Source organism: Palaemon carinicauda, chromosome 28 (genome assembly GCF_036898095.1).
Source record: "Palaemon carinicauda isolate YSFRI2023 chromosome 28, ASM3689809v2, whole genome shotgun sequence".
In the NCBI taxonomy this organism is placed as follows: Eukaryota; Metazoa; Arthropoda; class Malacostraca; order Decapoda; family Palaemonidae; genus Palaemon; species Palaemon carinicauda.
Window position 1 is genome coordinate 61,927 of NC_090752.1, and position 58,646 is coordinate 120,572.

The 58,646-nt window shown below is 39.9% G+C and overlaps 1 protein-coding gene across 9 annotated transcripts; it reads left to right on the plus strand.

Moving 5' to 3' along the window:
• Nucleotides 1–14,010: 14,010 nt before the first annotated feature.
• On the plus strand, nucleotides 14,011–40,462 carry LOC137621409 (uncharacterized). Of its 9 annotated transcripts, none has more exons than XR_011040204.1 (8): nucleotides 14,011–14,070; nucleotides 17,552–17,722; nucleotides 20,506–20,527; nucleotides 23,349–23,550; nucleotides 27,780–28,100; nucleotides 29,555–29,636; nucleotides 31,413–31,485; nucleotides 40,029–40,462. XR_011040204.1 is itself a non-coding variant. In XM_068351707.1 (6 exons), exons 1-5 carry the CDS (start codon nucleotides 14,033–14,035, stop codon nucleotides 31,436–31,438), a joined length of 351 nt encoding a protein of 116 aa, XP_068207808.1. In that variant the 5' UTR covers nucleotides 14,019–14,032; the 3' UTR covers nucleotides 31,439–31,485; nucleotides 40,029–40,462. The 9 variants fall into 9 exon arrangements, 4 of the variants coding, with proteins under 4 accessions (XP_068207808.1, XP_068207809.1, XP_068207811.1 ...); XR_011040205.1 differs by lacking the exon at nucleotides 14,011–14,070 and adding an exon at nucleotides 16,127–17,306; XR_011040206.1 differs by lacking the exon at nucleotides 17,552–17,722 and having other exon boundaries at nucleotides 14,011–14,074.
• The last annotated feature ends 18,184 nt before the right edge of the window (nucleotides 40,463–58,646 follow it).

Below are 58,646 nucleotides of genomic sequence, written 5' to 3' on the forward strand. Positions count from 1 at the left end.
CTCGGCGACACTGGCGGTTCCTACACCTCCAATAAAACCTGTATTGGCCATTGTGCACATTGCGGCCATCACGCACAAGGGCAACATCACCAATTTTACACTTCTCACATGGACCCCTAAAATCACCTAAGAGGGCTTCTCGAAATAATGAAAAAATTGGGGTAACTCGAGTAAAGTCACGTAGGTGTAAATACCTTATTGTCTTCAACGAATCAATTTGATCAATATGAGTGATAAACTCAACAACATCGCTCAAAGAGTAACTATATGCAACACGTCTATCCATTTCGGCGGTTACAGTTGGAAAGGGTCGACTCCAGTTCAATCTCGGGTCATGTGGAGGGGGATTAAAAATTTGAAATCACGCGGCCAACCAGAGGGTTAGTTCGGTTGGTTTGTTTGACACTGGCTTTATCTACCGAAATATCTTAACTACTGTAGATGTTGGCTAACCTAACCTTTGGTTGTATATATAACAAATTAGTATTCGGCATAATTTCAGGACGTGTCCCAACGAACTAACAATCTTGACATGAGGTTAAAAATGAAGATTGTTGGAATTAGCAAAAACATAAGTCCGAACATCGATAACTGTTCAAGCTTGCGCCACCAGCTGATAGGCGAACAGAGCGCCACCAAACGGGTGGTATTATAGTCAGGCAGGAAACAATGCTTGGGGGAAATTTTACGATCGAGTAACTTGGCCGTGGCTTCAGCGAACGACGCATTGTAAGGACCTTTCCCTAACCTAACAAGAATGCCGTTTTCTCGTGGTTTCCCGACATTAAGAATTTCTTTGTGAACTTAAGTGTTTTTTGGGTGGGTGGAATATATAGTCCCATAACGAAAAAGGACAGTTTGCCGTCATTTACAGTGGGGGGGGTGCACGTTAATATTTCCCTTCACGAGAGTTACTCGTGATGTTTTTTATTTTTGTGAATTAGTGCCTTTTCGGGGTGTTTGGAATTCGAGGTAATATAAGCTGAAAACCGGTCTTTTTGCGACACACTAGAGACTCAGAAACATTCAAAACACACATCGGTGTCATTGTAGTGTATTACAGGGCAATGTAACCTAGGAAAACAACTACTTTTTCTTATAGAAAAAATTACGCTCTTCGAAAATGACACTCGTTCCTGTCGCAAATGAATAGTTTCAGAAATATATATACATCTATATCCTCCGATAATGGGGGACCCCCAGTGGGAACTAGGGGTTTTGGGTGGGGAAAACATGCTGGGGAATGGATATATAAACGTAAAACAAGCCTTTTCTTCTCTATACATTACCTTCCTGAAATTATAATAACCGGAGGAAAATACAAAACAGTATATCTGGATAAACTTTGGAGGCGCCGTTGCAAAGATTGTGTCATGAAAAAATACAGTAACCAGTGCTGCCAACGTCCGATGTAGATCAAATGTTATTTTGTGACCTGTCATACTACTAGGCTAGGTGGGTTTGTTAGGTTCTGTGCCCTTTTTGTACTTTTTATATAGAGTAAAACTTGTATGGAGAAATTATTTAAAATACGTATGGAAATATCTATCATTACTGTCGTTAGTAATGTCAGCGTGCCGTTGGTAACACTGTGTATTATTGGTAACGTTGCTAATATTATTGTTCGCAGTACATTCGTAAGAGAAGTGACACCGTGCAACTCAAAGTTAGCCGAATTGGTTGATTGTTTATTTCCGATTGAAATGAACATCAAATTCGTTTAATTCACGTTATTTACTATAGGAAAACATATATTTTCTGTTCGAAATCTCACCCTGTAATGTAATACAAAATTACCCAAACATCGTTACATCATGTTCCGATTTTTTATTGGCCCAAAACGCTATCGTTTTAACGTAAAAATTTTCCACTTTTATCATAATTCATTCTCAAAACTTACCGGACTACATAAAATAAAAAGAATGAATGTTACTCGTATAAGATGGAGGATAGCATTCCCATAAGGTAACTAGTAAAATGGGGCGAGGCAAATCAACAAGTGTCTCTTCCACATACCTTACAATGCTGAGGTCAATCGCACAATTTTCACACGATATATCTACATGTATCCTTCAGGAAACCCTGAAAGGACAAAACGTACACAAAGTATCATGCAAATAAAAAATTATATAAATTTGGCATATATTGCAATGTCAAAATAGAAAGAACTCCCACCCATAACAGTGCTCAAAAGGAAAATCAAAGCAATAGATATAATAAAATGGATGATTAACTGCAGGTTACTTTAAATATATACTTTATTCTCATATTAGTCTTACATAAGAACTGTCATGGGTCAGCAAATAAAGGACGGATTATAACGTACCGTGGATCTCTTTAGGCCCATTGATAGTAGCACGGCTATAGCCTAAATCAGATTAATGTAAACAAACAATTTCGACTGGATTATCGTACACGAGCCTTAAAATTGTCGTTTTTTAAACCAAAATTATCGTACACAGTTTCAATATAATTATTAAGGAGTTACACGATTGACTTATTTCAATATAATTTAGTATAATTGTTTAATTAAACACACACATATATATGTATGTACCTAAGGTATGTATCGTACATCATACTGGACCTAAAATAATCGTACATGTACGATAATTATCGTACGAATGCCACCCCTGGACTAATGTAAACAAACAATTTCGACTGGATTATCGTACACGAGCCTTATAAATTGTCGTTTTTCAACCTAAATGATCGTACACAGTTTCAATATAATTATTAGGGAGTTACAAGATTGACTTATTTCAAAATATTATAGAATGATTGTTTAATTCAACACATACATATACATTGTATATACTTAAAGTATATATCCTACATCGTACCAGACATAAAATAAGCGTGTATGTATGATAATTATCGTACGACTGGCAACCCTTGACCATTAAGGCAATGTTCGTGTTTAAAACAATTATGAAATAAATACTTGGACGTAAACTAGTTAACAGTGGGGACATTTCTAGATGAAAAATGATAATGAATAACAAAATAATGATACAATAGCTGGATTAATATCTTCAATAACTAGTTATTCTCTATAAATTTAAAGTTAAAGTCGACTCAGAACTCCGAACACAACTTCCAAACAAAACAAACTTGTTTTCGAGGAAAAATGGATAATTCTAGTTAAATAAACATCTTTATATTGTTAAAATAATGATAAACTCCAAAAATCAAATAAATCTATATCTAAAATATTTAATATATTCGACAATATTCAAATGAATAGTGACTCGGGGCCTATATCTAGTAAAGTTCGAGATCTACGTGTATTTCTTGATGTCCAAATAAATAATGCATTGAAAACTGCTGGTTATCATCTAAGAAATATTGCGTTTATATGTATAAAAAAGTACCTGGACGAAAATTCTGTAAAGAAACTTTTGATAAACTTATTACCAGGATTGACTACTGCAACTCTATCCATTACAATTTACCAAAAGTGCAACTTAAGAAATTATAAAGCATTATAAACAGCAGCAAGACTGATAAAAGGTGTCCCACCTAGAGAAACGATCACCCCTATACTAATCGATTTACACTGGCTGACCATTAAATTATGTACAATAACTCACTTATCAGAACCGGGTGTCCAAAATACTTAGAGAATTGCTACATATTGCGCAGCCTACAAATCGTGTCGACACGAGAATAGTTACAGATGGCTTCAAACTGTTGGAACCTAGATTTATGTCTACTTTACGCTCTTAAGCCTTACAATATGCGGCCCTAGACTATATAATAAGCTCCCACGAAACATAAGAATGATTGAAGACATTAAGGCTTTCAAGAACACACTGGAGACTTATTTCATGTGTTTTTTTACAGTGATGATTTAACAGTATATAAATACGAGACATGAAACATTAAATACTCTGAACGAATAAAGTAAAACGACAGTGGAGGTCCTGTAGAGAGTGGGGTTCCCCTGCTGTATGGGACCGGAAAAGCAGCCATCAAAGTAAAGTAACAGAACTTCAAATACTTTCCCAGCCTTAAATTGCTGAAGTATAACGCTACTAATGTATTTCGGAAATAAAGACATAGGCCTAAAGATTCGTATTAACCATCTAAATGATTTGTTTGCACGTTGTCCCTGAAAATGCTTCGTAAGGCACAATACTAAGCATACATTTAAGTAAAATAAGTGAATTTCCTATATATACTACGTAATTCATCGCCATAATCATTCAAGCATAATATATCAAATGATACATTCCACTTGATTCCACGAACCAGCACTAAATTCCCTCAAAATATCTTAATTGTTGAATTAGTCTGTTGGTCGCAACCTTCTATTACAAGGTTATTACTCCACGCTTTCGGTCTCTATCGAATTGTATAGTAAATACTTCAACATTAACTATGTTCTAAACGAGGTTAGAATACCTATATTGTTTACACAGGTACCCTACACGAGATAATTTAGGAAAAATGATGAGCCACGCCACAAGTGTGTTCATCTACATATCTACGAACTGAAAACAGCACAATTCTTATATAAAAAAAGAAAATAACGAGTAATTTTCAAAGGTTAAAAAATCCGGGTTCTAAAAAAACTATTACAACAGCAGAAAAGTAAGTAAACACCAATAAAGTTCATTAATTCTCTTTAAAAGTTAACAAAAGACAATCGCAGTCTACAGCATTGCACGGCAGTTGAAGATAAAAGCTTCGACATTAAATGTAGGTATAATCCGGACCCCTTAAATCTTTGGAATATATTCAATAATTGCGAAGACGAAATTATTACCAAATGGCGAAAAAATTGGTGTTCTATAGCATTGGAACTCGGCAAAGGTAATTAAGAAAACCAAAGTCACAGGATGCGGTAGATAAAATAGGATATAAATAGGGGTTTATCGTCCTACGAAACGGCGCCATGATGCATTTCAGTGTTCGTATTCCTTAAATTTTCTTTATCATCTACGCTTGCTGACGTAAAAAGTCTCATTAAAGTTAATATAATGACGTAGTGTATTAGTTTTAGTCTTATTGAATATAGTTATAAAGCAACAACGTTATCAGCACCAGGCCTACAAGAAAATTAATTCACAATACTATTAACTGAAGCTAAAATCGAACTTGCCTAGTAATAAAACCTCGTGAAATCAGAAGCTTAACAAATAAGCTGTAATTACAACACAGTACATACCTTTTAAAAGGTGGTAATCAACCATTAACACTAAATAAAAATATACTCTTACTTACAAAGGTTTCTTAGTAACGATCGTGGTGGATAGTGAAGGCAAAATGGTTGTCCTGAAGCGAGAAAGAATAGAACGACACCTAGGACAAGTTAGTTGACAAAAGCAAGGACGCAGGGTAAGGGGAAGTTTAATAAGGAGTAGAACTCGTGATTCAGCGTCCTTGCGTGCAAGAGACAGAGCCATCTAGTGTTCGTTATCTGTTACCGAAGATTTAAGGATATGAAAGAAAACCATTTTTTTTTCTTTTTGTTTTTACCCTTGGCCTTTAATGATAAACTTTGCTATTGACCACAAATTCTACATTAAATACAATAGATATAATTACATATTAACATTAATCTATTATTCAATCGATATATTTACATTATTTTATATACAATGTAGTCCATGAAATTACAGGATTTACAATAGTTCCTTAGCATATATCGAAATTAAAAGCATTAAGCATATTTCCTATAAATCACTTTAACATGAAATTAAAAATCAATATTAAATCAAAGGAAATACACGTTTAATTCATCGTATGTATATATATATATATATATATATATATATATATATATATATATATATATATATATATATATATATATATATATATACTTACAGTGACTTCACTCTAAAGGATGCTTTCATAGTCTTATCATGCGGTAAATCTTAGGCTTACTCACCACAGGACCTACAAGATTGTTTATTTCCTTATTTCTTTTCCTCACTGGGCTATTTTCCCTTTTGGAGCCCTGGGACTTATAGCATCTTGCTTTTCTAACTAGGGTTGTAGCTTAGCTAATAATAATAATAATAATAATCAGTTGTTCGTATAATGTCCATTCTAACATAGTTTGTGTATCACACAGTATAAATGGTGTTTATTGTCAAATTCACATTATTGAAATACAGAGAATAAGAAAGTCTTTATCATATATTATATTATGTTATGGTCAACACTGTAACACTAGAAGAGTTGGAAGACACAGACCTACATGGCTGATGACTAGGAAGTGTGAAGTAGGAGATGATGAATGGAGAAGTATTGATTTAGAAGCTGAAGATAGAGACGACTGGTGGAATCTAACTGGGGCCCTTTGCGTCAAGAGGCGTAGGAGAAGATGGTTATGATATTACAATATATTATAAGAGAAGGCGTTAATTTTATTCCTTTTCTCATTGAATTGATTATAAACTTGTGTGTGTGTGTGTGTGTGTGTGTGTGTGTGTGTGTGTAGATTGCCTTACCGTTGTGTAAGACACAGGCTCTTGCCTTAGGCAGTCCGTAAGTGTTTTCGTTTTCTCTTTAAATAGTAATGTGAATATGAATATGGTGTCTGTGGGTAAACTTAATATGAAAGGGATTCAATGAAGAGTGTACATAATTACTTTATAGCTTAATAGTTAGGTTACGTTAAGTTTAGATAGCCGAAGCTATTTACTGTTGCAACCACCACGCAAAGCAACAGGGGAACAAGGTGGGGACACGGAAAAAAAGGACTGGTAAAGAGACTCCTTTTTTAGGTCCACGAAAGGAAAATTGTTGATAGAGTCTATCGAGTAGGAAGTAGGAAATCGTGGGAAGGAATGCAAAGCGATTTAGTCGGAGGTAGAAGAAGGGCGTAAAATATCCCAAGCAAAAGCTTAAGCAGTAGGGAGAGGAGATAGGTTGAGTGCTAGCTAAGAGTAAAGAGAGCTAGCAAACATATAGGAAAGTTTCAATAGTAATAGAATTTACAATAAAGTTAGAGTTAACGCTTAAAAAAAAGGTCTGTATTACGCACCCATGATATCAGGGTTTGTTTAGGGAGGGATAAGGTGTCACCCATGATGGGGTTTAAAAGGATACGAAGGATTGTATGTGCAGGGAGTAGGGGAGGAAGAAGGGAGATAGGAAAAACAAGAGCTGTTTCCTTATGAGGAACACGGCCAAGAAATAACTATTCTCCAATCAACCTCTCCTACTTTGCACGCTGTACAGTGTGTAGGATTTAGGAAGGATAGGAAGGTTATGTGTGCTGCAAGCAAGGGAAGGAAGAAGGGAGATAGGAAAATCAAGAGCTGTTTCCTTATGAGGAACACGGCCAAGAAATAACTATTCTCCAATCAACTTCTCCTACTTTGTACAGTGTGTTTGTTTATCGTTTGAGTAGGGAAGGGATGCGTAGGAAGCTATCCCTAGTGGATAGGGGTAAGGATCCAGTTTGCTATGAGTATTGGGTTTGCAATTCCGACAGTGATACGAGTTACCTAGCTATTAAACATGAGTTTGCGTATGTAATAAATGTTTGAGTTACATAAAAGACTATTTTATTGGTTAAAACTGTTCTGTCCAGAGGGGGAGAGGTAAGGAATAGGATAAGATTATGAGGTGTTAACCTGAGTAAGTGAAAATTGTGTTTGAGATCCCATAGACTGAACCTAGGCCTAGGTTGTATTCCGGTATGCTGTATTGAGATTTTAAGAGGCCTATGTAGGGAAATTTCTTTCTATGGGATTGATTACGCATAGAAACAGTATGTATAGAGTAACCTAATTTAATCTAAACGTTTACTTTATATTATTAAGTTATCTGGGAAGGGGATAAGATCATAAAAAACCCGAAAGTGTGTGTGTGTGTGTGTGTGTTTGTTTGTGTGTGTTTTCTAGTATGTGTTTAGTTACTTGTACAGTTGTGTAAGGAGGTGGGAGATTTATGGATTGACGGAGGGGGAAGGTTTCTATTTTCAATTCTAACAATCTGCCAGCTGTAGAGATAGGCAAGACGTAGTCTGAAAAGACTGGTGGTTAGTTTTTTCACTGAGAGATTAAGACATATTATGGGGAGGATATTAGTTACCTCAGTGTACCCCTTAGTAGGACGGGAGCCCTCATGCAAAACTTGTCGAATTAATCTTTTCTTTTGGACATGACAATAGTCAGTCATTAACTTTTTGATATGTGAGAGAGAGAGGGTCTGCATGTTCTGCTTATGGTGGGACACCTCAGAGCACTATTGGCGAGGCGGTCAGCTTCATCATAGCCTTTATGCTGCTAATCAAGAAGATATGCTCTTTAAATTTACGTTTTAAAATACTCTGTATAGCACCTCTTGAGTCGGTGTGAATGGTAGTGTGACTGTATTTTGAAAAGGAATTCTCCCATGCCTTTGCAATGGCATAGAGTTCTGCCTGTAGGATGGAGGCATGGTCAGAAAGCCTCCAGCCACTGGAAAAGGTGCTGGAGAAAATAGCAGAAATAGCAGCAGGTAAATTCATTTCTACAGAGCCATCTGTGTAATAAACATTAGTAGCACTGGTACTGGCAATGGAAGCCAAAGCTGCACTCTGTTGAGGAGACCATTGAGATTTGAATGCTGGAAGAACAGCGTAATTAACATCAATTGGATCAGGGCTCCAGGGTGCTGGAGGGACACAATTTTCATTAAATTTATCATGCTTTACGTTAAGTATGACTTGCTGGATGTTAACATCTCTAATTACTTGAATGAGTTTACCAATATAACAGGTTGGTTTCTTGCCTGAGAAGGTGAAGCCTCGTCCACGTAAGGGGCACCAGTAATTAATCTCATAGCATCATTTTGGATATCTCCAAGAGAAGACAGCAAATTTGAAGGGAGGAAAATGAGAGCAGGGGAAGGTAATTATTCTTTTCATTGCAGAATAACGAGAGTTAACTTCATGTCTAAGCAATTTAACCTGAGTGTGATGGAAAAGCTTATGGTTAATATTGACACCAAGGTATATGAAATTTTGAACCCACTCTATGGGGTGTTGCTAATAAAAAGAAAGGGAAGAGGCTCAACATACCTAATAAGCATTGCCTTAGTAAGGGCTCTTTGCATTTTTTGAGACTGAAAACGAACAGTGTGGACATACAATACAGATATCATCTGAATATATGAACACCTCTACTCCTTTGGGGAGTTCTATTAACAATAAGTTTTCACCGAGAACATTAAATAGGAATGGGCTTAATATCCCCCCTGTGGAGTGCCATTCTCCAGGGGGAGGAAAGGTGAAGTGGCACCTTGGAAAGTGACTCTAGCTTCCCGGACTTGAGTGTACTCTTGGACACAGGACAGCAGGTGACCTCTTGCGTACAAGAGAGAAGAGTATTGCAGCCGCACTGGCAAGTTCAAAAAGCCTTCTCAAGGTCCAGGAAGACCACAAGAGCCTGCGACTCGTTAATGGTGGACATGAGGTCTGTAATGCATTCGTGAGTGCCTACACCATTAGTGAATGCATACAGCCTATGGTGTCATTGGCGCTAGGAATATTGCCACTGGGAAAATTGCCACTGGGTCAATTGCCACCGGGAATATCGCCACTGGGAATATTGCCCACCTAGGAATATTGCCACCCGGAAAATCGCCACCATATTTTTTTTTTTTAAATTAAATGAAGTGAAATTATTTCTCAGTGTAAAACTGTAACTCTAAACCCATAGGAATGGTTTAAAACATACAAACAGACCTACAACTTTATTGCGTTATATCCCCGACTTTTACTATCAGTTTTCCATTCAAGATTTTCCTTGTTATCTGTTATTGTTTCGACAACTGTTTACCTCTTAAGATTTTTAGATAGGTTTCCAAACCACCATTATTCAAAATTTTTAAGTTGTTTATAAACAAAAATATCACAATAACGAATTTTAGTATTTAGAGTTTAGTATTTCTGGAAACTTCAACCCACAATGGTGTCCATCATTAAGAGTGAACGTGAGAACGATATGCTTGGTGATGAGCAACAGTTCATGTACCATAAACATGGAACAAATAAGGACGGTACAATTATATACTGGGTGTGTAGTTAACGAAAGAAGAGAAACTGCAAGGCTAGACTACATACAAAAAAAAAAAAAAAAAAAAAAAAAAAAAACATCGGACAACGACTTTGAAGTTTTGCAACATGTAGACGAACATACACACTCGTCAACGAAAGATCGTGTAGATGCCAAAGTTGCGCATGAATCGTTAAAAGAAAAAGTGAAAACGTCTCATCAGGAAAAAGTGAAAACGTCTCATCAGTCAAGTCGCGAAAACGTCTCATCAGTCAAGTCGCGTCCTGGTAGCTCAAGCTACTGCGTCTCTCGATGAATCTGTCCTATCTCAAATGCCCAATACAAGTCACATAAGCAGGAATATTAGGAAGTGGAGACAAAAACTTTCAAATTTTCCTTCCGTTCCATGTGGAAGGGCAGGATATTCGATACCACTAGAATTTACAGTCATAGACAGCGGGAAAACTTTCCTTCAATATGATTCAGGTATCGACGATGTGGATCGCATATTGATGTTTGCATCTGATGCTGGGCTACAAGATTTAAAACGTTTTAAGAATTGGGCAATTGACGGAACATTTAAAGTTGCTCCGGAATTTTATTATCAACTTTTAACCGTTCATGTACAGCAAGATAAACTGAGTATACCACGTGTCTTTGCTCTTTTACCTAACAAGACCGAGGTAACATATAGAAGAGTTTTTTGAAAAATTGGGTGAATTTTTAGGTGGTGAAGAAACCGAAAATATTACAATTGATTTTGAAAAGGCTTGTTTTAATGGAATAAAGGCGGCTTTCCCAGACGTTTTTCTTAATGGGTGTTTCTTCCATTTCTCTCAATCACTTTATAGAAAGATAGTTGAATTGGGTTTCAAACAAGAATACCACAACAACAATGAATTCTCTTTAAATATGAGACATTTTTCTGCCCTTTCCTTTGTGCCATCTCAGGATGTACATAGGAATTGAGGGAGGGACAAGGAATAACAGACGAAGAGTTACAGGTACATTTCCACTAAGTTTCTGGAATGTTTATAGCCGTGTAGTCAGCTCTTTACCACGAACAAATAACAACGTAGAGGCGTTTCATAATTCGCTTAATAAATCAGTAGGTAATGCCCACCCCGATATCTGGTGGCTGATTAATGCACCTAAAGATGAAGAACGCTTAGCAACAATTAAGAGAATCCATTTTGAACGAGGGGACTCACTTCCCGACAAAAAAAAAAAAAAAAAGGACCAATATTTAAACGCCAAAATAAAGAACATTCTATTGAAATACAGCACTTATAATGATAAAATTAGATATTTACGTCCAATTGCATATAATATGCATGTTTTTTAAATAAAAAAAAAGTTCTGTTTTTATTTATGTACTCTATTTTTTTATGTAATTTTTTAGAAGTGTTGGAAAATAAACAAGTTCTGTTCTGTATTCTTTCTCCTATATATTTCCTTAATGTAATTTTAAGTGATATAATATTCCTAAAACTATAATAAAAAGTAAATAATTTGCTGTCCTGTATTCTTTATTCCATATCGTAATTCTAAGTGATTTAAAGTTCATAAAACTATATTAAATGAAAAAAAATTAATTTATCATAGAGGCAATTTTCCGGGTGGCAATATTCCTAGGTGGGCAATATCCCCAGTGGCAATATTCCCGGTGGCAATTTTCCCAGTGGCAATATTCCCGGTGGCAATTGACCCAGTGGCAATTTTCCCAGTGGCAATATTCCCGGTGGCAATTGACCCAGTGGCAATTTTCCCAGTGGCAATATTCCCAGTGGCAATATTCCCGTTGGCAATTGACCCAGTGGCAATTTTCCCAGTGGGAATATTCCCGGTGGCAATTGACCCAGTGGCAATTTTCCCAGTGGGAATATTCCCAGTGGCAATATTCCCGGTGGCAATTGACCCAGTGGCAATTTTCCCAGTGGGAATATCCCCAGTGGCAATATTCCCGGTGGCAATTGACCCAGTGGCAATTTTCCCAGTTGGAATATTCCCGGTGGCAATATTCCCGGTGGCAATTGACCCAGTGGCAATTTTCCCAGTGGGAATATTCCCAGTGGGAATATTCCCAGTGGCAATATTCCCAGTGGCAATTGACCCAGTGGCAATTTTCCCAGTGGGAATATTCCCAGTGGCAATTGACCCAGTGGCAATTTTCCCAGTGGGAATATTCCCAGTGGCAATATTCCCGGTGGCAATTGACCCAGTGGCAATTTTCCCAGTGGGAATATTCCCAGTGGCAATATTCCCGGTGGCAATTGACCCAGTGGCAATTTTCCCAGTGGGAATATTCCCAGTGGCAATATTCCCGGTGGCAATTGACCCAGTGGCAATTTTCCCAGTGGGAATATTCCCAGTGGCAATATTCCCGGTGGCAATTGACCCAGTGGCAATTTTCCCAGTGGGAATATTCCCAGTGGCAATTGACCCAGTGGCAATTTTCCCAGTGGGAATATTCCCAGTGGCAATATTCCCGGTGGCAATTGACCCAGTGGCAATTTTCCCAGTGGGAATATTCCCAGTGGCAATTGACCCAGTGGCAATTTTCCCAGTGGGAATATTCCCAGTGGCAATTGACCCAGTGGCAATTTTCCCAGTGGGAATATTCCCAGTGGCAATATTCCCGGTGGCAATTGACCCAGTGGCAATTTTCCCAGTGGGAATATTCCCAGTGGCAATTGACCCAGTGGCAATTTTCCCAGTGGGAATATTCCCAGTGGCAATATTCCCGGTGGCAATTGACCCAGTGGCAATTTTCCCAGTGGGAATATTCCCAGTGGCAATTGACCCAGTGGCAATTTTCCCAGTGGGAATATTCCCAGTGGCAATATTCCCGGTGGCAATTGACCCAGTGGCAATTTTCCCAGTGGGAATATTCCCAGTGGCAATTGACCCAGTGGCAATTTTCCCAGTGGGAATATTCCCAGTGGCAATTGACCCAGTGGCAATTTTCCCAGTGGGAATATTCCCAGTGGCAATATTCCCGGTGGCAATTGACCCAGTGGGAATATTCCCAGTGGCAATTGACCCAGTGGCAATTTTCCCAGTGGGAATATTCCCAGTGGCAATATTCCCGGTGGCAATTGACCCAGTGGCAATTTTCCCAGTGGGAATATTCCCAGTGGCAATTGACCCAGTGGCAATTTTCCCAGTGGGAATATTCCCAGTGGCAATTGACCCAGTGGCAATTTTCCCAGTGGGAATATTCCCAGTGGCAATATTCCCGGTGGCAATTGACCCAGTGGCAATTTTCCCAGTGGGAATATCCCCAGTGGCAATATTCCCGGTGGCAATTGACCCAGTGGCAATTTTCCCAGTGGGAATATTCCCGGTGGCAATATTCCCGGTGGCAATTGACCCAGTGGCAATTTTCCCAGTGGGAATATTCCCAGTGGCAATATTCCCGGTGGCAATTGACCCAGTGGCAATTTTCCCAGTGGGAATATTCCCAGTGGCAATATTCCCGGTGGCAATTGACCCAGTGGCAATTTTCCCAGTGGGAATATTCCCAGTGGCAATTTAGGACCATACGTTCTGCAACCTTTTCCAGGTGATCAGAGCTATAGGCCTATAAGCGTTTTCCTCTTTTGGTTTGGGAACAGGTTGAGTATCCTGCTAAAGTAACTAATGATTTTTTTTTTTTTAGATTCTTGTGAATGTAATTAAGAGAAAATATTATAGTCCGTTAGACTGAACATGATTTATATCTTTAAATCAGTGTTCTGGGTAATCTTCGATACAAATATATAATTTAAGAGGGTTAAATTCTATCAAAGTACTCTACTTTATTCAAATATACCAGAAGAAGAAAAAATATTGCATTAAACTTAACACTACGAAAAACTTAAATGCGTTGTCTTACAATGGTACGAACACCAAAATATAGATGGCATTGGCTCTCACAAGGACGCTCAATAACACTTACTATATCCTACGTCCTTGCCTTAGCCAACTTAGCTTGCCCGAATTGTGATTTCCTTCATCCTCGCCTGATGGCAGCCATTTCGCCTGTACCAATGTTTAACTTAACAGTGCTTTCCGAAAAGAGGTGTCTGTAAGTAAGAAATTTATATTTTAATTTCGTGTTCTGGTTAATTTTCGCCGTTCGTGTGTTGGTTTTACGATTATGTGATGGGAATGTTGAAGAAATTACGTTTGTGAAGTGTTTCGATTGTATGTGTACCTTTAATTAGATGTTAAATAAGTTAATAAGAAAACAAAGATGGCGCTTCATGATGCGAACACCTAAATGTGTCATGGCGATGTTTCTCAGGACACTAAATCCTTTTTATATCCTTTTACATCTCTCACATCCTGCGTCCCCGGTTTCGTTAACTGCCTTGCAATAGTTCCATTTCTATTGAACTGTTGTTTTTCGTCGCTTAGGTAATAATTTTACATTTACAATTATTGAATTTCCGAAGATATAAATGTAAGTGCAAGTTTTATACTTGCATTTAATATCGAAGCTTTCGACTTTCTTGTAGTGGTGGATTAAATCATTTAATATTTTTGTGTGTTCGCTTACATTTGTGCTTTTGTAAACGGTTTATGTTGTTTTTAGAACGTGATTATTTTGGTAATGTTGATACTTTGGCTTATATATTTATTTTAATGTTACTGTTCTTAAAATTTTTATCAACTTTTTTCTTTTCCTCACTGGGCTATTTCCCTGCTGGAGCCCCGGGTCTTAGAGCATCCTGCTTTTCCAATTAGGGATGTAGGTAAGCAATTAATATATGGAACGAGACCAAAGCGAATATATTACGCTATCATTAAAAGAAATTATCTTAAAACCTTAATGACTACGAAAACTGAAATGTATGGTGCATTGTCAACACCGATTTTTATCCTTTTATATCTACCGCATCCTGCGTCGTTGGTTTTGTTAATCAATTTCCCAGAGTTCTATTTCTATTGAACTGTTCTTTCGTCGGTTGGGTACTCATTTTTACCTTCCGTAATTGAATATATTCCGAAGAGAAAACTTTCCAGGTTAGTTTTATACTTGGGCTACATATAATTTCGAAACTTATTACCGAATTTGATTGGTGTTCTATTACATTTGTGGTTTTGTCAGTTCCCAGTTTTACTTTGCAAGTGCTGTTTTTAACTATATGAAAGTAGGTTTTAATTTAATTTACACTAATTTAATTATTCTTTTATCAACTTAATTATGAAGCGTTCAGATTGTATAAGAATTATGTAGCGTGGCAATTTTTACCCAATGAATAAGAAACAAAAGCGTGTAAAGGCAATATTCTTCAAGAGTGTGGAACGATCAAAAGTTTACTTATTTCAACAATTAGGCATTTATTACTTAGTGTTAGCTCGTGGAATCGTAAAGTTGGTTTGATCATCTGTATAGTTATTTATGCTTTAACAATAATGGCCATGAAGTACGTATTTAAAGGAACTTAGTTATTTTGCACATAATCTTTTGCATATTTTTGTGCTTTAGGAAGTGTGTTGGCCTGTAGGGCAGTTTTCAAATAGAAATTTGGATAGTTTATACAAACCTGTGAATCAGTGTTCCCAAAATGCGTATAATCCAACTTATTTTTTATCAATTAGATATAATATTTATCGGATTTCGGGCCAGCTCTGTAGGAGTCGAAGTTTTACCCTTTATTATAATTAATAGACAATGTACAGAAGTGTTATATGGTACGAAATTAATCACAAAATATAACGCTGCGCAATGTTCAGTACTTAGTGGCTTAAGATTAAATAACTTAGTGTTTCTTAGATTTTATTTGACGTAACTTTTAAATTGTTCTAAATGTTGTCAATTGCTATATTTGATTTGGGGCACAAAGAAGATAGTGCCATTCGAACAGAAAATGTTTTACTGTGATTTGAACGAATTTGGGTAAAGTTGTGTAAATAAAATGAGGTGATTTTATAAGGTATCGGATAATAAAAATACTGGGGTCAAACAGTAATTCAGTGAGGTAAAAACTATGTTTACAAAAAGGTAAACCAATAGCTTAATGATAAAGGTCTTGAAGAGCTAAAAACTATAAAGTATCGTACATCGGCTACATGAAACAATGGTAAACTTCTATGTCATTAAACTCTACTGTAGATAAAAATGAATTATTCCAAATAAAACTAATTACCTTAAAATTATTATTAGAAAATTAGTTCTAATGTTAATTGCATTAGGAAATAAAACGATCAATATTCAGTTATTTACCTTAAATAGCTGATTTGGGTTTAGACATATTGAGTTGGTCAACTTACAAACTTAATTAAAAAGTTTAAATATTTGGTGTGTTTATTCTTTAATTTGACACTGGTTTGTGACTATCAAGTAGGACAATGCCCCAGAGACTGACCATATATACTTATGATCAGCGCCCAAGGCCTCTCTCCACCCAAGCTACGACCAAGGAGGGCCAGGCAATGGCAATTATAGGCTCAAATAAACCCCCATCCTTAGCTCACAAAAGGCTAGTGACTGAAGGAACTAGCAAGTTAGAGTGGGACTTTAACCCCAGATTGGTGTTCTAGTTAGGGATGTTACTATATCATTACCGGCCACCACATCCACTAAACAGAATCGGTTCTGGTGTTATCAGTCGTCTGATGACGTCACATTAAAGGTCTTATTTCCTGATTCTTTGATTTCCAAAATATCTAATGTTCAAAATAGATTTTTCATTGGAATTTGTCGTTATTGTAACAATATAGATGTTTATTTCATTAAAATTATCCATTTTTCCTTGAAAAAAAAAGGTTGTTTTGTTTAGAAGTTGTGTTCGGACTTCTGATTCGACTTCAACTTTAATTTTATAGAGAATAACTGGTTATTGAAGATAATCATAATTTTATTGTATCATTATATTGTTAATCATCTTTTTACGTCTAGAAATATCCCCACGGCTAACTACCTTACGTCCAAGTATTTATTTCAAAATTGTTTTAAACACGAACATTGCCTTAATGGTTAAGGGTTGGGAGGAAAAGGGTTGCCACTCGTACGATAATTATCATACATACACGCTTATTTTATGTCTGGTACGATGTAGGATATATACTTTAAGTATATACAATGTATATGTATGTGTTGAATTAAACAATTATTCTATAATATTTTGAAATAAGTCAATCTTGTAACTCCCTAATAATTATATTGAAACTGTGTACGATCATTTAGGTTGAAAAACGACAATTTATAAGGCTCATGTACGATAATCCAGTCGAAATTGTTTGTTTACATTAGTCTGACTCTGATTCCTGAACCTGATAGCCGTGCTACTATTAATGGTCCTAAGGAGATCCACGGTAGGTTATAATCCATCCTTTATTTGCTGACCCATGACAGTTCTTATGTAAGACTAATATGAGAATAAAGTATATATATTTAAAGTAACCTGCAGTTAATCATCCACTTTATTATGTGTTGCTTTGATTTTCCTTTTGAGCACTGTAATGGGTCGGATTTCTTTCTATTTTGACAATTTGCAATATATGCCAAATTTATATAAGTTTTATTTGCATGATGCTTTGTGTACGTTTTGTCCTTTCAGGAACGATTACTTGTTAGTTTTCCTGAAGGATACATGTAGATAGATGGCATTGGATAGGAGTCTCTGGAGAGAATGGCGATATCAGATGCAGGACCCAACCCGGAGAATTCCAGACGGGATTTAGTGAATGAGTGAGATGTGAAAATTATTGATTGACCTCAGCATTGTAAGGTATGTGGAAGAGACACTTGTTGATTTGCCTCGCCCCATTTTACTAGTTGCCTAATGGGAATGTTATCCTCCATCTTATACGAGTAATATTCATTCTTTTTATTTTATTATGTTGTAAAACTAAGGGTAAATTTTTACATTAAAACATTAGTGTTTTCGGCCAATAAAAAATCGGAACATGATGTAATGATGTGTGTTTTGAACGTTTCTGAATCTCTAGAGTGTCTCAAAAAGACCGGTTTTCAGCTTATATTACCTCGAATTTCTAACACCCCGAAAAGGCTCTAAATTCACGTAAATAAAAAATACGAGTAACGCTCGTGAAGGAAAATATTAACGTGTAGCCCCCCCCCTCCCCACTGTAAATGACTGCAAATGGTCCTTTTCCATTATGGGCCTACATATTCCAACCACCCAAAAAACACAAGTTCACAAAGAAATTCGTAATGTCGAGAAACCACGAGAAAACGGCATTCTTGTTAGGTTAGGGAAAGGTCCTGACAATGCGTCGTTCGCTGAAGCCACGGCCAAGTTAATCGATCGTAAAATTTCCCCCAAGCATTGTTTCCTGCCTGACTATAATACCACCCGTTTGGCGGCGCTCTGTTCGCCTATCAGCTGGTGGCTCAAGCTTGAACAGTTGTTGATGTTCGGACTTTGTTTTCGCTAATTCCAACAATCTTCATTTTTAACCTCATGTTAAGATCGTTAGTTTGTTGGGACACGTCCTGAAATTATGCCGAATACTAAATTGTTATATATTCAACCAAAGGTTAGGTTAGCCAACTTCTAGTTAAGATATTTCGGTAGATAAAGCCAGTGTCAAACAAACCAACCGAACTAACCCTCTCGTTGGCCGCGTGATTTCAAATTTTTAATCCCCCCCCCCCCCACATGACCCGAGATTGACCTGGAGTCGACCCTTTCCAACTGTAACCGCCGAAATGGATAGACGTGTTGCATATAGTTACTCTTTGAGCGATGATGTTGACTTTATCACTCATATTGATCAAATTGATTCGTTGAAGACAATAAGGTATTTACACCTACGTGACTTTACTCGAGTTACCCAATTTTTTCATTATTTCGAGAAGCCCTCTTAGGTGATTTTAGGGGTCCATGTGAGGAAGTGTAAAATTGGTGATGTTGCCCTTGTGCGTGATGGCCACAATGTGCACAATGGCCAATACAGGTTTTATTGGAGGTGTAGGAACCACCAGTGTCACCGAGAGTTCACGATGCGGCATGGATCATTCTTTGAGCGCTCACACCTCGAAAAACGTGAGGTCATTCTCCTCGCATGGTTTTAGCGACATCGAATATGAAGTTAAGCCTGAGTAACTTTCTTATTATGACAATGTGGTTAAGATATAATTTTGAGTGCTGCCCATACCTTTTTTTGGTGTATTAGAGAGACTTACGAAGGGGGTCCGGGCGCTTGGCCCCGGGTAGGGGTAGTGACCTGGGAACTACTAGGTTTGTTTAGGATGGGTTCGTGGGGTTTGTATGTTAGCGACAGTGGTTGGGCAACGCCCACTTGGTTAGATCACGAGGAAGGTAAGGACATGGCTGGCTTGTAGGCCAGGTTAGGAAGGGAATTTTGGGTTGTCCATTTTTCTCGCACGTTTCCGACATCCATGAACAGACTGGAAATTCATAAAACATAAAGGAAAGATATATATGGATAAAGAATTTTTCAGTAATTAATCAGATAATTTGAGTTTAGGTGTATGTAACTGAACTAGTAACTTAAACTACTAGTTTATGGTAGCGTTGTTGGTGGGAGTCGAGGGGAAACCAGATGGTGGTTCATTGCACTTTGCAGAGTGCTTTCTGTGAATTTGATTTGTATGCCAACATAGAAATATGCTAAAATAGATTGCATAATCATGAATAAGGACTAGAATTGCAAGTGTTTCAGTTTGGTGGTGGGATGACATGCGAGGATCTCTACGTCTCTAAGAAGGAAGTCATTAGGGGGCTTTGAGTATTTCCTCAGGTAGGGAATGTCATCGTTGGCTAGTGGTGTGATTCTACGTGGTAAAATAAAAACTGACAAATATCTTGTGGACAATTGGAAATGAAGGCTAGAATCTGATACTATACTGGTAACACCTTAACGTGGTGAAAGGGTTTGTGTAGCGCCATGATAAGCAAAGTTGTACTAGTCAGGGTTACCTATACTAGGTAGGTTTGCTGTGAGCGATCAGAGAAAAATCTCCTACCATCACAAATCCGCAGTTGGCCAGCGTCCTGATGAAAACTCGCCAAATTGGCTGCCAAATTAGATCAATTTCTCGAACGGTGTTGGCTTTTATTGACCTTCATTAATTTTTTTTTATTTCTTACGATACTACATGAGCTTCAAATTAACCTGTCTTATTGCCCAATCGGTTACTTATCTACCTAATTCATTGGCTACACATATACTTACTTAATTGGTTACTTGTCTACTTACCTAATTACTTACAATGTTACTTGCAGAAGGTTTATGTGGTCTCATGCCCCACTGAAAGCTTGGACACAAGGTAGTATTCACTAGATTTTATGTCACGTACAAAAGTTAGTTTCAATCTCAAATATTTGAAGAATTATATCCTTTAGTCAATATCAATTATCAAAATCTACCTTAACGTAATTCAGAGAAAATAAGAAAATAATTAATTTTCCTTAAAAACTTAAATCATTATTAGTTATGTTAAGTGGGGTATTATCCATTGATAATTTGCTGATCATAATAAGTTTCACATTTGATACTAATTATGTATTTTTCTCTTTTGCAGATGGTGTGATTTACAAGAACAGGTAAGAGGGTATTACCGAGACTTTTAAAAAGCTAGGAAATTTTTAGAATAAAGAACCCAGTCGTTAATGGTGGTCCCCCAGGAGACACGAAGTCGATTTAGAAACAAGTTTGCATCTCATTTATTCATACATCTTTTATTCTGTAAATCTAAATATCCTTCTGTCTCCTGGCTGGTGACGTCTGCATGTGGAAACCTGGCGGTGGTACATATTGAAGGATATCGTCTCCTTTAATGTAACGCAAGCATGTGGCATCAGTACTGACTGGTTGGTTGCGTAAATTTCAATACTTCTCTTGTAACGTAAGAATTTTAGATTCAGTTATAATAGGTTTTTGTATTTTAGATATTCAATTGCTTATACTGGCAACATCGATCCCAGTCCGGGTCCATGAGTTTAAGGTGTTTACTGGATAGCCCACTGCTGTGGTTGGGCACCTGAGTGGGGTGTTGGGCTTACCCGGCTGACGTTCTGGTGAGTATCTACTCTGATGAAACAATAGAAATGCAGAGTATCATAGAGGTATCTGATTGGCTAAAGTCTATCTTCGACCAAGGGCCCCATTTTTGTGGGATGTCCACAAATCGGGTATGTTTTTTTCGCGGTTCAGGACATAAAACTTAGGTACCTGATCAATATCCAATCTGTCTTGGATTTTTGGTGAGAGAAAATTTAATGGTCCCTCAGAATTTAACAATCTTTTATATATATAGGTAGATATTCAGCAATTGAAATTTGGCTTCAATATGCACCAGTAAACTATCCCCGAGTAAACGGGCCTTTAGTTCCTTTGTTCTCTGCAACCTCCCCATACTTGTGAGATAAGTATTGGGGATTTTAGGGAGACTATACATCTATATACCAAGTCATCGGCAGCCATTGCCTGGCCCTCCTTGGTGCTGCTTTGGTGGAGAGGTTGCTTGGGCGCTGATTCTATGTATATACTGTTAGTCTCTAGGTCAATATCACTGTCTCTTGCCTTTGCCATTCATGAGCAGCCTTTAAACCTTTAATGGGGGTAAGAGCATATACTTTTTAGGTTAATTTTTTGACAATTTCGCGAATTTTTATGACTGAACTCTGAGAAATTTGAATAAGCAAAGATTTTCTTACAAAAGAAACTTGAATTGGCGAAGAATCTATTTTTTCTTATTTTGACGTTTTATAAAATAGTTTATTTTTAACGCGTGATAAGTTCCAAATCTGGGATCGCTCGACAGTCATTTTCTGTTTTTGAGAGCATTACAATCTAGTTTTTAATCGTAGTTGTTAGTAAAGGAAGAAACTGGGACATCAACCTACCAGTGCCTGGTTCTAGGCCTATATTCCTTTTTAAACCCATTGATGAAATTAGAAGGGCGTATTTTCGTCAAATCAAGTCGATATTCAACTTAGAAATGACGGTACTGAGTTCCAGTTACATATTCTGATAAGATTTTGGGGAAGAAATTGACGCTTTTCTCGCGGTTTATAAGATTGTGAAAACTGTTGGTGACGATGAAATGTCGGAAAAGATTGTTTGATTACCATCGCCAAGGAAGATCGAATAAGGTTATGTTTTACCCTCTGTGTTTGTGAACAGCTTCCTGGCCACAATTTCAATTGTAGAGTAATGAAACTTGCGGGTATTAACTGGTATGTAAAAATCTGTAAATTACATTTTGGAAGGACAACGATAAAGGTCAAGGTCACGGTCAAGCAAAATTTCTAATTCATAGTCAGTGCTTTTCTAGTTTAATTTGGTTATGACTGATACCTACCTTGACGGTCTCTCTCTCTCTCTCTCTCTCTCTCTCTCTCTCTCTCTCTCTCTCTCTCTCTCTCTCTCTCTCTCTCTCTCTCTCTCTCTCATTTTAGAACATTGATATTAAAAAAATTTACATGACATTTTCAACAAGGAAATTTTTGGGCAGGGTTGAAATTACACACAAGATACACAATTCCTTGTTTGGAACCAGCTGGTGCTTGGCACAAAGTAGCTTCCCCAGCGCCAAGTACTTAAGTTCCTGTCTTTGGCATGGGAACATTAGTTATCACATTGATTTTTTTTATATTAGGGATTTTGATTTTTTAATATCAAATTTTCATTTAGGTAATAAATAATGATAATAATAATGGTCATAAAACGTAAGTGATATAACCTAGATGACAGAGTACCAGATGGGCAATATTAACTTGAAAAACTACCGAAGCGAACAAAACCAAAATGGCTGCCGATACCGAGGCAGGCCAACCGCTTCCCGAACTAAAATCCGCTATACTGGAAAAAGAACAAATGCCCGGTACTGAAATAAACTGTCAAAACAAACTATGGTACTTAACATTGGTAAAGGTGAAGTAGCAACGTCAATCATGTTGAATTAACGACAATCACTTGCGAAAAACACCGAATAAAACAATTACGACTTAGCGGGCAAGTCCAAAACAGAAGGATGACCTGGAGGGTGTTCGTGTAGGTGGCGGTGGCGTGGTACAAGTGTGGTTTCTGGGGTCTTTGTTACGGCCCCTCCCTTTGATGGAGTTATCTAATTGGAAGACAGCCTGTGAATAGTGGTTTTCACACGCCCTTGATGTATACACGACACTCACGAGGTGCTCGCGCGAGGGTAGTAACCTCTGCATTCCATGCTTTTATGTTTCTCTGGTATATTTGGAAGATTTATATCAGAAAAGGTAGAAAGAAGGACTTTTCACCGGCCGTCACAGGTCTCTCCCCAGAAATAGATTTTTCCTTCGTCAAAATCCCTTTTAGGTAAAACCTGTTATAATTTAGCAACTTTTAAATCTTAAGGTGTGGCATTAATGTAATTTTGTTTTGCAGAGTGAAGACAGTTTAATGGAAGGACATAGCAAAAGGACCTATTCATACATACATGGATATACCAAGGCACTTCCCCCAATTTTGGGGGGTAACCAACATCAACAAATGAAACAAAATAAAAAAAGGGGATCTCTACTCTCTACGTTCCTCCCAGCCTTACAAGGGACTCAGAGGTCAGCTGGTACTGTTATATTGGTTAATGGTAAGGATTTTTTACCTTTTTAATTAATGTGGTCTCTCTCAAGGATTATCTATCGTTTAATAATCTAATCTAGATTTAACCTATCTGTGACTGGAAATTGTAGATTGGCCCTGTTTATGCAGATACACCAGTTAGGTAGTAACGGAAAGCGGAGCGAGTGTAATTAACTTTATTTTGACGGAGCATGAATATATATACAACCTGTTCCAGTAAAGAACGGCACAAAAATTCAAATAGCAATAGAACATCATGCCGGCTTAGACAGTTTATCAGTGCAAGGAGAGAGCGATAACGACAATATACAAGAAACGGAAATAGTTAGTGTGCGAGCGTGTAATACACTTGCGTTAGATTTAAAAGCTTGCTTGTGATTTATCATTCTCTAGTGGAATCGATGTAGGATCTGGTTATTATCCCAATCTGTGCAAAGTAGATGATCTGCCCCCGGCAGCTATGTAGAAGATTTGTCAAAATCCGATATAACCTACATGCGCACTAACACTATAATGACCACACTTCTATGTTTGGTTTACTGCCGATAACAGAATGAATTTTTCAAGATTGCTTTATTTTTTATTGTATTTTAATCTAAACAACCAAAACATTCATTTTGGTGATAGAATAATTTTTCTGATTTATTTTATATCATTTTTTCTAAATGGTTAAGTACTGTGATATTTTAAAAAAAGCTTTAATTCATTGAAGCGACTTATTCTGTAATGATGGCATAAGTAGCCATTTAAGGATGAAATATACTCTTCAGTAATAATCGACTTATAAAAGTTATACAGAAATATAATGAAGATATCCATTTAACTTTGACAAAGGTATTCTATAATGCATAATTATAAGGTACTCGATAATCAAAATTATCTTCTGAGGACAAAAACCTTGTGCCCAAGAGAAAGTAATAGGAATTTAGTTCGCCGGACAAAATGTTAAGTCATTTCCCCCTCCGTGTGACTGACGATATGAACTGGATAATTCCAGGTTTGGGGTGATTCACAGGGTTCAAAATAGGGAATGTGCACGTAAGAAAAAGACGTACCGCGTAGAATGTCATTAAATGGTAATGAAAGTAGGCTTTTACTCATGAAAAGAATGAACAATACTTGTGAAATAAAAAACTAAGACATGGAAATATTTTGTAGAAATCTTAGTTGGAAAACAAAGGAATAAAATAAGAAACAAATCTTAGTGTCATTGTGTTTAAAGCTGTTGGGGTTAAGAATGTGATCAGTGATACGATATTGAGGAAATATTAAAATGCAAGTAAATGTAGGAAATAGGAAATTCATAAAAAATAATGGAAAGATGTTCATGGATAAACATTTTCAGTATTTAAGGTATCAAGATAATTTGATGAGTTTAGATATGAGTGACTGATTTCAATAACTTGAATTACTAGTGTTTTGGTAGCATTGTTGGTGGAAGACAGAGGGGGGGGGGAGAACAGATGATGGTTCATTGCACTTGACAGAAGGCTTTGTGTGATTTGAAATGTATACAAACATTAAAATACACTAAAATAGACAGTACATAATCATGAATAAGGAGTATACTTGCAAGCATTTCTAAGCAGGGTGTTGTAAGTGGGGTTTGAGTAATGCCTCAGGAAGGGAATGTCGCCATTGACTAAATATCTGTTGCACAATCGGAAATAAAGGCCAGAATCCTAAAGACTTAGTTGGTTGACTGAAGAAGGGGCTAATATCAGGGAGGGGAGGAGATTTTGTGAAATTTCCTGTGTGAATTGTATAATATTTAATGATATGCTCTACTCTTTTTGTAGGATATAAGACATTTTACCTTTAATGTGGTTTATATTTGCAAATAACTTTTCTGTGATGTCTGTGTGTATCACGGGATATTTTTTAACATAGTGACATCATGGTGAAGGGGTTAATGATCAAGTTGCCCATTTGATATAAAAAGCCTTATTTTTTTTCCCACCACCTGGGTTAATTTTTATCTTGTTTCTACATTTAATACAAGCACTTTACCTTAGGAGTATAACATTGGTAAAGCTGAAACGGCTGTAAGGTTAACCACCTTGATGTTTCGATGATGGAATACTATTAACCCTTTTACCCCCAAAGGACATACTGGTACGTTTCACAAAAGCCATCCCTTTACCCCCATGGATGTACCCGCACGTCCTTGCAAAAAAATGCTATAAAATTTTTTTCATATTTTTGATAATTTATTTTAAAAAATTCAGGCATTTTCCAAGAGAATGAGACCAACCTGACCTCTCTTATGACAAAAATTAAGGCTGTTAGAGCAATTTAAAAATAAATATACTACATAATGTGCTTGGAAAAAAATACCCCCCTAGGGGTTAAGGGTTGGAAATTTCCAAATAGCCTGGGGGTTAAAGGGTTAACTTGATGAATTATCGAAAAGAATTCCCTCTATTTGCCTGCCGGCCTTCCACCAAATATGACATCAGTAGACATAGTATGCCTACTTATTTCTTGAGTTTCCGGTAAACAGTACTATAGGCTACTCATAACTGATACAGACCTGAAATACTTGGTAATGTTACTTGATGTTTCGATGATTGGAATTAAGTTACCATGCACTCTGTAATGAATTTATAGGAATTCACCTGATTGGCCACTCGTGTTCCGCTAGAAATGTCGTCACCAGGTGTGTGTGCTGTGATATGAACTCGACCAACTAAGTCTTGTGAAATATGAAACCATTGTTTTCCTTGCAACCAAAATATACGAACTTACTTACATATACATATACCAAGGAACTCCCCCCCAATTTTGGGGGGTAGCCGACATCAACAAATGAAACAAAAACAAAAAAGGGGACCTCTACTCTCTACGTTCCTCCCAGCCTAACAAGGGACTCAACCGAGTTCAGCTGGTACTGCTAGGGTGTCACAGTCCACCATATACGAACTTAACTCGGCAAAAGTTTTTTTTGAAAGAAAAAATTTGTCCTAATCGTGTTCTTAAACTTGATAAATATCTATCAGATGAAACAAAGAAAATGACTTATAAAATATATTGTCCTAGTTGAGTGTAATTTTTGGTACGTAGTACTCGTAACAGATAAAGACCCTTGAAATACTGTGCATTGTTGCTCAATGAAGTATTTTGATTACGGGAAACATTACCATTAATCGATAGCCTTTTTGAAAGGAAATCGCCCGTTTTGCCCGATAGTTTTCCGCTGCTCCGCCAAAAAAATACCAAACACACAGTATAAACTCGACTAATATTAAAACTTTTCCTAACGTAATATATTTTATATTTTTGGAATGGATACTGTATGTTATCAAAGTAAAAGAAAGTACAACTTCCCAAGATAGATTAATTAATTTTTGTACAAGAAAATAAGATTGTTTTTAGGAAAAGTTGTCATAGTAGCATCCTATTGCAGTTTTGATGTCATCACAGTAAAAAAAAATGGCCGTAAGTCGAACAGATTGACTTCTCACAAGGTGTTAAGTAGATGACTACCTGCAGGAAACTTTCTTGGGTAATTGTTTTTAACTTTATGTAAATCTAAGGGTTGCCATCAATGTAAACTAGTTTGCAGAGTGAAGACGTTTAATCGTTAGGACGGTTTGGGCTTTGATTGTTTGTGTGAATTTTTTTAAATTAAATTTCTAAAGGAAATTGCAACAATGGAGGATAAGAACTTGGTTTAAGGACATAACAGTGGAATCCTCTGAAATTTTAAAAGATGCATTTATGCCAAAGCTAAGGATAGTTATTTTACTTTTGTAATCACTCTCTGGTCTATATCATAGAATTAATTTGAAGTGGATAAAGGCCTAACATTGGTTTATTAATCTAATTGCCTAGATTTTAACTTATAGACCTAGAAATTTTAGAAAGTCTTTGGCTATGGTTCAGCTTGCTCATGTTTTTCAATCTTTCACCAAGCAAGAATCCATGGTGGAGCTGGTTATTAATGACTCACCCATTGTATATTTACAACTTCTTAATAGCATTGATAGTTTATAATCAACTGTTCCTACACAATACAAACATTTTGCCTTTAATAGGTATAAAACTGGGAAATGTGAAAAGACACTTAAATAGGTAAACCTCGTTAATTTGCCGGTGGAAGGTAAGGCCCGCCCACCCAGTAGGCAGAGCAACCCTCATTTATGAGTTCGACAGCAGTAGAGTACAGACCGACACTTGTGTAGTACTCTGGCATGGTTGTTGTATTATTAGTTTCTTCCCCATTTTTCTTCGCAGTGTGTTTGTGTATGTTAGCGACATCTTCCCCCAAGCCAGAAATGTGGGTTTGTGACAACAAAGAAAGTTGCTGGTGTGGCTGCTTTAAGAGTACAGTAAACTGAAGGTGGACTCCAATGTTGCTTGTGGTTTTTGCTGGGACAAACTGTGTGGGCTCCTTCCTCTGTGAAGAGTACAAGGAGTGCTCCTTTGCAGTGGACAGAATTTGAAGACTTCAGACTTCGGGAAGAGAAGTAGCGGTCTAAGAGCTATTCATCTACATCAAAGGTCTTGTCCAGTTTCAATCGTAAGCCGGGAAATACTATGAAAGATGTGATAAAGGTAAAATTAAACTCTTTAAGTTACTGGTATTCTGTCCAAAACAAGGTTAAAGTACTTGTTTCTTGTATATTTTTCAAATTTAAAAAATCATGCACCCTTAAGTATTGACTTATTACTTCAGAAACTCTTTTTAAGGGATTTATCCAGTAGACTTTAACTAGAAGATTTCATCTGTAAGAGGGTTCATCTTGTGCATAAATGTTTATTGCATATTTGTTGTACATTTGCAGGATTGTCATAACTACTGGTATAATGATATATTAGTTGAGAAAATTATGGAAAACATACTGTAAACTATCTTCAGGTTATGACTGCACTACTTGTAGGAACTATGGAGCCACTCATTTTAATTCTTTTGGACACTAAATCTTTTAACGTACCATATATTTCTGCGTGCATGAAGACTTTAGATAATAATAGGTTGAAAATTAGGGGAAATTTTTGAATTTGGAGGTTTTCTGTGAAAGACGATGGGCGAATTGCAAACACCATCCGTGTATAGGTTAGCTTTTTTCGCATCTTACGAAATCCTAAATAAATTTTAGGCAGTACAGGTATCTCGGTTTACGTTGTTTCTAGTTCAGTTGGTTTCAAATTTCTGTTGTCAAAAGTAATACATGAAGGGGAGTAATTTTGTTTGACGTCAGTCTGTCTGCCCCAATTATTGAAGTCTTAATGTCACTGGATGAACGTTAAAAGTACATGAAACATCTTGCTTCACAATAAGAATTATAGTATATAAAATCGTATTAAAATACTTATGGTAAACGTTCGCATAAATAAAATCTTTGCGAACGAACTATGAAAACATCTATGACTTTTTATTAGTTAGCAGTCTTTGAGCTGAACAGTGAAGTTTTCTTTGGTAGTTCCAAATTTATACCATTTAGTGTTACCAGCACAAAGTATCGCTTTGTACAATAAACAAGAGTAAAAGTCTGAAATCATGGAAATGCCATATTTTATTCTATTTTAAACTTCTCTGGTGCATTTTAACTATCAGTTACTTTTTTATGGTTGGGATCAGCCTGTCTCAAGCCTAAGAAGAATTTTGTCAATAGGATTTAACTCGATATAAATTTCTTAAGAAAATTGAATTGGCAACAAGTTGTTTTAGAATGTAGTTTTCATACAGTTCATTTATAGCCATTATTATTAATCATATGAATGTTCTCTCCCTCCACATTATTAGATACACTTCGTATCGTTACATGATGTTTCGATAATGAGAATACTAATATTACTCGATAAAGTATCGAAAGGAAATCACACTATTTGTTTGCTAACTTTCCACCAAAAGTATATCGTCCCCCGACATACTGTTCTTATTTTCTTAGATTTATGGTAAATAGTATCGTAGGCTACTCATAAGTGATACAAACCACTGAAATATTTTTTGTTACTGTTTCAATGATTGTAATATGATTACTGTGTACTCTTTAACAAATTGATAGGAAATCACTTGATTGGCAGATCGCCTTCCGCCAGAAGTAGGATGTCACTGGATGTGCTGTGATTTGAACTCTACAAACAATGGTTTGTGATATAAATTTTATTTTTTAACAAAAATTGCTAACCCAGAAAGTTTGTCATGTGAAAGAGAATGTCTTATTACTGCTCAGTACCTACATTAGATAAATATATATCCACTATCAGCTGAAACAAAGAAAGTGAAATGTAAGATTTATTCTTTCCCAGTTGTAGACTCATTTATGCTCAGTATGGTTTAGCTCTTGGAATAATTATCAATCATTATAGTATATTAATCAAATCTAGATGTTAACCTATCTTTGTCTGGAAATTGTAGATAGTTATTGGCTATGAGCAGCTTGATTCTATTTTCTTAATGACTTTCACCCATTGAATGAGAAGAAAATAATTTTTCCCTACCACCTTGGGTGGTTTTTTCATCTAATTTTTCCTACATTTAATACAAACATTACACCTTAGCATTGGTGAAGCTAAAACAGTTGTCATTTTCAACTCTGTAGTCACTTTTAACAGAGTAAAAAGGATTGCCCTGTGGCAGGCAAGCCATGCCCATCCTAAAGACAGAGCAACCATCGCTTTGACTAAGGCCGTAGACAATTAGACATGTACTGCTGTGTTCCCTAACTTGGTTGTTGGGATACTTATCACTTTCTTTAATTTCTGTTTTTGCCAGGTTGTGTTTGTCTCTTAGGTATGTGGTTTTACCTTGGCAAATAAGACCAGAGTTTCCTGCTTTTAGAAGTGGACCTCTAATACACACGTAAGCATCTGTACCACGTGCCAATACTTCCACCACCATGGAGAGAGGGGGGAGGGAATGTATGTTGCTAAGCAACTATCCCACATTGGGGGCAAGTATAGATAGTTGGTAAGAGGTTCTCACGCTCCTGCTACTTGTGATCTCTTGTATGAAGCAGAGCACAGTCAAGACTTGCTGGTATGCAGTCGGCCCATATTCATGGATTCAATGTTTGTGGATTCGGTCATTCGCGACACAATGAACCCATTGAACAAAAATAAAATATTTGTGGTTTTGTGACCAGTATTCGCATGCCTTGACTATTTCAAACCGACCGGGCTCCTTTGCACCCTGAATTACCAGAAACTTTTCCCCCTCTCTCGCTGACCCGGCCTCGCTCTTGCATCATCTTGCTCGTGTGCATCTCCCTTTTCAGTCCTTTATGTGCGAATATTACTTTGCCTGATATCAATATCACAGCCCCCTGGAGAACTGCTTTGCCCCCTGAAGGTTTTGCTAAACTGTAGAGGAAGGTCACGAGGTGAGGAAAATGTTTAAATAACTTATGTACAAGGAAAGGATGTTACAGTATATGCAACCGTTAGAAGACTTCAAAGTCAGTAAAAACTGGTTTGATAAGTTTTAATAGCATATTACTGTGATGCAATCTTTGCTGACAGTAAGGCAAGTTGTCAAAGCTTAGTTTCTCGGACGAGCTTTTAAAACAAATTGTGGAGGAGCAGAACAAGTCTGGAATATGAGAGTGGTAAATATATGTATATTTATATTTTAGGTAAGTGCGTACTGTAGTTACTGTATAAGTTTACATTTTTTGTTTAAATATTGATTTATTTTAGCATAAAATGTAGCTTACAGTAGACATGTTAACTTGGAATAGGTTTGGTACCTGTACTATTTGATTGTATTTCCAATTAATAATTTGCATAGGTGAATGTTAATTAGCAAACTTACTTTTGCTCGAGTTTGCAGTTGCCAGAAATTACTGTTTAATGTATTGTATAGTACATAATATACTAAATGGCATTTTACATACTGTGAGTTTTTTTTTTCTTTTTTGACAGGTTTGCTTTGGAAGAGAAGGCCCTAGGAAACATCCATAGAGTTGTAAGGCAGCAAAGGACAGGAAGGTTAACTGTAAGTTTTTTCCCGAAGCTCTAATTTACGTGTGAAATTTAGCCTTTTTATATTTTACTGACATTTTTGGTCTTTAGTTAGGAAAATTAAATGGTACAAGTATTTATTACATGTAGTATCAGCCAAATTCGGTTGAGTCCCTTTTCAGGCTGGAAGAAACTTAGAGAGGAGAGGTCCCCTTTTTTGTTAAATTTGTTTGATGTCGGCTACCCCAAATGCCTTGGTATATGTAAGTATTAAGTGTGATTTTACTGTGTATGAAATATTACAAAACACTTTTCTTAAAAATGTGCCTTTTTTTCTTTACTTGATGTACATTGATTGTGTGATAATGCCACCTGGTTTCTTTAAAACCTGGCTTTACTTAAGTAAACTATACTCTACAGAAACAGCCATCTGGTCTGTTGTAAATATGCTAGAAATTATGGATGAAAAGAAATATGGTATCCTTATTCTGCACTGTCAGCGCTGCTTTTGATTTGATACAGTGGTACATGAACTGCTACTAAATGGTGTACGGTCCATCGGCGTTGAAGGTGAAGCCTTCGAATACCTAAAAGACTACTTAGTTTGTAGAAATTACTGTGTACAAATTAGAAACTCTTATTCATCATATGAACCCTTAAACAGAGGGGTACCCCAGGGGAGTGTACTTGGCCCAATCTTATTCTGCATCTATACTATTGGTCTATCGAAAATACTACCAAGGCAGGGCGGGAAGTTTTAAACTATTTGCAGATGACCCACAATTTTACTTCATAAATTATATAGATGACACTACTGAAAATCTAAACCAAATCCTTGATAGGATTAGAGAATGGATGACATTTAAACAACTAAAATTAAATGAGAAAAAAACTGAATTTATGGTGGTGGGGAAGAGAAACGGTGCGAGAAACTTACGGTGGGTGTTATTCAAAGGAATTTAAATAATGACTCTGTGCCTTTTTCTAGTAAAGTTTGAGAGCTAGGTGTATTTCTTGACACTAACCTGTCTCTAAATGCCCAAATAAACAATGTAATAAAAACTGCTGATTATCATCTAAGAAATATTGGGTTTATAAAAAATTACCTACACGAAAATTCTGTTAAACTTTTGATAAACTGTGTTATTACCAGGATTGACTACTGCAACTCCATCTATTACTATTTACCGAAAGTGCAACTTAAATTTCAAAACACAGAGAAGCAAGACTGATAAAAGGTGTCCCATCTAGAGAGAGTATCACCCTATAATAATTGATTTACACTTGCTGCAGATTAAAGCGAGGATTGATTTTAAAATATGTACAATAATTCACCAAGTTATCAGAACTGGGCTTTCAAAACACTTAAGAGAACTGCTACATATTGCGCAGCCAACAAATAGTGTCGACACGAGAATAGTTACAGACGGCTCCCAAATGATATTTGTATGATTGAAGACATTAAGGCTTTCAAGAGGAAACTGAAGACTTTATCTTGAGTCTTTTGACTCTGAACGAACAAGGTAAATTGAAAGTGGAGGTCGTGTAGAGAGAGGGGTTTTAATCTTGACTTTAAGTTCTAGATTGTTCTTGATTATGAACAGCTTGTGAATTTTCAGACAAACCCATTGAATATGAAAAACCTTTTTTCCACCTAGTTTTGACATGTAATTGTTCCTACACGTAATACAAACCCGTGACTTTTAATAGAATTATAGCATTAGCTAAGCTGAAATGGTAGGTTGACATTTTACTGGGTAAGCAACAATGATTGGCAGGTGGCAGGCGAGTCCTGCCCACCCTAAAGAGGCCGTAGTAGGCGAATACAAACTTATACCGATGTTCCCCGTTCGCTGTTTGTTGGATTACTTGTCACTTTCCTTTTACAGTATTTTATTGGCAGCTTTGGTCGTTCACCAGCCAAGATGCCACAACCCCGCAGACGCCTTCCCAATTGCAGTATTTTATTGGCAGCTTTGGTCGTTCACCAGCCAAGATGCCACAACCCCGCAGACGCCTTTCCAATTACAGTATTTTATTGGCAGCTTTGGTCGTTCACCAGCCAAGTTGCCACAACCCCGCAGACGCCTTTCCAATTACAGTATTTTATTGGCAGCTTTGGTCGTTCACCAGCCAAGATGCCACAACCCCGCAGACGCCTTTCCAATTGCAGTATTTTATTGGCAGCTTTGGTCGTTCACCAGCCAAGTTGCCACAACCCCGCAGACGCCTTTCCAATTACAGTATTTTATTGGCAGCTTTGGTCGTTCACCAGCCAAGTTGCCACAACCCCGCAGACGCCTTTCCAATTACAGTATTTTATTGGCAGCTTTGGTCGTTCACCAGCCAAGATGCCACAACCCCGCAGACGCCTTCCCAATTGCAGTATTTTATTGGCAGCTTTGGTCGTTCACCAGCCAAGATGCCACAACCCCGCAGACGCTTTTCCAATTACAGTATTTTATTGGCAGCTTTGGTCGTTCACCAGCCAAGTTGCCACAACCCCGCAGACGCCTTTCCAATTACAGTATTTTATTGGCAGCTTTGGTCGTTCACCAGCCAAGATGCCACAACCCCGCAGACGCCTTTCCAATTGCAGTATTTTATTGGCAGCTTTGGTCGTTCACCAGCCAAGTTGCCACAACCCCGCAGACGCCTTTCCAATTACAGTATTTTATTGGCAGCTTTGGTCGTTCACCAGCCAAGATGCCACAACCCCGCAGACGCCTTTCCAATTGCAGTATTTTATTGGCAGCTTTGGTCGTTCACCAGCCAAGATGCCACAACCCCGCAGACGCCTTTCCAATTGCAGTATTTTATTGGCAGCTTTGGTCGTTCACCAGCCAAGATGCCACAACCCCGCAGACGCCTTTCCAATTACAGTATTTTATTGGCAGCTTTGGTCGTTCACCAGCCAAGTTGCCACAACCCCGCAGACGCCTTTCCAATTACAGTATTTTATTGGCAGCTTTGGTCGTTCACCAGCCAAGATGCCACAACCCCGCAGACGCCTTTCCAATTGCAGTATTTTATTGGCAGCTTTGGTCGTTCACCAGCCAAGATGCCACAACCCCGCAGACGCCTTTCCAATTGCAGTATTTTATTGGCAGCTTTGGTTGTTCACCAGCCAAGATGCCACAACCCCGCAGATGCCTTTCCAAGCCAGTAAAGACTGATTTGATAACTTTAAACAGCATTTAGGGCTGATAAAAAAAAAAAAAAAGAATGATTCAATCTTTGCAGACAGTAAGGCAAGTTCTCTAAGCATAGTTTATTCATTTTAGCGTAAAATGTAGCTTACAGTAGACATGTTAACTTGGAATAGATTTGGTACCTGCACTATTTGATAGAATTTTAAATTTCTAATTTGCACATGCTTAAGGTAAATGTTAATCAGCAAATGTACTTTTGCTTGAATTAACAGTTGCAAGAAATTACTGTTTAATGTATTGCATAGTACATAATATACTATATGACATTATACATACTGAGGGTGTGTGTGTGTGTGGTTTTTTTTTTTCTTTTTTTTTACAGGCTTAGTTTGGAAGAGGAGGCCCCAGAAAACATCCATTGCCAAAGAGGGATGCCATCTTCAGAGTTAAGGCAGCAAAGGACGGGAAGGTTAACAGTAAGTTTTTTCCCGATTCTCTAATTTACGTGTGAAATTTAGACTTTATATATTTTACAGAAATTTTTGGTCTTTTGTTAGGAAAATTAAATGGTACAAGAATTTATTACATGCAGCACCAGCCGAACTCGGTTGAGTCCCTTGTCAGGCTGGGAGGAACTTAGACAGGAGAGGTCCCCTATTTTGTTTCATTTGTTTGAGGTGACTCGCTTAAACTGGTAAACTCATTAAATTGTAGCAACCGTTCGTATGAAGTATTTAAGAAATTATTACAGAAAGCGTTTGCAGATACTTGTCTCAACAATACAGGGTTATTAAGTAGTTATCGGAGTTGAAGCTAACGTATCAGTGATCCGTATGACTTTCAGTAATATGAGAATAATTTTTAATCAATTTGAGGCTTTAAGCATAGATCTAAGCAATAGTTTTACAGTATTTCATATGGAATGGGTTTAATGACTGTTACAAGATTCAGCTAAAATTTTCAGCATTTTCGTTGTGCGATATTACAATATGTAAAAATTTTGGCTTTTTGTTATGCGATATTTCTATATCCTGTAAAAATTTCGGCTTTTTTGTTGTGCGATATTACAAACATTTTGGCTTTTTCGTTGTGCGATATTACAGTATCCTGTAAACATTTCGGCTTTGGCTGGAAATTGTAGATTGTTCATGGTTATGAACAGTTTGTCAATGACTGTCCCCCATTGAATATGAAAAACCTCCTTTCTTTTCCACCAGCATGGATTGTTTTGACATTTGTTCCTACACTTAATACAAACACTGAATCTTTAATGATTATTATCACCAGGAAAGGGGAAACTGCAGTTACTTATAATAAGGTGATCACTGATCGCTGGGTAGCCGAGCAACCCTCACTTTGACTTTGGCTCAGCTGAGTTCAGGTGTCAAGTTTTTGGACTTGTTTAAGACTATTAATTGCTTAATCTTTTTAGTGTTCCTTCTCTTCTGCCTCATCTTGGGTGCTTCAGACCCTGTTACTTTTGAATAACTGGAATATAACACCAAAAAAGTTCAGGAAGACCGGCCGAAAGGGAGTTACGTACTGTACTCGTGAATGCTGACCGATCCCTTGCCACTTAGTGGAAGAAACTGTGGTGGTACCGGAAACCAACACAGCTCGGGAGGTGTTTACAGGTGCTTAAGCTCCTGTAACCGGTGCTGTCACGTAACAAACGGAATACACTGTTGGAATGAAGGTCGGTGCCTTCGAAGGAGAATAAAGGGGTTGCCAAATAAACATTCGTAAGACAACTTTAAATCAAGTACCTTTACCTTGTGGCAATATTGTACTACTACAGTGAGAGAGGAGGGCTTGTGTTGCCTAAGTAAAGACAAATGGTTGACTAAATTCTTTTATCTGGTCCTGTACTTTGCCTCCATAAAATGCAGATGCAGGCCCTCTCCTGGCCCTTCTTACTTTGAACATGATTGTAATTGTCTTTACAATACATATTGATGCATCTGTTTATTAGGCTGATGTTTGTTGCTATCATAATGCCAAGTGTTGAGTGAGGCTGAGGTCAGCAATAAGTTATTGTCCCTTAGATAATTAGTTGCTGTTTTAATGAAAATGTTGTGGCCAATACCAGAGAGAACTCTTTTTTTATATTGTAGTTACTGTTGCAGTTACAGCATTATTCAGTATTTTCATAAAAGGTTTTTCTTTTTTCATGTTACTTGCAATTAATTTCAGGATAAAATACCAGTACATGCATACATATACCAAGGCACTTCCCCCAAAATTGGGGCTAGTGCCTTGGTATATGTATGTATGTACTGGTATTTTATCCTGAAATTGATTGCAAGTACTCCTTGCATATTTTTTACAAAATTTTACTCGCCTGAAGTATTTTTGTTCATTTCAGAAAATTTAAGGGTTTTTAATGTGATTAATCCAGCAGTCTTGTAGTGACTTTATTCCTGAAATTACTCATCTAAAAGGTTTCATTTTATGCTAAAAACGGATTTTGAGCAAAGCGAAGAATCTATTTTTGTGAGTTAGCCATGTCGTCCTGATGGAAATTCCTTTAAACTAGCTTCCTAGGTTATATTTGATTAGTGATATATCCCAGAGAATTTTACTTAAGGTATCCAGAATTCTTACTCCTAGCACGAATATCCCTGGCATTCACCTTTAGAGATATCGCATAATATCAGAGGACGTATTCTTAGCACGCCACATAGCTATCTACACCCCTAATAGCGTTTTCATCGTAGATTTGTTGAATTTGCAAGACTGTTAGTATGAGATTAATAATTTAGATTAGCTTGCAATGAATACTGTAGTTCTTTTAAAATTATGGAAAAAATAGTGTATCAAATTAAAAGACAATCGTTAGAGCTATGGGACTACCATCTTTAATTTGTTAGACACAAGGCCTTTTATATGAATTGTATATTTCTTGAATGTTTTTGATTTGGAATTTTGTGTTTAGGGGTCTCCTGAAACAAAAAGTTAGCTATGATATGCACTCATTTCAGTGGAAGAGAATTTTGTGGGTTCCTGTATGTGAAATATGTTGGTAATGCCATTTGTGCACCTACATTGAATGTAGATAGTATATCAGAGAGACTGCAGTCCATTCAGTCACCTTGTTGCACTTTGTCTAATACTTTCATGTCACTGAATCCAATCTTTTATCTTGTTTTCAGTCCTATAATTTATATATACCCTGGATAGGTGTGGTGGATCATATGTGACCCAAGGTTAGAGAATAAAAAATGCTTTTTTTGCATTAATTTTTCATCCGTATTGGTTGTGATATCGACCTGCGAGACCTCAGTTCCGTGTGCGCAGCAGTCGGGTGAGGACTTGTTTCATCCCAGCTCTTTTCCTTGTGCTATTTCTGAGCTACCCTCTGGTCAAACTCTATCCATCAATACCTAATTAAGGCAAGTTGTGTAATATGAAATTTTTATATAATTATCGAATGTGCAGTAGTGTTTAGGCATGTATAAAAAAAGAATTGTTTAAAGTGTTTGTGAGTGTCTTTTACACCTTATGTTTTTATAAAATAGCTTTTTTTCTCCTTTTTTTGTAAGTTTGTACTTTTACGATAACTTAATTATGATCACATTATCCTGATCACATTATCCTATAAACTTCATTCAGCTACCATAATATTTCTCTGCAAATCCTCGAACAATTATATAAGTATATGACTCGCTGATATGTACATATCTTAATCCGTTTCAGGTAGCAGATTTGACCTTCCAATGTGGGGTGGTTGGCAGCCATTTTGTGAGCATATCCGCCACAAGCTGGCATAGCTCTGTATTCTTTTTTTTTTTTTTTATATATATATAACTTTTGATATTTTCATGCATGAATACCCTGCTCAGCAATAAATATAAGGATTTGCCTTGAAAAATTTCATGATGTAACTCGGCAAAAGAAAAAAAAAATTGCCCCTTTATAGAACATTAAGGGCAGATTATTTCACATATTTTTGTTGCAAGATAATACGATATCTTGTTAAAGAAATTTCAGCCCAAAAATGTCATTTACCTATGCCAAAAGTGTTGAAAAGAGGATTGATTTTCTTTAGCCAAAAAACATACTTTTTTTTCTCATTTCAGGAAACTTTCCCTTTTGGTTCCTTTCCCCCCCCCCCTACCTTTTGGATCTCGGCAAATGGTGCTCAATTATCATAGATTAAGTGCTCAGAATAGTTTATTTCTGTATTTAGATTTTAGGTGAATTGTTTTTGTAAAGTAAACTTTTTTATACTTAAATTTTTAATTTATGAATATTTATTTTGGATTTAGCTTTCATTTACTTTTTTTTAATAGAATATTCTTTGAATTTTTTTTAATAGTAAAAGGTTGTGAACTATTGTAAATGAATTTACTGTTGGTCAGAATGAAGTGCGCTTCATTTTTTTTCCATATTCCGTGTACGTCTTTTTCAGGAAAGAGAAATAATGGGTTGGCCAATACATAATGCTAAGGCAAGAACAACTTGAAATGAACAAGTACCTATACTTTGTGGCAATGCTAAACTACGTCATAGTTGTGAGAGATAAAGGCCTGTGGTGCTAAACAGCTACCCCACTTTGAATAAGTAAAGGCCATGGTTTACTGATCTTTTTCTTATCTGGTCCTGTACTTCGCCTCTACAAAATGTAGAGGCAGGCCCTCCCTTGCTCCCTCTTACTTAAAAACATAATTGTAATTGTCTGTTTCAATACATAATGTTGAAATGAAGCAGGAATGGGGATCTCTTAACACCAAGATTATACACCATTGGTAATGAATTTCATCATAATAACCATGATGAATAACATTATTTCTTAATTATGAACTCTAATTCCCTCAGTGGTTTTTACAATTTTAAGCTTTTTTTGTATCCATCAATAGTATTTGCAGCTATTATTATTTTAACGTTAAAAGCAGTGCAGCCTCTCATAATCACTTGGTATCATTTGAAACTATTATTTGCAGTCATCGGTGTTTGATGACTATTTCCATAATGGTTCAAATTTTTCTAGATTAATTTTGTTCACTCCTCGTCTGTTACATGATCATAATGAACTTGACATCTTATAGCAGCAGGCTAATGTTTGTTGCCATATAATACTAAGTGTTGAGGGAGGCAGAGTTCAGTGATAAGGTTATTAAGCATCTGAAAATTAAGTTTCTATTTTAGTGAAAGTGTGGTAAACTTCAGAAACTAATTTTTTTTTTTTTTTTTTTTTTTGTGGGTACAGCATTATTCATTTTCCCCAAAGGTTTTATTTTTCATCATTTTTCCAAAGGGAACATAATAAGGATACTTTGTGTGGTACCAGATCCCAAAATGGATATTCATATACCAGTAAACAGTTTGGGTGCCTACATTAGCAGTAAGGATATAGAAATTGAACATTTTCAGATGACCTCAAGAGTTTTTAAAGGCTTTCCAGTTATTATAATTTTTTTTGCAGAGGCTAGTTGACTGTTGCTGTCCAGGGACCAGGGATGTTGAAGGACGTGCCAAGAATAGTTGGTCAACTTTATATTGACAGAGAAGGACTGATGAGAGTACAAAGGAAGCTGTCCAGATTAAAAGATGGAGGTATAGGTTTCCTATTTTGTTGTCTAAGGATAGTACTTTAACCAAATTGATTATCAGTTTATCATGAACGCTTTGCTCATGCAGGTGTGTATTGTCTTGTCGGAGATGCGTAAATGTTTTGGGTGTCAAAAAGTCTCTCTACAGTTAAAAAGGTGTTGAAGGGTTGTGTTGTGTCGACGTTTTAATGAAAGGGTAATCAAGCTTAACCAGAACTTAGAGATTTCAGAATTAATGTACCAGAAATTTTTTCAGGTATATTTTCATGGATTATATGGGTCCATATTTTGTGCATATGAACAATCAAAAGGTTAAAGTCTGGTTATTATTTATAACTTGTAATTGGAGTAGGGCAATTAATTTAAAACTTTGCTATGACTTGTCGGTAAAGGAGTTCTTAAGTGTCTTCCAGTTGCATTGTTTTGAGTTTGGTTTGCCAGTTACGCATTCCTGACATGGGCACTAAACTAGTAGCTGAAGAAAACATCGTCATGGACTTTCTAAGGGATCCCGAGGTCAAGCTGTATTTAGAGGAAAAGTCAAACCGATTCGGTTTGAGCATTTTTTCAAAGGCCAAAGCCAACTTGGATCGATGGTGGAGACTAGTGTTTTTTGGGCTTAGGCCATGTCGTTCTGATGGAAGTTCCTTCTTAGTAGCTTCCTAGGTTATATTTAACTACAGTGATATATCCCAGAGAATTTTACTAAAGGTATCCAGAATTCTAACTCCTGGCGTGAATATCCCTTGCTTTTGTCGTTAAGGATATCTCCTAAGATCAGAGGACGTATTCCTGACACGCCACATAGCTATCTACACCCATAAGTGTTTACGCTTTGAGAGGGGAAAGTGGCAAGAATTGTAGGAGGGCCGTTATTAAGGCAACGCTCCTACTCGTACTGTTATTGAGCGCCAGCACGACGCTGTGTGGTGCCATCTTGAGTCATTCTTTCTCATGCAGCGTACCTAACTCGGTGTTATTCCTTGTGCCTCTCGCTATTTTGGATTGTACTTATCGCTATGATGCCCTCACCAGCCTCATCTGCCTCTGGAAAGTTGAGTATTATCTTTAATTAGTGTAAATGTAAGCTCTTGCCAGTTTATCCTCGATTTAGTTCGTAATTAACGTAACGAGGTGTTGCCTAGCCGGATGGCGTCTTGGACGCGGTCGTTCTATTGCATGTGCATTTAGTTAGCCAGAACGACCTTCCCAGCATATTTCGCTTTTATAAATTTAGCTATTTAGCAATTTAGCTAGGAATTCTTTATACCATGGCGATTGTTTCGTGGATTTGGAAATTTATTTACCAAGCCCCATGAGTGCTAGGCTTCTTAGCCTAGGCACCTACACACTTCATGCATGATATAACCTTCCTGGTAAAGTTTTATTAAAGCTCGGGCAATATTTTATACATACAAGATATTGCTGAATAAAATTTCCTCATCCAAGATAGTATACAAGAGAGTTTCGGTGACAGATTCTCACCGCTCCTAGTCTACTAGCCTAAGGGCTTTAGTATACTTTCATACATGTCCCCAATTGCCCTTGTATCATCTTTTAAGTGGAGACTGACACCTCCTATGCCTTTTAAGTCAATACCTATCGCCCTGTGAGATTTAAGAGCAATTCCTCTTCCCTCTGACTAATCTAGGCTAACCCTAGTCAGCTTTGCCGTGAATTTTATTCGGGTAAATCTAGACTAGGGTGTTTGTTCCTTTCCCTCAACCGCAGAGGTTGGTTTTGAGTTTAGGACGGGATATCAGAGTATTTGTCTGTGATCGGTGGCCATCTGGCTTGGAGAATTTAATTCCTAAGTCAGGTTAGGCTACCAATGCAGGAGGCTAAACCTCAGTAGGCCCCACCTGAAGGCATTGTATGATAATGCCTCCTGACTGTGGCCTAGCAGACAGTCCTGTGCCGTTAATGCCTCCTCCCTGTGGCCTAGCAGACAGTCCTGTGCCGGCAGATCCTTAAGCCGAAGAATTGAATTCTTCCCTTAATGTTTCCGACACTAGATTCTGTTCCTATCCACTGAGACAGCGGCCTGGGTGCCGCCATCTCATCCCATCAGACTACCCCAGTCTAGGGAATTGAATTCCCTGGCTCCTAAGGTTGTCTTTACTCTGGATCAGAATCTTTTAGGTTAGGTATTACCTACCAGGTACTACATCCCCTACAGGACCCTTACCCCTCCCTTGCTGTCCTTTGGTGTTGGCCTAGCCTTCGCACATCTTGGCAATCATTCTACAATCGACCCTGCGGGTAGATAGTGGGATTGGCTTGGGTTCTGTCAGTCATCAACTGAGTCGGCTGCCGGCAGAGATTCCCCTGACCTATCGAGTGTTCTTCAGTCCTCCCTTGGACTGCCTTCCATTGCCCTACCAGCTGGTACTGACAGAGCTATGGTTGGAAGGAAACCCGAATATAATTCCCCCTTCCATACGAACCCTCATTCTGGATGGCGGTCTGCAAGGCTGAGCCTTTGCTTCCCCCTCCCATCCATGCTTTCTCTCTCTTGCCATCTACCCTGGGTCAACTGCTGGCGTCCTAGAGCCGCCGGCACCCGACATGGACTGCGGTCCGCCGTCAGGTTGCTCTGCCGCTGCTTGCTATGGATTACCGTTGACCGGTGACCCAACGAGAGCCGCACACACCGGCCGGCTGCTGGCAACTGCTGACAGCCGGTCGACCAATGTCTGAAGACACATTCTTTCGCCGCCCGCCGGCGGGTTTGCTATCATGGGCGAAGCCCCGGTTGCCGGCAGCAGGGCGGCTGCTGGCGGCCTGCCGCCTATTACCTACTGAAGGCAGTGTACCTTCAAAAGGCCCAGGGTAATACCGGCGTATGCCAGCAGGCACTACAGTATTGGCCGTGGAGTGGTCAGTAGTCACTGCGATATTGATTATCCCCCACTAGAAATACCACTGTGCGATCTGTGCTGTAGCCCATACATATTTCCAACCTACAAGGTGCTTCATGGGCAGCCTATTGTGAGACCACCAGACCAAGAGAGCGATTCTATTTTTTAGAAAGCTATCAATGATCACTATTCAATCCCCAATATTGAACTTTGAAGGACAGTATTAAGTTACACTTAATATCCAAAGGATAAGTTGTCTTCTCCTTATAATTCTACTGTAGAATATAGTTCAATATTGGAGGTCATAGCAATTGGCTGGACAGGAAACACACGTGGATGTCTTTCCTCTTTCCCTTCTAGCTTACCTATACTAAGCTAAAATATACATAGCATTGTATGATGAAATTATGAGATTTCACCGAATACTCGTCTGCCTTTCCTTTCTTTACAGGAGCAGGATCCCGAGTGCGGGAATCATTTCTGCAAGGTCCGCAGCAAGAGCTTCTGTGGCCACTTAATGTGCAGAACCCTCTCGCGTTGCGCGTCAACGAAGGGCGCTCTGAAGTATTGGGACCCCCAGGTATGTGAAGTTTGTTCCAATCTGGTTACTGAGGCTTTTGATAATCAAAACTCCTAGTCGAGGGATGCGGCAAGAGAGATGGTGCAGTAATGGGTCAGAGGTTTTCAGAAGAGCACCACTGGCCCATACCTTCCTAATGAAAGGATGAGGGCTTGTTTGTTCCCTAGAGCATCTTCGGATGCAGTTATCCCTCAAACTCAGCCTGAGATCCCCCTCGTCCAGATTCCGATAGAATCTGATGTTTCAGATGCTTTGAAAGACATCCAGCTGGAAGACATGTCTGTGGTTTCCGAGGATACGGAACGCAGTCTTCTAGCTTAAGAGCAGGATCAGGAGAATGTCGTACCTCCTGAATACGACGAAGAGAAAGCCGAAACTATTTCGGTTTCATTGGCTACGGTGGCTGAGCCTGTCCCGTCGACTACTAATGCCCACCAGTTAGACACTATTATCAATACGCTAACTTCTCTCCTATCCATGTTCCAGGACATGAGGAAGCAGTCATCCAAGAAGGAAGCTTCGCTTCGTACAGAGATGCACCAACTCGTGTCTTCCTGTTTAGCCCCCAAGAAGCTAAACGTTAAGGAACTTCCCCTTTTTCAGACGTCAATCCTTGAAGATATGCTGAACACATGCCTATGTCAGGAGGGAAGATCTTCCTCTCTGACAAACTGGGCACGGTCCCAGTTGATGTCGATTTTGGCCCAGCAAAGGGGCCTACCCGGATTGTTACGTCCGCCTAAGGACAGAACCCCCCTCAAAAGAGGAAACGGAGCCAAAAGAGGTCATCATACTGAACCTCCCCAAGGCCCAATCCTTGTTCACTAAGACCTTGAAAGAGAGGGCCTTCACTAGTTCCAAGATACCGCTCTCGGTAAGAAGCACCCATCCTTCATCACTACTACTTCCCTTGCCTTCCCCTTTATGGAGAAAGGGTTCAAGGCAGCCCTAAAGGCAGTTGAGGCTGGGAAACCTTGCCCTACACTTGAAGAGTGTAGACACTTTTCCCTCACCCTACCATCTGATGATGCGGACTGGAAGGACGTTTACAGCACCTTCTCAGTCAGGAATCTGGAGGCTGACATTGCCGGACGTCAGTTCGGAGAAGACTTCCCGAAGTTGTCGGACTTCCACCTGCGCAGGGAGCAGGAAACGAAGGAGAGACTAGCCGCCTCTATTTCCTTTCAGACTGGATTAGAGACGATGGCATGAGTACCTGACACCCCAGATATGTACATGGTCTTTGCCAAAGCTCATTTGGCAACTGTCACAAAGGACCTATACAACTTCATTAAAGCCAGACGGGCTTGCAGAGAGTTCGTGTTCGCCTCGGCTGCGGTGAGACATGAACCAAGGAAGCTGATGGCTTCCAACATCTGGGGAAAAGTCCTCTTCCCAAGCGAAGTGGTCAAAGAGGTTGTTGACGAAGCTGCTACAAAGAATAGAAATCTCCTCCACAAGTGGGGCTTGTCATCCAAGAGGAAGTCTTCCACTGAGGAGGGTCCCCAACCCAAACGGAAAGACTAAACGACCTAGAGTGCCCTCTCGCCCTCCACTATAACAACAGCTGCTTCCCGTGGCCACGGTGCCCCAGACGGTGGCACAACCACCTACCACGTTCCAGCTGGTGCCCCAACAGGTGGCGACTCAGTCGCCTGTCTTTACCCCAGCCTTTGAAAGGCAATCAACAACCTTTCGGCCGAAGTCTCGAGGTTCCTTTTGAGGTTCCTCTAGACGCCCCTCCAGAGGCAGGGGCAACAAAGGTGGACATGGCCAAGGAGGCAAGTCCTCCAACCAGCACTTCAAGTGAGATGCTTCCGGTAGGAGGGAGACTTCTCCTCTTCCGGGATTGCTGGACCTTCGATCCCTGGGCCCACAGCCTAGTCAAGAACGGATTGGGGTGGAGTTGGAACGCAACTCCACCAAATTTCCCTCGGTTCTTCCAACACACTACCCCCATTCTGGAAAATATGTTCAAGAACTCTTAGACAAGAGAGTTGTAAGGAGGGCAAAGTCTATCAAATTCAAAGGAAGGCTGTTTTGTGTTCCGAAGAAGGATTCGGAAAAGCTGTGTCATTCTGGACTTATCACCACTCAACAAGTACATAGTGAATCACAAGTTCAGAATGCTGACTCTTCAACACATAAGGACCCTACTGCCCAAACAGGCATAGTGTCTCCATAGACATGGCGGACGCATACTGGCATATTCCGATCAAAAAACGGTACGTCTTCAGAGCCATGCCCTTCGGACTAAACATAGCCCCAAGGATATCCACAAAGCTTGCGAACGCAGTCATTCGTCAACTACGCCTAAAGGGAGTTCAGGTAATTGCCTACCTGGACGACTGACTGGTATGGGCAGCATCCAAAGAAGAATGCACAAGCCTCCAAGGAAGTGAGCCAGTTCCTGGAACATCTAGGATTCAAGATCAATTTCGGAAAAGTCTCTACTATCTCCAGCTCAGAGGTTCCAATGGCTGGGTGTCCACTAGAACTTAGTCACACTGCCTCTCCATTCCATCAAATAAGAGGAGAGAGATAGCGGGATCTGTCAAGAGACTCCTTCAATCCGACAGGATAACAAGAAGGCAACAGGAGTGTGTGTTGGGGTCTCTCCAGTTTGCCTCAGTGACAGACCCAGTGTTGAGAACACAAAAGATGCATCAGGAGTCTGGAGAAAATACGCATCAAACGCTCGAAGAGATCTGAAAAGACCGATACCAACTCGTCTGCGATCACTCCTCAAGCCATGGTCAGAGGCCAAGTACCTAAAGAAGGTGGTATCCCTACAATCTCCTCCACCTTCAGTCACTGTTCACACGGATGCTTCAAAGGAAGGGTGGGGAGGCCACTCACCATCGGAAAATCCAAGGAACCTGGTCCTCCCTCTTCAAGACCTTCCACATCAACATTCTGGAAGCCATGGCAGTTTTTCTCACTGAAAAAACAAACTTCGCTGCTCAATCCACATCAGACTGGTACTAGACAGCGAGGTTGTAATGAGATGCCTGAATCGACAAGGCTCGAGATCGAATCAAATCAACCAAGTGATATTGGTCATCTTCCGCTTGGCGGAGAAGAGGAGATGGCACTTCTCAGCAGTTCACCTTCAATGGTTCCGCAATGTGACAGCGGACGCTCAATCCTATAGTCAGAATGGTCCCTAGACGCAAGATCATTCTCCTTCATCTTATGCAAAGTCCCAGGACTGCAGATAGACCTCTTCGCGATGTCCATAGACTGGAATAGATGGTCCAGGATTCACCTGTCCCCTCTAACCAACCTCCTGCTGAAGGTCCTCAACAAACCGAGATCCTTTCAAGGAACAGTAGCAATAGTGGCTCACAAGTGGCCCAACCAGCATCTGGTTTACCCCTGATAACGGAACTACGACTGAAACAGATTCAGTTGCCCATATCATGGTCCTTGGACAAAGTCTTACACTACGCTTTGAACTTGAACAACAAAGATTGTACCCTGAAGGATCTAACACAAAGTGATATTCTTGTTCACTATAGCCTCAGGGGCTAGTTAGTGAAATAGTGGCACTATCCAGAAACTAGGGCCATATTCAGTTCACAGAAGAGGGAGAACTATGTTTTTCCCGATCCTACCCTTCTCGCCAAAAACGAGCTGCCCACCAACAGGTGGGGTCCTTGGAGAATCTGCCCTCTAGAGGAAGATGTCTCTGTGTCCAGTAGTGTCTTGAGGTCTATCTTGGAGGAACTTCAGACTTCGAGGAGGGACAGCTCTTCCTAGGCAAAACCTCAGGATCGAACTTATCCCTAAAACAACTGAGGGCGAAACTCTCCTACTTTATTCGCAGAGTTGATCTTGACAGTACACCCACAGCTCACGATCCTAGAAAAGTTTCTTCCTCGCTGAACTACTTTCAGCATATGGACTTTGCTAGACTCCACTCATATACTGGGTGGAAATCTTCGAGTCTTCTATAAACATTACTCGAAGCAAGTGCATGAAATAAAACTTGGTGGCGGCAGGTAGTGTTATAAAACCTGTCGTCTAGTGCTGCGATGAACAGTGAATAGTTTGTGACTTAACAGTAGACTGGGTGAACAGGTATTAGCATCCTTGAGTGTAATACCCGTCAATAGAGATCACTATAGTGAATCTCGGACTGTTCTATATTGGTGTAGAATCTAACCAATAACACCAGTGCCGTGTGAACATTCGTACACAGTGTTGAAACATATCCAACATCTAAGTGGCACCTGTGACTAACCCATATATGTATTTCTTCCCTTACAGGTTACAAATGTATATACCCGAAGATGTTGAATTTTCAAAGGATTCTATTTAAGATATATTCGTTGTATTTTTAAATTTGTCTAGTACAAGTAAATACATAAAATGTATCTGCGTCTTATTTGCCCTGCATGAAATTGAATAAATGATCCAGAGCCTTTTTTTCCCTAAAAATAAATATACTTGTCAGTATACCTCTGTGAGAACAACCTGGTAATCACTAAAAAGTGCCACCTTGTTCCTACGAAATACAACTTTGACGCCTTATAGTCGGTATCGACAATTTCCTTGCCCCCTAAGTTAGTTCCAAACAGTGGATATGACAAATAACGGTAATGTCACATATATTAGGTCTGGGAGACCATATAAGGAACTTGGTCAAAGTAAAGGCACTTGTACAAACCCACAGATATAGTACTTTCAAGTAATTCTCTGGTAAACTTCCATCAGGACGACATGGCTGAGCCCCAAAAACTGATTTTGAGCAAAGAAAAACCTATTTTTAGGTGATATGGTTATGTCGTCCTGATGTACCCACCCTCCTCTTTTATACAATTTTTACTCATTAAAACATTATGCCAGGCCATCATCTAGTACAAGAGGTGCAGGACTGGTTAGTACTTCTGCAGTCTAGGAAGAGTATCAGTGTTCACTTCTGTTGGGTCCCTGCCCATGTTGGGGTGGATGGGAATGAACAAGTAGATAAGGCAGCAAAGGAAGCTTCAGGGCTAAGTAATCCATCCCCCTTGAGTATTCCTTACAAAGATCTTTAAAGTGAGATTCATCTTTACCGTAAAAATAAGTGGCAGGCTCCATGGTCTGAACTGACCACCAATACAAAATTGAAACAAATCCACCTATTGGTGGATAAATGGTCATCTTGTAATTCTACAAGTAGGAGGGATACCATTATTTTAACTAGGCTGCGTATTGGCCATACACATGCAACACACAATTATTTAATGAAGAGTGAGGAAGGGAGACAGGCCCCTCTTTGTAATACCTGTCAAGTGACAATGGATGTTAAACATATTTTAGTCGATTGTCCTGCTTTTAATCTTCAGAGGAGGACACATTTACTCCAGGACAAACCTTTTAGAGATATACTGGGGGGAAACTGTAATACCCTGAACTTGAGAAAATTTATACAAAGTATTGGGTTATATTACGAGCTATAATTGATTTTATTAATTTATTTATTTATTTTACCCTTTTAATCCCTATTTTTTTCACATCTAGATTTTATTGTATGAAAGTGTTGCGATTTGTATTAAAGGTTAAAATGATACTAAATGGTGTGAGTATACAGATATGATTGAATGATTTTCGTTATATAGCGCTGAATGGCCTTTGATGCCCTAGTGCTTGGCTTAATGCCTAAATCCCATATTCAATTAAATTCAATTCTAAAAGGAGTATACAACTATGTAACAAAGTTCCCACCCGAAACTACTCTATCTGCAGCTATCCATGCTTGATTGCAACAAGGAATAGTACGCCGCAGTAGTACTGGGAGGGGTTCCACCGGGTAACCTTGATAACGGCTCCCCTTCAAATTTACCACTCTTCCCCCTCAAAGCGGAAACTCTATTCGGGGTGAAGATTGCTATGTGTCGTATCAAGAAATACGTCCCCTGATGTTATGCGATATCCTTAAAAGTTATATTAAGAGTACTCGTGCCAGGTTAATTCTCTGGGAGTATCACTGTAACCAAATATCCCTTAGAAAGCTACCTAAAGGAACCTACCATCAGGATGACATGGCCATATCACCCATAGATTGATTTATCGCTTTGCTCAAAATCCGTTTTCTGGGCTCGACCTGTATCGCTCCGTGAAATGCTCCTTATAGCATCATTTCTAAGGTATAATTACTGCTAAACATACAAGAGAAAAGTTGCATGGAATGCCAGGAATAAACCCAGCTCGCTCGCTCTAATATTGTCGGTATAGTAACTGGGGCGTGTTAGAACCACGACCAGAGGTCCCTCACCAGTTAGTCCTCTCCTTCCTCAATATCCCCCGATACTACGAGGTGCCGTTCTACATCAGACTACTGGCCTCTATTACGACTACCCTTCCCCTACCACTTCCCACGCTTCTTCCCCCATTCCTTTCTAGCACCAGTGAGATTCAGAAGTGTTGTTTTCATAGCTTTGTGTTTCAGTGTTTTTGAAGATGTCAGATGTTTTGGAGATCCCTGCTCCCAAGTTGAGTATTATAATTGTCTGTTTTGATAATTCTAGGTAGCGACACGCGTTGAATTAATAATCTTGTTGATTTTAGTCTTGGCCGCTTTGTATGATGCCATCCCTTATGGGTAAATTGGCGGCCATTTTGGTGTCGCTACCTCCTGATCTGTTATATGCGACTTTCAATTAGTTCCTCATACTAATTGTGGTCTCATTTAGTTGTTTCTAGACATCTTATACAGTGTTTTGGTATGGTTATAGACATTTATTTAGGCTATTTGGATGTTCAGTTAGCCTACCCGACAGAGCAGTATGCGGCTTCGGACGGTAGCCTACCCCGTGAGCTTTCCCTTCGATATATCTATTTTATCTTGGTTAAAATGTTCGTTTTGAGTATTTTACGGGGAATCGGAACACTATTTTTTACTTTATTTAGCGACTACCTGACCAGGTCGGTATTTTACCCGATTTTGGAGGGCTAGTTATTGATTAGAGTAGTATAGTTTCCTGTCCAGGTCGGCAACTACCCGATTTTGGAGGGTTAGGCTATACTGTACTTTCCTTTTACACCCTGTTCCTCTCCCCTATTTTACTCAGTTATGTCGTTATAGACTATTTAATTGTATATCACGTCTGCCACATTACACTATTATTATTTTTGTTGTTATCTGCGTGCTTTCGCAGCAAGCCATATGCCTACCGCCTCATCGTGTCTTTCCATAGTGTTTCGAAGGGTAGTCCCACCCCCCCGACCACAGTGGTCACTTGATTTCGAGCCAGTCACTCCCCTTGGGTGCCCTCTCCCCCTATAGGTCTTCCACCACTCCCTACATCGGGTGGTAGGCTTGGGTCACGTGCATTTTAGAAAACGGGAAGTCGCCCAAAGTGGAGGCTGGCTCATACGCTCCTTGCGTCGACGCGGGTAGCGCGCTCTCCTGGTCTCGTCATGGTTGGCCACCAGGCGCGCAGGACTGAGTGTGCTCGCCTCGTACCTCCCCCCCCCATTTCCCTGGTACTCCATCTTTGTTATCCTTCCGTTCCGGGAGGGCTGGGATAATTTGAGAATCGTATCTATAAAATAGTAGCTATGATTCTTTGAGATTCAGATATTCTACTGCTCTGATCCATTAATTTATTCAATACTTGTTTATGAATTGTTATGGATGGTTGGTCAGGGAGAGGGGCTTAGACGGAGTTTATTGATTACTGGTAAATATGATTACAATAGCATTTGATTTTTCGCACTGGATTTACGCATGTATTCCGGCGCTATATTGGTATCTCTATACTCCTTTTCTGTCTTGTCATTAAAGTTTTAGTTCATTTTGGTATGTTTATATTTTAACGTAATGAATTATGCATCCCCGGGCCTACGGATTCTCGATGGTTGTTCCTAGTCCGCTCGTCCCTTGCCTTGCTTACTTCCCATTCCAGTGGGTGTTCCGAATGCTGAGAAAGTTTATAAATGTCTTTCTCCGGGTCTGGCAGTCAGGTTCACTGTTAATCCAACCATTGTTCCCGAGCGCTCCGAATGTTTATGATTACATTTTATCGACTAACATTACATGACGGGAGGATGGGATATATATAGAGTACTATTACATGTTATTTTTATTTAGTCCTTAAGCACGCAGGCTTTTCCGCCGAACCTACGCAGCGGATTTCAATTTTCAAGTATTTCGCTGGGTTTCCCGGCGCAAGTTAATCTATACTCACACAAAATTCTTGCAGGTGGTACGCTGTCAGGAGACAGCATGCACTGCTGTGTTTCAGCAACCTTGCGGGCATGAGGTTTGCTGTTCCCATGCCGGGTGTGCGGTCCAGGTGGCTGATCTTTTGGTCTGGCATCCGGATGGATGCGAGATTTGTAACATTCTGGGCTCTGACCTTACGAGTGACTCGGTATGTACTATATTCTTTCCCCTATTGCTACTTATTGTCTATTTGGGAATAATTTTGGTACATGTTACAAATTTGGTAAAAAAAAAATTTCTTTAATGTAGAAAATAGTTGTTGTACATACCGGTATTGAAGTATTAATGACTTTCTTTACCGAGATCCCTTTTATGGTTTGTGTTCTAAACGGGAATGTGTTTCAGATCTCTCCCGCCATCATGAGCGCTTCTCTTGCGACTCTCAAGACCTGGGTTGGTGGCTTTGGCCGGAACGTAAAAACCAAGTAGCCATATATTTTGGCGGAGGGGATGTACTCCCTCCTCTATCCCAACGCCAAGATGTCGGCGGTGGTAGCATCAGATGTGGCAGCTCCTATCATCGCCAGGATTCTTGAGGAAACTCGAGCCTTCCCTGAAGATTTGGAGGACCTAGGCAAAGATGTTTTAGATGTCGCTGCTATTAATTTAGATGTGGAACCTATGGTCGTCGACTCGACCGGTCGAGGTAGGGTGGTAAGTGAGGCAGGTAGCTTCCGGTCTAAGGTTCTTTTCTTAGTCCAGCGCATTCTATTTCTTCTTCTCTCTTCATTCCCAGGATTTACTGGAAATGTCATGGCCGGGGACAAGTCATGTTCAGTAGTCCCTAAAATAAAGCATGTCAAGAAAGCTTTACCCAAGGCTCACAAGCCTTCTAAAATACTCAAATCTCTACCCGCCAGGCCATCTTTGGTTTTTAAGCGTCGGACGTCCTCAGCAAAGGTTCATCCGCCAACCCAGGGCTCGAGAGCGAGGAGCTCAAAGGCGAAGTCGCCGAAACTGGTTTTTGATTCGGTGACCTTTTCGAGATAGCTCATGGAGCAGATGGGGAGTATTGTTCAATCCTAGATTGGCCCTATTGCCAATCGTTTACAGTAGATGGACTTTTTCGCCCAAAGACTACGGATCAAGAGAACATGCTTGAGAATCTCTATAGGTCTGGGGAATCTCTATAGGTCTGGGCTCCCGCAGCAACACCAGTTTGTGGTCCCGGATGCGTCGAAGCTTCCGGCGTTTAAGAGCAACCCGTGGCGGTTGGCCCTTCATGCCCCATTCTACGAGGTCATGTTGACTATTGAGGGTTGTGGTACCTGTCTGGTTGATGACTGATTTCTATCCGCCGGGTTTGCAGTTCCCCTTCCCTAGTTATGCGCCTGACAGAGGACGCTCTAGTCAGGGTAGATAAAGTTCCAAAAGAAACTCATATTCCCGAAAGAGCAGGCTGTCCGCCTGGGTCCAGACCCTGACTGAGTGTGTGTTAATACAAAGTTAACCCCTCTTAAAGGGGCGTATACCATGTTCGTGGTCGAGGAACAGACCCCTACTCCATGTACCACCAAGGTGGTGCACCTTACTTTGCAAGCAGCTATGGAGGACAAGCCTATGCCACAACTTAAGGAGACAGACCTGACTTTTGCTGTTCCCAGGGGACCAAGAATGCTGGCTTGATGCCCCGGCTACCTTCACGACTGGAAAGTTTAATCCAGATTGTGCGACCGTACAGTTCAGTGAATATCTTCCCAGGTTACCGGAATCGCTAATTATGACTGAGTATGAGGCACGAGTCAGACTGAGTAGGTCTATCAACTCTGCTACAATGGCTGAGATGTCTTCGTTGGTATACGGTGATGAGCCTCTTTTTAAGATCTTGACAAAGTCCTTGTTTCTCACACTTCAGTGTGATGCATACAACTTTGCAGTAGCTCGTCGTTCGTGCCTGAAGCACGTTTCAGCGCAGGCTTCCATTAGGCATGAGCCTAACAGGCTGATTAAAGCCTCAGTCTGGGGGCAGGTCTTTTCCCAGATGATGTGGTGAACAGGGTCCTCAGTGAGGCAGCCAGGGTCAGTCAGACCCTCAGTTAGGTGGGGTCTCACCCCTAAGAGGAAATTCAAACCCACCTGGATGCAGTTACGAGGCAGGAAAAGACCGAGATGGTTTCTCGCCTTCCAGAGTTCACAAGCCCAACCTGTGGTGCAGGCATTGCCTGTACCCCAGGTGCGCCATCCTTCCACCTCTAAACCTCAGCCCCAACAACAAATTGTATTGGTGAGCCAGCCACCCCAACCATCGACTTCATTCTCTACTGTACTTCACCTGCTTATAACCCTACCTTTGAATCTCAAGGCCTGGCTCACGGGTATAATAGGCTGGAGGGAGGGAGTAGGTCTAGGGGACCCTTTCGCCACTTAAGATACGCCATAATGTATTTCCAAGAAATTTTTTGTTCTTTGTTAACCATGAGGATTGATTTAGTTTCCCTTATTACGTTCTCCAGGACAAACTCTAAGCGCCGAAAACATAACCTTATATGGGCATAGCGATGGTCTAGCTCCATGATTGGTCGGCTCAGAGGGGCATCTCGCGCTAGACAGTGACGTCACGGCCCCGGACCTTGGCAGTGCATGGCTGTCTGCTGTGGTGTGAGCAGCTCTGCGCTCAGCTTACTATGTTGACTGATGCACATTTGGCTCGATAACTAATCACTCGCAGGAGATTAGCGGTACCACCTGGGAAAGTTCTTTGAACTGAACTTGAAACAGAATTGGCGTTGGGAAAAGATGCAAGTCTCTTATTTATTGTAATGAACCCTATTGCAATTAATGTACTCCTGTACCATTGCTGTATTTTCTTATTGACGAGCTGTTTTTTTTTTTTTGCAGCTAAAACCTCGTCCGATATAAAAGTTATACACTTCAATATATCTAATTGTAAAATACGTGAGTTTCAAGACCATACGCCAATAACTTAGAACTTTAGTCGAGAGAGTGAACCCCTCTCCGGTGTTCTACAGTTTTAGATCTTTACACAAAAGTGGGTCTCAGATGACTGATTGTAACCTGACTATCAAGAAGTGAATCTTTCTCAGACGTTGACGCCGAGCTGGGAACATCTTCATCATGTCGGAGAGATCATTAAAATCAAGAACGTCATCCAAGAGAGAGACAAGCGAGGTCCGCCGAAAGCTGCTGTTAGAAGCGCAAGCTAACTTAGCCAAGGTTCAACTGAGGGCACGCTTAGAAGCGGAAAAACGTGCAGCCAAGAAGAAAGCTGAAGCTGATGAACTCACTGCTCAGAGAGATGCCGAGGATCGGGCCGCTAGAGGGCTAGCGGACGCTGCATTGCTGGAGGCCGAGCTAGAGGTTCAGAGACAGCAACTTTATTACGAAATTAGATTGGAGGCAGGAGAGTTGCAATGTGGTTCGGAAGTGTCTTCACATGCCGGAAGCGTGAGAGTTCCCAGTGTAAAGGCTGTGGAGACTGAATAGAGTCGAGGATCAATCAATGGAGGCTAAGTGTCGCCCACCACCATGAGAATGACCCAAGTGCTATGCAGACAATGGACCCTGTAGAACATACAAGAGGACCAGAATGCCATTCTACACCCATGGAAGTCCACTCACGCCATTGGATCCCACCTCAACTCCTTTCGCATCACGACATGCCACGTTTAACCCTCTGTCACTGACCCCTTGGCCAAAAACTCAAGTGCTTAAGGCACTTGAATGCACTCTTGCTAGCAGCAATGAGTTGGTGCGGACATCGCTGTTACCACCTACTAAACTTGAGCGCTTTGGAGGCGACTTCACCAAATTTAATTGGTTCAAGATGTCCTTCAAATGGCATATTGAGAACAATACCTCGGACCCCGAGCTCAGGCTGAACCACTTGTATCGTATCCTAGATGGGCCTCCGAGAAACCTGGTTGAGCACTGCTTGCACCTGTCACAGACAATTGGGTACGACGAAGCTTGGAAGCAGCTAAGTGAATTCTACGGCAGAGAAGTAGATGCTACCGAAGCTTTTATTCGTAAGCTTCTAGAATGGAAGGAAATCCCAGCAGGTGATAGCGAAGGTTTAATGAACTACGCTTCTTACCTAAAGAAGTGAAGGCAGCACTGGGTGCAAATTACACTAGAATTGTGCTGAAGAAAGAATGAGAAAGATAGTGGAAAAGCTCCCTCGCCACCTTCAGGTAAGATGGGTCTCCAAGTACCTGGAACACGAACACAAGCTTCCAGCCCAGATCACCTTTGTGGAGAGACAGGCACTGGTCGCTAAAGAACTGAAGTATGAGTGTGACAGTCTTCCATTTAAGGGCAAACCTGAGGGCACGAGCAAGCCGATCAAAGCTAAAGCCTTGCCTGTTCACCACAGCTCTCCTTCCGACAATGGGATATATTGCGTATACTGCAAGAAAAAAAAGCATGGAATTCAGTCTTGCCACCGATTCCAAAGCCTCAATTTGGATGACCCCTGGAATGCTGTGGTGGATGCCAAACTCTGCTTCAGATGCCTAAATGTCGCACACAATCACGAACCTGTGAAGAAGAATCCACGTGTAGCAAGTGCGGCTTGGGGACGCATCACACGCTCTTGCACTATGTGAAGAAAACCCTCCAAGGGACAGTGCAAACTCCAAGAGAGCAACTGTCCAAGACATCTGACAGGCCTAAAGCGGGGGCCGGGACGACTAACAATGCACCGCCTGATAGAAGCTAACACCGAAACCACTCCAGAGGCTGGGACTCCTGCGACGATGGGGCACGTACACGCCATGTCCACTGACCGACGACCGGATGGTCGTACAATGTTGAAGCTCATCCCAGTCATGGTGAACGGAACGTGCACTACGATCGGCTTCATAGATGGAGGAGCCGCACCCACTTTAGCCGCAAGGAGCCTAATAGATCGGCTAGGTGTAACGGGAAGGCCTTGCAACCAGACATGGTGACAGAGGCCGGTACGTTCGCCTGCAAGGAAGTGGTCCAACTCACCCTTGGTAACATCAACGGAGGTGAGGAGGAAGAATGAGTAAAAGAAGTCTTTGTTACTGACAAAATTAATGTGTCAACGGACTACATAATGCCTTCGTACTGGCTGAAGAGATGGCCACACATAGCAGACGTTGAGCTGCAAAGCATGCCAACGGACCACAAACAGGTCGAACTCGTGATCGGGTTAGACACGACCCTGAATAGTCATTTAGAGCAACGTCACGGCACTGCCAACGAGCCATCCGCCTACCTAACCAAGCTTGGTTGGGTGGCTTTCGGTCCTACTGGAGACCGGTCTGCATCGGAGGTCTCACCCGTGCATCATGGTCATCGAAAATTGGACCCTCAAGACTTGACAGAGCTACTGTAGAGTCATTTTAATCGAGATTTCTTCAAAAAGGAATCCCTCTCCAGATTGGAAGATTCCCTAGAGGGCAAGAGATTCTTGGCCACCTTGATTAGCACGACACAGCATCAACATGGAAAGTATGTGGCCATGCTGCCATTCAAGGACTCTACTCCTCTACCTGATAATATGAATATGGCAATTCGACGAGCCCGAAGCTTGAAAAGAAGACTAGACAACGACGAAGCTTACAAGACATCCTACGTAGCTTAGATGAAGAAATATACTGATAAGGGCTACGGCGAAAGGGTTCCTGTAAGTCAGCTAGACAGGAAGGACGGGCGCGTATGGCTCATACCGCACCACTCTGTCAGGCATCCTGTCAAATAGAAAGACCGAGTGGTCTTCGATCTGAAGGCAAGGCACCGAGGAACATCTCTCAACAAACATCTGATGCAAGGCCCCGACCTCACCAATAGCCTGACGGGTGTTCTCCTGCGTTTTAGAGAGGGTCAACATGCCATCACAGCAGACGTGCAGGAGATGTTCCATCAGGTAAAGGTACCTGAAGAGGACAGAGACTGCCTGAGGTACCTCTGGTGGCCAGAAGGTGTCACCAGCAAAGAACTGAAAGTCTTCAGAATGACGTCCCACAATTTTGGCGCAAGATCATCGCCGAGCATCGTTAACTTCTGCTTACGCAAAATGGCCCTGGATTTCAGAAGCAAGTATAACGAAGAAGCTTCTAACTCATACGTCGCAACTTTTGCGTCGACAACCTCCTCAAGGCGATGGACGATGAGGAAGAATGCATCAAATTGACCAGAGATCTGATCAACCTGTGCGGGGATGGAGGTTTCAGTCTTAACCATTGGACCTCTAGCAGCAAGCGAATTCTAGCTGCGATCCCCAGAGAAGAACGAGATGACTCTGTGGCTGTCCTAGACTTGAATAAAGATGAGCTGCCAACTGAACGAACCCTGGGGATCCATTGGAATATGAGCATAGACGTGATCACGTTCAGAATCGTCCTTAAAGACAAGCCTTTCAACCGACGTGGCGTGCTCTCTGTTGTTGCATCGATCTACAACCCCTTGGGCTACTTATCCCCAGTCACTTTGATCGCGAAGATCCTGTTGCGAGAAGTGTGCCGAAGGAAGCTCTCGTGGGATGAGGAGATGTTTGCTGATGAACTTGTTCGATGGAAGACCTGGCTCGCGTAGTTGCCACAACTGGAGGAGTTCCAACTGCGAAGGTCCTTCATACTACCAGACTTCGGAGATGTCGACACCCTTCAGCTGCACCACTTTGCAGATGCAAGTCAGACAGGCTATGGTGTAGTCTCTTACTTGGGAGTAGTTGGTGTCAACAGAAAGATTCATTGCACTCTTGTCATAGGACGGGCGAGAGTCGCCCCTCTGAAAAGGACCACCATCCCTCGTCTTGAGCTGACGGCGCCTGCTATCGCTGCACCGATGGACTCAAAGCTGAAGACTGAGCTCGATCTGAAACTGGCCCCGTCAGTGTTCTGGACTG

Coding starts and splice junctions, on each gene's coding strand:
- LOC137621409 (XM_068351707.1), top strand. CDS start 14,033: ATGTTTAACTTAACAGTGCTTTCCGAAAAGAGGTGTCT. Junction 14,071..20,505: donor CTTTCCGAAAAGAGGTGTCT/GTAAGTAAGAAA, acceptor TCTCTTTTGCAG/ATGGTGTGATTTACAAGAAC. Junction 23,551..29,573: donor TACTGTTATATTGGTTAATG/GTAAGGATTTTT, acceptor CTTGATTGGCAG/ATCGCCTTCCGCCAGAAGTA.